This window comes from Mytilus trossulus, chromosome 13 (genome assembly GCF_036588685.1).
Source record: "Mytilus trossulus isolate FHL-02 chromosome 13, PNRI_Mtr1.1.1.hap1, whole genome shotgun sequence".
NCBI classification, from domain to species: domain Eukaryota; kingdom Metazoa; phylum Mollusca; class Bivalvia; order Mytilida; family Mytilidae; genus Mytilus; species Mytilus trossulus.
Window position 1 is genome coordinate 21,702,603 of NC_086385.1, and position 72,089 is coordinate 21,774,691.

At 32.8% G+C, this 72,089-nt stretch overlaps 1 protein-coding gene across 3 annotated transcripts; it reads left to right on the forward strand.

The window, feature by feature from the left end:
• The first annotated feature begins 18,940 nt into the window (after positions 1-18,940).
• Positions 18,941-43,460, forward strand: LOC134694866 (vasopressin V1b receptor-like). 3 transcript variants are annotated; one of them, XM_063555968.1, is made up of 7 exons: positions 18,941-19,032; positions 33,135-33,219; positions 33,628-33,769; positions 37,078-37,415; positions 38,212-38,353; positions 39,022-39,129; positions 39,609-43,460. In XM_063555968.1, exons 2-6 carry the CDS (start codon positions 33,148-33,150, stop codon positions 39,066-39,068), a joined length of 741 nt encoding a protein of 246 aa, XP_063412038.1. In that variant the 5' UTR covers positions 18,941-19,032; positions 33,135-33,147; the 3' UTR covers positions 39,069-39,129; positions 39,609-43,460. The 3 variants fall into 3 exon arrangements, with proteins under 3 accessions (XP_063412038.1, XP_063412035.1, XP_063412037.1); XM_063555965.1 differs by lacking the exon at positions 18,941-19,032 and adding an exon at positions 19,543-20,368; XM_063555967.1 differs by lacking the exon at positions 18,941-19,032 and adding an exon at positions 30,135-30,212.
• Positions 43,461-72,089: the final 28,629 nt, after the last annotated feature.

Below are 72,089 nucleotides of genomic sequence, written 5' to 3' on the forward strand. Positions count from 1 at the left end.
AACTATCGAATCAATGTCGTCCAGATAGACAGAATAATAATAAGGTTCTGATCTTTTGTTTGCCAGAATACTTGACCAGTAACACTGAAAGTAGCACTGGCAAAAATAACCACGATAAAATTGATATAAAATGAACTAATTATTTTGATCAAATACGTACGGATATGTATTGAAGTATTTGTTTAAGAAAATGTCTGACATATAAGATAATATGCATCAAATTGGTGAATGACTTACATTTATAGTCATGAGAAATAAAGGCAACAGTAGTATACCGCTGTTCAAACTCATAAATCCATCGACAAAAAATAAAATCGGGGTAACTTAAACCGAGGGAAACTTTGTTTAAGAAAATTTCTGACATATACAATACTATGCATCGAACTGGTGAATGCCTCTTACATTTATTGCCATAAGAAACACACAACGGATCTAATTATTTTAAAATTACTTTAAAATCTTTGATTACTATTTTAGTAATTATTACTGCTTTTATCATTCTTGGATTTGTAGGAATTATGCATTTCAGACCATTATAAAACATTCATTCTTTTGTTAATCTACAACTTCTTAAAACATAATTTAATGATTTATTTTTCCTTGCAGCCATAAAAATACATCATGCCACTAAAGAGGCATGCTATTAAAACAAATGGTATTCACAGTAAAAAAAGCGACAATAACCGAGAAGAAGTAGCTATATAGTGATGCCATTTCCAATTGGTAAATAAACTCATCATAGATACTAGGATATTGTACTTAGACGTTATATCTAAGACGTGCATCAATGAAACTGTTTAGTAAACATTTGCAACTGTCTAGACCAATTCCTTAATTCACCAATGAAAGCAACAGTTGAAACCAATGAGATATTTTAGAAAAAATTTTGCTTTAAAGACACTATTTATATATTTTTTTTAAAGTTGTGTTTAATGTTATACGTGTCAAATGTTTTTAACTTTTCATTAAGTTTCCGACTCGTACAGGAAACTGGCGTCCTCGAAAATTGACAACGTTTAAAAAAACTCTGATTATAAACTGAAAACTGAAATGGTATACATTGGTAAATGTAAGTTCTGTGTTGTGCTGGTAGAATACTAGTCATCTTTATAGATTAACTATTATCTTAAACTATTTCATGGTTGAATATGTTTTTTTCTAGGAAATAACCAAACATAACCATTACAAAAACGTATATACTTCATTCATAACTTATTCTAATTGCCTTTTGACTGATTTATTAACCGACTGAAATCATGCATCTTCGTATTAATATAAATAAGGTTATATGACTTTTTGTTAGAAGTTTTGAATCTATCTGACAAGTCGAGCCTTTTAAACTGATTTTCATAATGTGTTCTTATGCTTTGCTTTTATATCACTTTCACAAGTAAGGGTTAGGATTAAACGTCTACAAGCATTCTTAAACCCATCACGTTCTGTATGTGCCTCCAAGTCATAATCCTGGAATTCCATTTGTTGTTTTACAGTGGTTTAGATTTCGTAGTTAAATTATGTTATTGTTTTGATAATTAAAGACTCTTTAAAACTATCTGTGTGATATCGTTTTTGACCATTGTTGAAGTTACCTATGGTTTCTACCAATGGTTTCTACCAATTCTTTCACTTTTTTCATGGTGAATAACTGCAATAAAACCAATTTTCCGTTTTTATAATAGATTGTTTTGACTTTCATAGACTTATGGTAGTTTGTGTGTCTTTCGCTTTCTTGGATTGTAAAAAAAACAGAGAATCTAAGGTCAAAATTTTAAATCAAATTAACAAAATGTGAATTTGCATTTAAAAGAACAAACTTATAAGATTATAACTTATACATATTAATATTATAACAAAGTGTAAATTCTTTTAGCTTTATTTTAATGTTTTTCATTTGGAATGTTAAGGGGAGGTTACTATAAAATAGTGCATTTTCTGAAGGAATCTAAATGGAATTTTGCTATTTCTTTTTACATTCTCAAAGCATTTTCTTCTCGTATTTTATTTAACAATTCTATTATTTAGTTTAGGTTTTTTCCCAAGTATAATTCATACAAACTGTGCCATTTCGTCATAACCTGCAGCTTGACCTATCATTTTTATTACATTTTTGAATAAACATCAATAGATACTACGTTTTGGCAAAGTATGAACAAGTTCTATCATTTTTAATTTAGACTCCCATACCACCATAGCTTGAAACGGTTACATGTAATGAACGTTTTGCTTTTCTTTCTCGTGTCAGCTTCCTATCTCACCAACACCAACGCGGAAAACTCTATGTTATATCACTGTATTTGACCTTTTTAACTTATGTTTTATTCGAGCGTCACTGATGAGACGAAACGTGCGTCTGGCGAAAATAAAAAATTTCAATCCTAGTATCTATGATTAGTTAATTTATTACACAAATTCCCATTCCAGCTGTTGAAACAACAACGTCTTGTCAATTATGTTGCTTTTTCAACAATTTTTGCTCATAATCTACTTGCCATTAGAAAGTTTCTTGTTTGATATATAAAAAAACCCAACTCAAATTGAAAACATAATTGGAATGTTCAGCTTTATCAACCTATTAATTTTGCAGGTAAATAAAGGATTTTGTATACTGTATAAGGATTCCTCTCACAAAAACTGTATTTATGCTATATCTAGTAGACCATGGAATAAAGGAAGCCGTAAATTCACCTAAGTCACCTCGATATCTCGACTTAAAGTATAGAAATTGATCATAATGATTGGTTAAAAAATATACTTTACGACAAAACAGTGGAGGCGAACAGAGAAACTGAGGTTTTTGACTGAGTGATAGGATTCAATAACATCAGTTATTGGCAGAGTCCATTTCGATAAATATTTAATTATTCATGGGATGTTTTTACTGCTGTTTGATTTTTTTTGGTTTGAATTTTTTCTCTATGCTTTTGTTCATTTCCTTTTGTTATCATCAGGCATTACAGATATTTGACGGACTTCGTTTCACCTTTCATATTTTTCTGCCTTCAAAAGCTAGATAAACAAAACCCCCATGTATGACATAACAACTTATATCATAATTGTCTTTTAATCCTGTACAAAATCTTAATTTGTATAAAATCAATTTGAAAGGGACATATTTCTCATATATTGCAGAATAATTTAATCTTTTCTGTTGTATTTATTCATTATTGATAATTTCTTATCTGTATTACTTTTTAACCGCTCCGTACAAATAATATCCGATCTGATTTGAAATTTCAATCACAATTGAAAACTGATACGTTTCGGGAATTAACTGATATCGGAATTCAAATGCCAATCTCATAATTTCAATACTTTTTAAATTAATGATCCTACTGTGACCGTCACTTTAATCCTTTACCACCTATCGCAATAGTTTAGTTTTAATTAGTTTTTCACACAGCTTAATAGTAATATTTACAAATCATGCTTTTATTCAACCCATGCGGAAACACGTTATTATACCTATAAAGATAGTCTGACTTGGTTTTCTATGCCGTATATACTAAGAGATGATATATCGTAATTTAGAAAAGAGCTATAAGAACTATGGATGCATCACTGATTTAAAACTAATGATGTGAAGCTTACATTTTCTAACTTTTTAATTAATCAGTAAAGAATCTAAGAGCAGAAACAATCCACTTCAACTGTTATGGAGTTCATATTCATGGATATTCTTAACATTAATTGATTAATATACCAGTGTTGTACAAGGTCACTTCTTTGTAAAATCAAAATCTCAAAATTGAACAGATCTTTGAAATTGAAGGACAAACGACAGGTCAAAAATAAAGCTGAAAACGCCATTTATAAAAAGGAAGAAAAAACATAAACAGACAAATAGCATAACAAAAAAACCAACATAAAAACCTAAAGACTGAGCATAACGAACCCTACAAGATATATTTAATACCCAAGATGTATATATTATTATCGCTATTTTGTGCATTTTTCCTTTGATCCTTTTTTGTGATGATTTTCATATCATGCTTCTCGCTTGAGATGGAAAAAATATCGCTAGAAACTAATTAGGAGGCCACGTGGCGTTGCTAAAGAAATTGACATTGAAATTGACAACGTTGTCATAGGCAAAATAGCGATAAACAGATTATCATTGGTCATCTCGACTCGATTGCTTTTCTCAATTTCGCTGTACCAGCTCAAGCGAGAAAATCAATCTCGTTGAGATAATCAACGATAATCTATAATTCTAAATCACAATCTGCTACATAATGTCGTATAAAATGGTATACAAAAAAGGATTTGTTTATAAAACATTACGAATAAGAGGGTTAGATAGATAAAGATATAGAAAAAAATGTGTGCTACATTCATAAAATCGTGAAATATTTAAATTTTGACCCTGTATAGATCTAAATTTGCATTTTGATTTAACCTGTGTTTACTGATAATCTTAAAACATCAGAGCACTTTTATAGTCCTGTGTATAACGTTTATAACAGATCCAAGGTAGATCCAAAATATTAACCATTAAGTGCGAATGCGTAAGAAATTTCATATGTAATAAAGTCAATATTAATTGATCAGGTTTTGGGTAAGTACCTAAATCTATATAAAACAAACAGCACAGATGAAACATAAAATAAGGGTACATTATTTATTTATTGTGCAATGTATGCGGAGGACAAACACATAAAAATGTTACCGATTAAGACATGCTCCTTGAGAAAGTTGTACTTGTGCAACGATTAATGTTTTTGCATCAGAATAAACTCATAACTTTAACTTTATAGCAATGTCTGCTTCTACTTTTGAAAAGTATTTATCAGTTAGAAGCAATGAACACTTAAGAGAACAAAGTTTGGAAAAATCATGTAACATATTGCATGATATATCACAGTAAAATATTGTTTGTGATGTAGAAGCACTTTATTGTTTGTGATGTAGAAGCACTATATTGTTTGTGATGTAGAAGCACTTTATTGTTTGTGATGTAGAAGCACTTTATTGTTTGATAATTAAGACTTTTGTAATGTTACATAGACTCTAAGATAATAAAATATCTTCTACATACAAAGTAAGATATATTTATGTATCATTTTTCTAATAGACTAGAAAATATATGTGTCAGCAGCGTATTAATGTACTGTTATATGGTATATACAATTTTCATATTCTATAAGGAGAAATAAAACGAACGAAATCACCTATATTAGCAATTCTAATTCGAAAATGTGCATTGTAAAGATTATAATGACACTTTAGTCGTTAACATCGAGAAACAAATGGTGAAAGTCTGATGTCTTTGCCTAATTGGTCTTTCAAACGACCATAAGTGTAAATTAATTAGCTACTTCATTTTATGAGACTGATTATTTTTTAAAACGCTGCGCAAAATTATCAACAACAAAAAACTATATGAAAGACTGCATAGAAATGTTTCTTTTAACACCTCAAATCTACCAAATCCATGAGATATTGACGTAGAAGAAAGCATTATTTTCCCCGTCTAAACACAAGTACTTTTGATTGAGAAGTATACTGGCATAAACATATGATACTTTACATAAGATCATAAGTTGTGTTTTATCACAATAATTACTAGTAACAAACTTCTGTAATGATAAATATAACAATTTGGATTTTTCTGTTTGAATCATAGCATGGCTTAATGCCATAAACTGTCTCATATTTTGTGGTTTCTTTAACTTTGAACGCAAGAGTACTTTATAAACTGTTTATTAAACAATGATTGTATATATTGAAATGTACAGTAAATGTGATGAGTGAAGCCATTTCCATTCAAATTTAACAGTTTTTTCTTATGTTGTGTTGTTACTCGTCTAAGAGTAGATAAGGTTTTCTTGCTTACAATCATGATTAACCGCAAAACATGAAGTATGTGATTCTCCCTAATGAGGAGCCTGTAATGCAGTGGTGGTCGTTAGTTGATTTCTGCCTTTTGTCTTTGGAAAATTTGTTATTGAATCATGAATTGTCTTTTTTCGTTTCAATATTTCACATTTTGGGTACCTTATACCATTCCCGTTTTAATAGGTTTTGTGTTGGTTAGTATTTAGTTTTCTATGTGATGTTGTGTGAAGTGATGTTTGTATTTTGGTCGTTACTTTGCTTTTATACTAAACAGCTTGATTGTCTCATCTTTGCTTGTATTTTTGTTCAATATCGAAGCCGTCTATAGATGACTATTCCGTTTCGGGATTTGTCTATTGACAAGGACAATGCGGTGATCGATTTTTTCATAAATTCCCCTCATTTAGACAAAGTGGATACTAGTAGTTGTTGCAATGATCATGCACGTCCTTATTGATATTGTACAATGTATTTAAATGTATGGTTTTTGGGCTGGTAATGTAATTAAAGAATTCAGTTTTGTATCTTGGGCAATATACATTCTTGCGTTAGATTTTCTATTCATCTGAATGTAATTTAAACAAGTGCATCATGTTATAAACTAGAAACAGATACATAAAATTTAATCATTGTTAGATTATATTAAATCTTCATTACGACAAAGATTTAGTACATGCTATGAATCCAAGCACCTTGAAATATTTCTACAGACGACATATACGTATCAATCTAAGAATCTGTTTTTCGTTCATTCGTGTAATTAAGAAGGTCATGGTTTTCTCAGCCTGCGTTTAGTGATAACCTACATGTTTAATCCATTCTCATTCTGATAGTAACGCCCGTAGTCAATCGGTTGTTGTCAAATGATGTTTGTCGTTCTTGGTTTTTGTTTTATTTTATTAGCTGATATACATAAGTGTATCTCTTTCGTTGTACGGTTTCAAGTTTTGTTATTCATGGCCTTCTATAGCTTTTTTTGTTGTTAGTGTAGACAGAAAGATACATTTCAACTTTATTTCTTAAATTATTTGATCCTTTGGTGAAAAATTGTTTCATTTAAATGAAACTGCGCCCCTTTATGTTCATATAAAAATAGAAGCCATACCGAATCACGATGCAACATTATCAAAGAAACAACGATTGTCCGGAACCAACAGTAGAATATAACTTTCTTCTTGCTTAAATGTATTATCTCAATACGGAGACCACAACCTACAAGTAAAAGCTCAAAATCCCTCTAAGGTTGAGTAGAAAATAAAACCAAGCAAACACAAATAATTAAAAGTAAAAGCGAAATAAATAAATAAGAAAAGGAAAACGATGCTTTAGTATAATCGTAGTATGGCTTTCAATATGAATCGGATCTCGATAAGAACAGCATACATTTTATTCACCTGAAAACCTTCGGACTACATCTTTGACGAATACTAATTGTATATCTTAATAGAAAATAATGAAATTTTGATAATAAATGAAAAATCATGTTTAATTTCCTAAATTGCACAAAGGTGCCATTAGGTTTCAGCAGTAGAGTCTACTGCTTTTCATTACCTACGCACAAATTTATAAAGTGTTTTTTGTTTGTATTTACATTAAAGAAATGTAACAAGAATGACTGTTTTATATATCAAGATTAGTGTCATCTATAGGAACGGATATTGGAACTGGTCGTTAAGGAATCATACGGGAATATTTTTGAGAATTAGTAACGAATGCATATTTTTTCTCTCTATGATAGTGTAAAAATACAGTAGCGTTAGAATATAAACAGTATTGATGATTTTCAGTGCTCTTAAAGCAATTAGAATAAAATACAAACTTGTTGTTACAAGGTGTCAGACGCTTTCATGTGTCTATAAGATACCTTCGTGTAATGTTTCAATATATGTAAGGTAAACACTTGTGGTATGTGTTTACTTCTAATGCGGACGAAAAATATCATAGGTTTCAAGTAGAAAGCATTATGAAAATGGTAAATAATAATAAAAAAATATACTTTTAGAAGACAAATCATCAAACCTATATTGTAAAATTTGGACAGATTGGAATATTTTATTCTGTCATTCTACAATCTTTGATCGCGTTAATATATATTTAAGTGAAAGAGTTGATCACTCTTCCGGACAACCAAATATTTCTTGTTCATGTGTTGGGGTTTGTGTCATGTTTCTTTTTTTGGTGTTTTAGATATACTGTCATATGTCTTGGTTTTATTTCAATTTTGGCCCTTTGTCATCAACTCACTCTTTGACTAAATTGACTGCATAATTACAAGCTGGATTGTTTTAACAGCAAGCAGCCGTTGAATCAATTTTGTGAAATAATGTCATTAAGACTTGTTTCGTATTATTTACCTCGTTATTCTAAAGATAAGGATATCTGTTGCTTCGTTATTCTAAAGATAAGATATCTTTAGCCTCGAAAGATGTTTTTCCCTATAATAATGGGTATGGTATGCTTCTTTAACGAGTTATACTGCATATTATTTCATGTACCTATTGTTGGTTATAGATAGAGATAAAAAAAAGGGAGATGATTGCTATAAACGTGTTTACTTACCATTTATTTCTGAAGACATAAGTTTTGTCGGTGGTTGTTTAATATCATAATGTTATTTTTTAAAGGTTAAATAGTAGTTCTTTGATATTTTCTGTTTGCTGTATTTAAGACTTAAAATGTGGACAGATGGAACAATGTTGTCAATATGAATTAATTACACTCAATTGATCATGACTGTTTGTTGAACTTTAAATGTCTTTGGTTGTATATCAAGTTGGGTTACTGTTTCATTGACTGTCTCCTATGACTGATCTATAAAAAATCAAATCACAAAAATACTGAACTCCGAGGAAAATTCCAAACAGAAAGTCCCTAATCAAATGCAAAATCAAATGACAAAACAAAATCGAATGGCATAATCAAAATCAAAAGGCAAAATTAAATGATAATAACTTTACGTATATCTAATGCGTAATGTAAAAGCCTTACATGTATCAGGTGTAATCATTATTATGTAATACATCATATACTTACATCTTAATTTTTTTTTTTTTAAGGTAACTGTACGTTTGAATCCTGTTCATTGTTGAAGGTTGTACAATGATCTATAGTTGATAACATGCATGTCCTTGGGACTTTCAATAATAGTTGTATCGTTTGCAATCAAACCACGTCTCTTTATCTTTGTAAGAGATATACTAGTATACTTTGACATATAAATATATTTCTTGCCATGTGAAAGATCATAAATAAGATTTATCGGGCCAATCACGATATAATACAATAAAATATAGGCATCGATATAAACCACCTTTACGTTTATGAGGAAAATGATATATACATTTCATGATCTGAATGAGATGGTTTGTGTCAAGACTAAATAACATTTATACAATATCAATTCTACATAAGCTTCAAGATCTTTTCGACTGAAATCCAGTGTGAGACTTTTATATAAAAAGTACAAATGTACAAGGATGGTATTTAGGTTTTAAATTGATACAATCAACAACTTAGGATATTGCATCTGTAATATATATTTTCCTGCACAACTGGTCGTCAACCACTTTTAATTAAGTAACGGAAATGAATGTATTGGTTACGACATGCAAACGAGATCCCATTTACTGTGAATAATTATTGTTATTGGCACTTTTTAAATTAATTGTTCAAGCTGAAAAAAATAATGATTTATCTAGAAAATATTGTAAAATGACACGATTACATTATTTCATTGTTTTGTATTAAAAAAGTACATTTTTAATTATTGTGTTCAATCACATAAGTTTTTGTTGCCTGAATGTGATATTAAAATTAAAACACGATTTGTTTTCTTCAGAGAATCATAAAGATTGCATTTAGCAATATTTCTAGAAAATGATAAAATTGATAACAGTAGAAAAAATAGCATGGGAATTTCAGCCAAATTAAAAATTGACAAAATATTAAAGGAAAAGCAATACACATAAAGATAATGACAATCGTTAAAAATATAACATTTACACGATTTATATTATAACGAAAAACAATGGTGAACAAAAATGTTCTTGAAAGGTAGGCATTTTGTTTTTAAAATGTGGCTTCATTTGGGGTAAATAGGTATAATGTACCATTCCGTATAGGAATATGTTTTGAAGTTTATGTTTGCAGTATTGGTTTTTGCATAAGAATTATATAAGTATTTCTATTGTTAAAATCCGACAAAAAGCCGTCAAATGCAACACTATGATAACTGACAAACGAAAAAAATGCCAAACATCAAGAAATATAATACGATATTCACTAACAAGCTTACGACTCCCGTGAAAGGCAAATATATTGCAGGGTTACACATATATTCTTAAGATATCAACCGTTTACCTTTTCAAATCACGATTAGTGGACTGTCGGAAACCTATTGATAGATATACATTAGATATAGGAAAGCTCTTAGCCTTGATATAACTGTACAATAGATCATAAGAACACAAATATCAAACAATATAATACCGTGAAAGGTAATGATCTTTCTAACATGATCATTTACATTTTCCTTGTATATATTATAACCTCTCAAAACTAATGTTCAACGTGCGTAACAAATAAATTGATTTTATTTTCATGTAATTTAATTCATGTTACATTGTAGGTTTTGTCAGAATTTCAAATTGTATGGAGTGTAGGAAAACGAATTTCTGTCTGCAAATAAACAATAAACATTTTATAAATGTAAGTTCATTGTATTTTTCAGTGCTCTAAACTTTGAAGGATTTCCTGCATAAACAACTTAATTTTGGGTTTTGAATTAAAACATACACATCTCATTTTATCCTCAAAATTCTAGTACATTCTACTCAATTAAGTTAAGAGCGAAGCGATAATAAATATCTTCCGCTATCTGTTTAATATGTCCCAATCACACTCCTCTCACATTTAACGTGTTGATTAATACAAACTACTGGGGAATAAGAACAGTTTATCTCGTATTTTATGGTTACACTTAATGATAGTTTAAGGACCAAATTAAACCATGATATATTCTAACAAAAATAAATCAATACGGAAAATAAAAAAATCTCATCATCAGGGAAGGGCACAGCATAAATAAAACTAACGATTTTAAGGAAAACTTTAGAAAGGTATTATTTTCATTGTTTATATGATTATTTACATGATTCATACTACCTACTGTTTAAGTAATAAATGATGGGATCAATGGCAAAAATTTGAAAACTTGTCAAATAAAAAAAATACCGTACTCCAAGTCGGCAATTCCCTTATCAAATGGCAAAAATCGAAAGTTCAAACACATCAAACGAATTGAAGGCAACAGTCATAATCCATATTGAAACAAGTGTTTTCCTTATGAAGAAAATGCAGGATTTAATCTGGTTTAATATCTAGCTTAATCTCTCACTAGTATGCCAATCGCAAAACGTTCCATTATATTGACAACAATATGTGAACAAAACATAGATAACAATGTCAAAAATAAGGGAACATAGGTCAACATTGTGTTATAATCTGATTCACTATAATCACAGAAAAATATAAAAAAAGGTAAAACTGTAGAAGCTGAGAAAATGTCTTCCAATTTCTCAGCTGCTAAGTGTAAACAAAACTAAAAGTAATTTACATATACGAGCAGGATGTGTTCAAAATAGTGCACCCACTCGCACTATCATTTTCATGTTCAATGGACCGTGAAATTGGGTAGAAAATCTAAATTGGCATTAAAATTAGAAAGATCATACCATAAGCAACTCGTGTACTAAGTTTCAAGTTGATTGGACTTCAGCTTCATCAAAAACTACCTTGACCAGAAACTTTAACCTGAAACTCGCACTTACATTTTCTATGTTCAGTGGACTGTGAAATTGGGGTAAAATGTCTAATTTGGCTTTAAAATTGGAAAGATCATATCATAAGCAACAAGTGTACTAAGTTTCAAATGGATTGGACTTCAGTTTCATCAAAAACTACCTCGACCAAAAACTTTAACCTGGAGCGGGACGACCAGAAAAAATAATGCCCTCTACTATCGTAGGTGGGGCATAAAAAGAGTAAAGTGCAATACCACACGACAGAACCGATGGCTGGTTTGATAACAACCATTTAATAATATTTAATGTATACAAATTACAAAAAGTCAGCATTTATATAGTATATACTAGTATTTCAATACATACAATCATTTGTAAACCAATCAATCTCTTAATGCATGATACAAAATATCAAATAGCATGGATGTAAAAATTAACGTGACCTATCGAGTAGACTCTGTCGTGTCGAATGATTTAACCACCAAATCACACAAAACACTTAACTTAAACGCCATCTATGGGCAGACACTTCCGAAGAAAATAATGTCATTCTAATTCATAAAATCAATCGACTGAAATTATTTTGAACTATTTAAACAACTCGCGCACCGCACATATTCATTCAGTCATCATAACAAATTTATAATATGTTTTTTGTTTGTTTGTTCAATCAGAAATGAAATTGAAATTATTATTTGCTTATAGCAGTCAGTAGAGTTCAGTTTTATCTCAGTAAGCGAAGAATCATTGCTGATAAATGATTCGCTTATTTGAACTAAAACATGATCAAGTACATGCATTGTACATTGTTTATTTAAGACTTTTCAAAATTTTGATTTGTTTTTAAAACGAGAATTTGAGTTAAACTAATTTGACAGCTTATGCCTCTTTGAAAGAGGAGCGAAAGATCTGAAAAGGACATTCAAATTCATAAGTATAAAAAACGACAACGACATGACTCAAAACAAAAACGCGAACAAACAAACAATACACAAAATTAAGCATATAAATCGTAAAACTGAGCAACGCGAACCCCACAAAACTGGAATTATTCTCAGGTTTTTCGAAGAAAGCAGAAGAGGGACGAAAGATACAAAAGAGACAGTCAAACTCATAGATAAAAAGATCGACAGAAAACGCCATCGCAAAAAAAAAAAAAGACAAACAGTCAAAAAAGAGTACACAACACACAACAACATAGAAAACTAAAGACTTAGCAACATGAACCCAATCAAACCTGTCGACATGTTGCACCCGTAGGCGTCGTGTTATCGGGTTAAAACAATTTCGGTATTAAATCGTATATGATAAGTCTCTTTCCGGAAAAATGGACAAGAATATAATTACGACATAAGGAGGATATCTGTTATTATCTGTAAAACGAATATTCCATAACATTCAACCGTCACGTGAAGGAGTCATTAAGACTTACAAAGGGATGATTCCAACGTCACCATTTGGAACTCTTGGGTTAATAGTTTTCTTGTTAGCAGTTAAACTGTATCAAGGAATCATGATAGGAAATACAAGCCCTAGAATATCGTACAAACTGAGAGAAATACTCTCCATAGACATGTGCTCTACATTTGTCAAAAAAGGAAGAAAGATACAAGAGGAACATTCAAACTCATAAATAAAAAAAAACTGAAAATGTCCCTGCTAAAAATTAGAAAAAAGACATACAAACAAAAAACAATAGCACCAAAAACACAACATAGAAAAATAATGACTAAGCATCACGAACCCCACCAAAAACTCGGGGTTGTCTCATGTGCTACATAAGGATAAGCACATCATTATCCACATGTGGGCCCCGTTGAGAGAAGACGAAATTTGACAATATTGTCATTTATATTCACTAGACACGAGGTGACATTACATGAACTGTCCAAACATTTATACAAAAAAACAACACCTTTTACCTAGATGTTGGTAAAATAATTCTAGCCACTGATTTGGTATGCCGTTGCATAAGGATAAGTTACTTATCAAGGTTGCATTTCGTCTATAAACACGAAACATGTCGCTAGTGAATTATAACATGTGTTAGAAGAGATCGTTCTTCTGAAATATCTCGTTTTAGCAGTATTTGTGTCTAGAGACCCTGTAAATGTACAAACAACAATAGATAAATAAAGTTTGAAGGTATTTATTGAAATATGTTTCCGCCATACGATAAATCTGAAATTGTGTTGCCGTTGATAAATTTTAAGTTATAAATTATCAATTTTAAATAAGCAAGTTGAGCGTGTAAATTTTTTTTTTAAGTCGTCAATCTGTTTCAATATTGAGGAAAAGATCAAGATATGAAACATACTGCTATGTTTTTAATTTCAAGTTCATTTATAATTTGGTGTGTTGAGTGACAAGACATCAATATATCTGAAAGTGAACTTAAAAAACTTTGCACGATGCTTTTGTGTTATTAAATTGATCTTGGATAAAGTATGTTTCTTATGAGTGAAAGGTCGAATCCACAAGTAAGAAATCAAAATGAAAACTAATCTGAATAATTATTTTACAAATAATATCTGCTATGATTTGCAATGAGCCAACTCTCCACAAGAAACCAAAATGACACAGAAATTAACAACTATAGGCCACCGTATGGCCTTCAATAATGAGCAAAGCCCATGCCACAAAGTCAGCTATAAAAGGCCCCGACATGACAGTTTAAAACAATTCAAACGAGAAAACTAACAGCCTTATTATGTAGTCCATTGAAGTGAACAAATATGTTGTCTATAGAAAAAATAATTTTTATGATAAAATCGTCGTTGTTTTTGTCATTAGAATTAGTATGGTAAAAGTATGGTTTTGTTATGATCTAAACATGAAATTTGTATCTACGATTTTTGTAAAAAAAATGCACCGTTTGAGGATTTCCACATTTTATTGATAATGTCCTCATCATTCCCTACAGTCTTGACATACATATATTACTGCGATTTTCTAAAACAATAAAAGCGTATCAACTTTTTTATATACAGCAAAAATCGTGACCCGTAACTGTTAAAGTGATAAAATACATATTTATACCACAAGGGGTTGTTGATGACATATAAACAATCAAGAAACAATAATGCATAAAAGCAATAAATGTAACAAACAGAAGTCCAAAGCCTTATAAACTCAAAGAAAACGACCACCTTAGTGCCACCGACTATTTTAATGACTGGCAATGCTACCTTCTACATAATTTCAAATTATGACAACAGTGATCATAATTTATATTTGTAGATGATTTTGTGAACCCTAGATATATACATCTATAATACTAAAATTACGAGGTCCAATTTGTCAGCCGTCTTCACGTAAAAACAACAAATCAAAGAATTCAACTTTATATACAACTAATATAGTACAAAGGTGTAGATTAAAAATTACACCACTTCAGGCTCTTTTGTTTTCCATGTAATTATTGTTGCCAATAATTAAGAAGTTTCGGGTCTAGTCCGATACAGGTACAAATAGTATAATCACCTGTTACCTATTACCTTATCTGTATGTTCCGCATCTGACAGGCGCACCACCAAACGGTGTATTAAGGATTAATATGCTATCATCTTCGCTGGCCAAGGGTTACGATCCACTTCTGCTCTCTTCAAGAGAGCGGGAGTGGATCGTGACCCTTGGCTAGCAAAGATGATATGCTATAAACACGGGTCATAATCACAGGGTTGACACTACTAAATTGTCAAATTGTTACCTATTGTAGTATTTTAATCAGTAAGACTTTCTAAGATAACAATACGAATACTAAAAATCTGAACTAAAAATAAGGCGTATAGGTACAGTTTCAATTTGTTAGCGCGCATGACGTAAAACAGCGAATCAAAGGATTCAACTTTATTTATCACTAATATAGGACAATGCTGATGATTAAAAAATACTCCATTCCAAGACCTTATGTTTTCCAAACTGTTTATTTTATAATCGGCTAATATTATACTAAAATAAGGCTTGCGCATAGTTATATACTTTAATTCAGTCACGGACCCGCGATATCACAGGTGTGTTCTAGTATAATATATTTGTCAAGCTGTTCATCTAAAGCCCTATAAATTTCGAATGAAAAGATTAAACGAACTTTCTCCTCAGCCTCGTTGTATATAACTATGTAATTTTGATACTTGAAAGTCGTCTAAAAAGACTTAGAGGTGTAATACCACCATTGATTTTCCCCTATTAGTCTTTGTTAAATTTGCACTTTTTAAACAAATGTGCAGAATTTGTCTTTGTTTCAAATAAATAAATACTTGGCACGAGTAAAGTTTTATCCTGTCCAGTTCTATAGAAAAAGTTTCACATAACATTTCATTGCATATAAGAAAATAACCATCATTGGAAGTTGACCAATCAAATTTCTCCCCTTATTCTATCTGTGTACAAGGTTTAGTCACCATGTAACCTCAAGATTACAAAATTTTCTATAGAAATCACAAATGAAAAATAATGGTGTTTTGAAATACCCAAGACATATGTTTATGACACAGAAATAGTTTAACTGCAATAAAATGTAGGATTAATTACCTACAACGGTCAAATTCAAGGGAATATTTTTTAAGACCTACTTTCGTATGCAACTGGATGTGACGTACCATGATTTGGTGGTATTACACCTAAAGAAGACCTTTTTGTTCAATAAACTGAATGTGACTTTTTCCCTTTGTAATACTGGTTATTTCAAGCATTTCTGTCATGTTTTGTAATAATCAGTTCAATAGTTTGAGAAAAATCTAGTATATTGAAAGACGACATCTACAGCGATTCGAGAAAAATTTCTTCGACAAATCCAAACCAAGCCGCATCAAGATAGAATAGAGTGTGGACCAATAAATGATCAAATATCTATCTTATCTGCCAACAAACTGTTGAAAATGATACACAAGATGATTTAAGAAAGATAAAATACCACTTATAAACCTCTTTGTCCTCTTTATAAGGTCTCTTTGGGTCAATTTATACCTCTCATTTCCTTAAAATTTCAACTTTTCAGGCCAATAAATAAAAAAATATTGGGACAACTTTCACTCATTTATGTTAGAAATGTTATAAGAAATGAGTAATTGAAGCATTTGAGCAGAATGAACAATCCATATAAAAGTTTACTGTCTCCAAGGAGGTTTCAATAAGTCCTTACGTAAAAATTAAATTTACGCCGCGTTCCAAAGAGGGACATAAAAGGCTTCTCTTTTAGTGAATAACTTGTCGTTACAACATTAAAAATAATTTCATCTACTTATAACTATATATTTAATCAAGTATTACCTAGGAAATTGTTATATCATAGCAAAAAATAATAAATAAGGAGAAAAAGCCTACCCCCTCCAAAAAAATAAATATATGCACTTAGTATGGCTTGTTCTGTAAACTGAATATTCATGGTACAATCCTATTTCAAGACAATTTTCTCATAAAATGTGTTTTGGAGACTCAATTCACTCAGAATATTTCATTTTTTGTATTATTTCACTTAAATAGCAAGAAATTTTAACACATGAGATTACTCACAAGGCCGTAGGTGCATGTACAACTTCCCAATTTGGTGTAATACCACCATTGATTTTCCCCTATTAGTTTTTGTTAAATTTGCACTTTTTAAAAAATTGTGCAGAATTTGTCTTTGTTTCAAATAAATAAATACTTGGCACGAGTAAAGTTTTATCCTGTCCAGTTCTATAGAAAAAGTTTCACATAACATTTCATTGCATATAAGAAAATAACCATCATTGGAAGTTGACCAATCAAATTTCTCCCCTTATTCTATCTGTGTACAAGGTTTAGTCACCATGTAACCTCAAGATTACAAAATTTTCTATAGAAACCACAAATAAAAATTAATGGTGTTTTGAAATACCCAAGACATATGTTTATGACACAGACATAGTTTAACTGCAATAAAATGTAGGATTAATTACCTACAACGGTCAAATTCAAGGGAATATTTTTTTAGACTTACTTTCGTATGCAACCGGATGTGACGTACCATATTTGGTGGTATTACACCTTAGATATCAAATAACTGTATTTTCATGGAAAACAGTAGTTAATTCGTGTGTTCTAAGAGAGAAATTTTAAATAACTGTCTTTTAAAATAACATAAAAATACGAAAGTAGACAAGCCATCAACCCAGAATCGTCATTGGATTTTTACCTCAAATTACAACATTTAGATGTTCAATGAGTGTTTATCTTATTAAAGCACATAGCATATACTAAGTACAGCTATTTAGAGGTTTAAAAACAGTTGCTTACACGTCGATGCTTTGTGATTAGATCTGAGTAAATGTCACCTCATAAGAGTAAATGTTATCTTTAGTTTAAAAGAGGGACGAAATATATCAAAGGGACAATCAAACTCATAAATCGAAAATAAACTGAGATAAAACTTAGTAAAAAAATGTTTTACAAACTAAAACCGAGGGAAACACATCAACTACAAGTAGAAGAGGAAAACAACAGAATAACAGAAACACTAAAGTGCAACAAAAAAAAACCACTTGCATACATTCAAACGTACAATTTGATAACAATTGGCAGATTCCTGACTTGGTACAGGACGTTTCGAGAAACGCATATTGTGGGTTGTTACGTTTTAGGGGTAGCTTAACCTCCCTCTTATATGGTAAAGTTAAAAACTATAATCTTGTATTGGGGAAAAACCTATTTTCTTTTATAAAATAAACACGGTCTCCATGTGGTCGCTTTTAACCAATGACATTCTAAGAAATGTAAAGGGTGTATGATTATGATTCATCTTAAGCTAGACATCTTTGAATTGTTTGGTATTGTTTTTCTTCACAAACCTTGAAAATGTAAAAATCACAGGGGTAAATGATACACCTGTTTTACAATCTAACAACACTGCGGGTAATTAAACGTTTTTGGTGATAAGGCAGTGATCTGCATTTTGTATGTAATTATTATTTTTCATGCTTGAAATAAAAAAATATTTACTACACGAAGGAAATGAAAGGTACGACAGGTTATGCAGTCGACACTTTTAGAAAAGAAAGAGTTTGTAATACATATGTCTTGTCAATCCTAAGAATATTTATACTTTGCTTCAGCTCAAATGTGGCATACGTAAGAAGGGAAGGGGCGAAGGACAGAAAGATGTAACGATGGGTTTCAAGGATAACACTTTACGCCCGCGGTAGCATGGACGTATAAATATACTGGTAGACGACACATTACATATAATGATACGATCTTTTGATGTTGATTGATTGTATATATATTAGCTTATTACTTTTAAAATCTATAACAGATGTTATACTACAAATATATCGATAGATATAACAAATGTTTTAGCAGTTTCTTTTAAGAAATTGAAAGTTTATAGCTCTAGAACACAATGTGGTGAATAAAAATTTACTGTCATAATTCTGAGGTAAGTTGATTCTGACATATATTTGGGTTTTAATATTTTTAGATGTGCACTTTAGATTAAAGATGAGTAGTTTATAGACCAATGACTATTTTGTTTAAAAATCTTTTTACACTTGCTTTTATTTGTAGTACTGCCTACAATCTAAATAACTCTTATACCAAATGAAACAATGTGTACTTTTAGTGTATAAAATAAAAAACAAATTAAGAAAAAAGTTACGATCTAAGTTAAAGTTGCATGCTTTGACCAGTGATTTAGTTGTTTTGCTAGTAATGATGAAACATATTACGTTGAAAGGCAAATTTAGTTTATATGATGACTAGAGAGTCAGAAATTATATAGACACAATTATAAACATCGAAAAATAAATGATTTTTGTGATGTAATTTTGGAGGACCATTTTGTCCATATTTACAGCAATTATTAAAGTGCTTAAGCGATGAAACATGACTACAAATAGTAAGTTCAATCCTCTCACGAGACAGCACTCTAGATAACTAAATCATCATGTGGTTGGTTGATTGACAATTTTAAAGCGTTGGAAAGCTCTCATCGATAATCTGCAGTGATTTTTCTGGCAGTATATAGTTGTAGGTTGCACAAAGTGTTAACATTGAGGCGTTATCTTTAATTTTGCAATAATTGTCTACTAGATGATCAGGTTAAAATAATCTATCTTTATAACACAGTGTTATTTTAACTCTACAGTAATTTAAAGACATGGATAAAAGTTGAGAACATCTAGTTAAAGTGACTTTCGACTAACGATATCAGATAACATATGAACAATAACATTCTTCCTTAAGTGTAAATTCCGGGTCCTGTCATATATTGGTGACCTGGATTGTACTTTACGAAGACTCATTGCTTGTTCTTTAGAAAAATATATCCGCTGTGAACCTTTTAAATATTTTTCTAAAAGCAATAGCTACACTGCAAATATATATAACGACATCAAGTTAAAATAGAAATAACTTTACGAGGTGATGTCTTTTGTTTTATGTTAAAGAAAAGCTACTTTTTTGGTGTTTTTTACGTATTTTGTGATTTATATTTCTTTGTACCGAGTAAACCTGATTCTGGAAATGAGAGACAAAGAATAATTATCGGTGTAACTATATAACATCTCGTATTGGTGAGAATTCCATGTCAAGTATTTAACTGACCTTTCAAAACTTTACTTCGTCTTTGCAATCATTCCGATACAGACGTTTAAGTTGTTATATGTGATCAAGATAAACAAATTAACCCCATTGAGATTTCAACAATAATTTCAATACATTTCATGTTATGAACAGTTGCGCTGAAGGAGTACGATCTTAATTTGCTCAGAAAGGTAAGTGATTTGTTTGAATAAGTGCAATTTTGTATTTATCTTTTTTATTTGCTCAAATTGAATATTGTTTTAGTCATAACTGATCACTGATGGCTTAAAGGTGTCAGAATTGTAGAAAATAAAATATCATCTTATGTGCAATAACATTTGTGCTTTCATACAAGTGTAATATTATCTTATTCGTAAATATCTTATCAGTATCTTTGCAAAAATGTGTTTTCCTTATTTTTTTGGAAGGTAACAAACGAAGAAATATCTATTATATTTTACAACCAATCTCTCATTTATGGTACGAATTCTTTTTGGGCAATTTGAAGAGGGAAAAGGGGGATACATTGATAATAGATGAAAAAAGTTTTTACTATCGCAGTTCTAGTTACTGTGAGTTGTGTTATTTCATTGGTAGTGTCTTATTCGAATTGGCATGACACACTTGTCTTAATTTCTTCAAAGGCAGAATTTAAAAAAAAAGTCAAAGCCCTACTACATTTTGATACTGTAAATGATGAGACATGTTAAAAAGGAAAATCAAGACGCAATTGAATTAATTTTATACCATTTTATCAGTAATTTGGAAATAACTCTTATCAGAGCGCAGCAACACATACTGACACTGTATTCAATATTTGATATCCGGGAATGTCACAGACAACATTGATTAACAATTTCTATTCGGTCGTACCTTTTAGATTTTAGAGATATTCTTTTCATTACTGTATAGACATTTTATCATTATTGCGTAGTACAAAAATTTTCTTGAAGATTGAATAACAAATAACAAGTTCTGGTACATCAGAGCTATGTTATAGATTACAATTGCGATATTGTAGTAGTGGTCTCGTGAGGCGTCCTTAGATAACAAATGTACAATAAAAGACTCCCTCCCCCCATGTTTTTGAATTTTGCAAAAATGTCGAAAAAATTCAGATTTTCTTTTATTCGATAAAAAAAATTTCATTTTCGAATTTGCTCTATTCGCATTGAATAACTTTTAAGTGAAAAGGATAAAAGTAAAAATAAAGGATAAAAATTCTGACTGTACGTAATAAGTTCTCACAGAAAATGAATTAAAAAAACATACGATTTAAGGCAACGGTAGTATACTGCTGTTCTAATCATAAATCGATTAAGCGAAAATAAATTCGGGTCACAAAACAAAACTGTCATCTCAGTTGGGACATGACCATTAGCATAACCAATGATACATTCAGTTTATATGTTAGATTCACAAACTTAAGATAAGAAAACACAGATGTGATAATGTGTTCAATCGGCGAAAGTTAGAATTAATGGAGATTACTTCCGTCTTATTTCCTTTAAAAACGTTTCATGTTAACTGCAAGGAACGCCAGAGTATGTATAAATTAACCTTTTATAGGTACCATGATTAACATTTTATTCATATAAAGAATAATTGTGTTTGTATTCTAACGAAATGGTTATGAGTGATTAGGCATACAATGGATTGTTCAGCATTCTCAATGCTTATGTGTGCAAAACAATTGTCCGAGTGTCTATGTGATATCGATCCTCAGTTTCGAAAATATCAGAAATTTATGATGGAGACTTGTTATTCAAAAATATATTTAATTATTCAACTGCAAACCTCTTGGTAATTGATCCCCATAAATTTCATTGTATATTATTTGAATAAATTTCACGGAACACTATCAACAATGCATTTAATGTAAATATATTATTGACAAGGAATAATAAATTAACCAACACAACCAATACATTGATATTTAGTAAATAATTAGAAACATCCTATTAAAATTAATTAGATTATATGAAGATAAAATCTCACAAAAAAACAACAAACAAAAAAAACCAAACTAATAGGACATTTTCGAATCAATGTGCATCTGTTATCATCAGTGTGATCGCTATCATTTAAGTATCATATTTCTAACAAAAACGATTCTAAATGGACAAACAATCGTTAATCACAGATGCATATGAATATACGAGGAGGTCACACTTTAGCAATCTTCCAAAGTGACAAAACTATTTCAGTCTGTAGTAAATCAATTTTGATCTAAAAAGACTAATTTAATCACAACAGTTTTAAAAGACTGAACAAAACTGAGAATACAATATCAAGTCATTTTTTGGAGTTTCTCGACTGCGTTAAATTCAGTATTATAAATTTAGAAAATTCGTTTGCAGTCAATTGAGTACTGGTCATTATATGTTCAGGTCATTATATATTCAGGTCATTATATGTTCAGGTCATTATATGTTCAGGTCATTATATGTTCAGGTCAGTAGTTGTTATCACCTGTAGACCTCAACATAATACTAATGTGTCTAAAAGCTACATACTGGATATAGGAAGATGTAGTGTGAGTGCCAATGAGACAAATCTCCATCCAAATAACAATTTAAAAAGTAAACTGTAATAGGTTAAAGTACGGTCTTCAACACGGAGCCTTGGCTCACACCGAACAACAAGCTATAAAGGGCCCCAAAATTACTAGTGTAAAACCATTCAAACGGGAAAACCAACAGTCTAATATATATAAACAAAACAAGAAACGAGAAACACTTATATATTACATAAACAAACGACAACTACTGTACATCAGATTCCTGACTTAGGACAGGTGCAAACATTTGCAGCGGGATTAAACGTTTTAATGGATCCAAACCTTCTCCCTTTTTCTGAAACAATAGCATAACATCACAACATAGAAAAACACACGATAAAATATCAATTGGCAGACTTAACTCAATCAAAAAACGTATGATTACACAATGAACGAATAAATTTGATCTGCGATATCTGAATACAAATGCACAGTTAATTAAATATTAGAGACAAACATTCATGACCCAAAAGCTCACAAACAAATTCAAACAAAGCCATGGCAGGACATCACTGAGAAATATATAACCCTTCGAAAATATTGATCAATATTCACTTTAGAAAAAAAACGCTTTTAAAAAAAAAATTATAATCTTGAAGTTTATATAAATGTAGTAAGAATAAGTGAAAAATCCCAAGTGTATCTAGCATAATTTCCTTTTTCGTTACAGAAAATGGCCTTAAACGAGTTACAGCAAACAAAATTACAATGAGATTTTTGAAAGACTATTTTATCAAATACAAAACTTTTTCTTTATAAGATTGTGTGGAAGTGTAGTGTACAGAGTAGAAAAATCATAACTGTCAACAGAATTGTAAGGACCATTGAAAGCATGTATTTTATCTAAAACCTCTAAAGAATTTTTAACACTAACACTCCAAAAATAATTAATACCATTATTTTCATAAGCTTTATTACAAAAGCTAATAACCAGTTCTTTGATAGTAGTAAGGGAGGTAGTTAGAAGCATTGATAGATTAGTAGTAGAACACTTACTCGAAGCGGAGATGAAACGGAATTTAAATGTTTTTTGTGTAATTTTGGTTACCAGTACATGGTTGGGACTTTCAAATGTTCGGAAGATGCTTTAAGCTGTGTAGTGGCAGTGGTATGCTTGTTAACGATTTGACTCTCTGTGGTGCGCACTGACCTGAATGTAGAGGAATTGATAATTTCGTTTTGAAGAACTTTCGTGTAGTATATGCGTCACACCACTACTACATTATTTGCTGCCTTGTCTGCTGGTACGAACACAAACCGCTCTGCGAGTACATTGAGTTTGTTTTTTTTATTCTAGAAATGGGTATATCATTCATTTCAGAATTGTTTTCTAAATGAGATATTCGAATATAAACGGTATTCATAATTTTATTCAAATAACTGTCATCGATGTTGAGGGTGATAACATGACATATTCCACGGTCATCGACGATGTTGAGGTCTCCTGTGATAACATGACCATAGGGAATAATATTTAAAACTAGATGTTTAGCAATCTCAAGTGGAAGATCATTATTTTCTATATTGACGTCTGTTGAAATTGACGTATAATTAAAAATCAAATTTCTGCTCGTTTTTTTTTTTATAAGAATACGAAATAATGGGTTGTTCTATATTATCAAAATATGGAGGTATTAAGCTATAGACAGAAGAGTCATTGAATATGCTAGACAAATTGATTTTCAGGTTTATCAATAATAGGAAAAAAGCCTGTGATGACAAAAGGCTGTAATAATACGGGTGTATTCATAAAACGGGCTAAAAAAAGTTTTATCACACTCTAGAAAAATAGCATATAATTTACCTAAAGGTATCTGACCCAGTTTGCATAATACTTGATGTCTGCCATTATTCTTTATAATAGATAACAGATCAGCAAGTGTATAATTTATACGATGTTTAATACGTTGATTACGGTTCTGTCGTTTACCATGAGACCTATTATTTCTAAGTCGTTTATCAACAATATTAATGACATCGATATGAGTTTTAGATATGTTCCCCTGCCCTAATATTTTATCATTTAGACCGAGAGGATAAGCTGTTTGAAGTCTTTTATCCAAAACAATTCGCGAACTTCGCGTGATTTTTTAAATTGCTTGTGCGATTCTCCGGGTTGTTTTTGAACGGTTTCGAGCGGTTGGAATTTTATATATTTCGGGTTATGATTATGTTTATCTAAATGCTGATATACTAAACTTTTGAATTTTTGGGGTCTACGAAAGCGGTAGAAAGGTTCTTCTGAAATACTCTCGTCCCGTCTGTTCCACATATTGAATACCACACTTAGGTTGGGTTTGAGTTACCACATACATTAGGTTTTGAATTTTTAAGGTAATATCACAGGAAAAGGAGAGCGAAAAGGTTCTCCTGTTCACTGTTGACCTTATAGTATTTTGAGAAGTTAATCTAAAACAGGTTAGTAATTTTTTGGCATTGCACGGGAAATTTTGTAGATATCCATGTGCATTTTTGTTAAATAATCTGTCTGTAGTGGCATTACCAATACGTTTATTTATGCACGTAGATAACATAGAAGATGTGTTGTTGATAATATTTTTTTCCATTCCGTAAAATACTGGTATACTTTGGAGATTCTGAAGAAAATACTATAATAAATTAATGCAATAACAAAGAAAGCATAATGATCTATTCTAATAGTTAAATTAAAAAAGTATAACTAATAGGGTCAAGGTAAATATAAATTTAACAGTCCTGAAATTAGTTATAATTGTACTAATTCTTATATGCATACATGTATCAAGTCAGGGTAATGTAGATTCAATAAGATATAAACGTCTACTTTGTCAGTTGCTATTTAAAATTGAGAATGAAATGGGGTATGTGTCAAAGAGACAACAACCCGACCATAGAGTAGACAACAGCCGAAGTGTACCAATTATTATTTAATATATGACCATTCCAGATACTTCACGTTAACAATTATGTAATTGATTAATAATCTGTCTGTCATTCATTTAATAGCAATCAATTAATCACTTAATTCAGAATACCGTTATACAATCCCTTCACAGGGTGCCAAATACTGGAACAAATGTAAACGAGCCTTCATATTCTATAAAAATGATGGACATCAAGTAACTGAATACATAATGAATTATACAATTCATCTATGCTTCACTTTTACGCTAATTCATTTGGATTTAAAGCATTTGAACATCAATCATTTGTCTTTCTTTATTTTTCATAAAAATTAAGATTCTCTCTGATAATGGCTGTTGTATTTATTGTGTGTCAAAAGAACTGATTTAATCGTAACATCTTCAGTAGCAATCTATGTATTTATGGCTACAAAATAGCAAATAAATAAATGTATAATTGGCAGATAAAGATAGTAACTTTACTTAAATGACAAACATGAATTAGAACGCTAATGAAGCACATCATTATAATGTTAATACAGTGACAGGCAGACAATAAAAGTCTGTAGATTGGCCTTGCTATAAGACACAAAGAGTTCAGGTTATTATGCTGTATTAGTTTTTGAACAAGTATACCTTAATGCAAATCCTTTCTTTACTATTAAAGTTCATCAAATATATTGTATAAGACTACATAAATAATTTTGAAAATTGCAGGTTAACCTAGTCAGCTTTGTAAGTTGCATGACTTCTCTTACAGTTTATTCACTATCAGTTTAATCGTTAAAAATGTTAAACAATTTCGAAATGATAAGTTTGATATGCTATTTTTTCCTTGTAGTTATTTGAGAGACAAAATATTGAACATGTTTAACCCCGCCGCATCTTTGCGTCTGTCCCAAGTCAGGAGCCTCTGGCCTTTGTTAATCTTGTATTATTTTAACTTTTAGTTTCTTGTGTACAATTTAAAATTTAGTATGGCGTTTATGATCACTGAACCAGTATATATTTGTTTAGAGGCCAGCTGAAGGACGCCTCCGGTTGCGGGAATTTCTCGTTACATTGAAGACCTGTTGGTGACCTTCTACTGTTGCCTGCTATATGGTCGGGTTGTTGTCTTTTTGGCACTTTCCTCATTTCCATTCTCAATTTTATTATATATGTATGTAGTATCGCCTTTTAAACTGCCGTGTTTAAAAAAGTCCATATTCTAAGAAATTTGGAATTTCCACCAGTAACAGTATAACAAAAATATCCAACAGTTAGGTGAGGCAATTTCTATCAGGGGGAGCAACAAAAAAAGAAAACAGACAAAATAAATCACTATCATTAACAGAATAAGTGAAAAAATATAATATATTTTCGAACTTTGTCCCTACAACAAAGGAGTATCAATAGATATAAACGTGTACCGCTTTAAAGATTTTGAAATTTAAAGAAAATTGAGAATGGAAATGGGGAATGTATCAAAGAGACAATAACCCGACCATCGAAAAAACAACAGCAGAAGGTCACCAACAGGTCTTCAATGTAACGAGAAATTCCCGCACCCGGAGGCGTGTGTGCCCCTAAACAAATATATACTAGTTCGGTGATACTGAACGCCGTACTAATTTCCAAATTGTACACAAGAAACTAAAATTAAAATAGTACAAGACTAACAAAGACAAAAGGCTCTTGGCTTGGGACAGGCGCAAAAATGTGGCGGGGTTAAACAAGTTCATGAGATCTAAATCAAGTAAAAAAGGGAAACTAACAGATTTGAAATCATTTTTTTTTTTATATTACAATGGAAAATTAGATGAATATTTTTTTGATTTTTAAAACCAACTGTCCTAGATGGAATGTTGAACACTCACAAACTTATCAAACACACCACACTCTTCATAAGCTGTTGGAATCCAATAGTCTGTCCAGTAGTTTTGGCTATTAGTTGTAGTCTGTCATTATTGTTATTCATTAAGTGTTATCGTCTTAAATCAGGCAATTAAAGTTTTTTTTTATTACATAGTTTCACATTTGTTATCCCAGGGCTTATGAGAGCGAACTTTCTATAGTGAGATGATGTTAACTCTTGTTGATGGCCGAACGATGACCTGTAGATGTTTACAACTTTTTCATGCAGTCTTCGGTGAATGGAGATCTCATTGGCAATCACATCACATTTCAAAGTATTATATTGTCAAGATATCGCTTCAGGAAATGTAAATACGTTCGGAAAAGCGCAAATTAGCTGTCACTACGACGAAGTTATGTCAATAATCTGTTAAGATTAGTAATTTTCGTAGTTACCTTTAAAACACTTCTTGTCACAGACTTTATGTTGAATTTAATTTAAAGTAGATAAATCTAAAAAAGCATGATACATGGATCCAAAAAACAGCAGATCTCTCAACAGTGACGTTTTCGTTCGAATTACTTGATATTTGTCGGATGGGACCATGTATAATTTCTCTTTGGTATGCATTTTGTTTTTGTTGAAAGTCGTATGGTTCCCTATAATTCTAACATTCACATTATTTGGTCCCTATTTGATATTTGTTTTATTGGCAATCATACCACTGATATAAAGGGATGTAGCAAATATCGTTACACAGAAAACTACAATATAACATACATAAAGGTACTTAATAAATTTATATCGCAATGTCGCGTAAGAATGAAGTTAAATATTACATATACAACAAAGAATCTTAAAAAAGAGAGATGTGTATATTCAATAAATATATATTCTATGTAGTTGTGAAGTTCTGTCCCTCCAAAAAAATAAAAAGTTATATTTTTTTATAATTTTTATAGTAAACACTGCCATATTATTCTTTGATGAATGAAACGATATTCTGTCATTCTAGTGACTTTATTAATTAGAATCATGCAGTGCCAAGTCATTATTTCATTTACTGTTGTTTATCTTTCGAATGACTTTATTGATTTTTACACATTCATTCACCTTTATTCATTATATATGGCGTTGTTGTAAAATAATTCACATAATTCGATATATGCGCTATGTTGAGAGAAAATATCATAGCAATTATTCCACTGTAACGTTTTTGGCAACCGTTATACATTAAGGGAGTAGTCTTTCCTTTTTGAAGTACTATTGGTGCAAACTAATTATGTAACAGGATTTTTTGTCACATGGTATACTTTCCCTTTGGAAGAATTAAACTAGTGTAATGAGTTATTAACCCCGTCAAGCATAGACAAAAATCGCTACTGCATTACATAATAAGATCTACACGCAGCAATACAAAAGCTATAACGTTAAAACAAAGTCAGCAATACTTTTTGTATCTTTTGAGAATGGCAACACACTGTGTGATACACTTTTGCTAATTCCGCAATCAACCCCAAGTCTGTGTTTCCATTATAGACTTTGAGTGAAAATCTTGATAATCTATGTGACTATTTGAAAAATTGCATTCTTATCCATTTGTCTAAGCAGATTGCAAACGTTATTAATTGTGTTTATATGTCTAAAGACTGTTCGCTATGGTTAACTACATGAACCGAGAACACTAAGCCTTTGGTTTAATCATGATTCTCTTTTCATTAAAGTGCACTGTTGAGTTAGTAGGTTTCTGATTGTTTCAAGATAATTGATCGCTATCAATAATGGTCTCGATTGGCTTTAAAGTATAAAGAATAATGATAACATTTAAATTGTGGTGAAAGAAACTAAAACTTCCGGAAAGCGAAATATATAGAATAATCGGGTGATGAAATATAAAGAATTGAAAATAATATAATGGTCAAATGAATAATAAGAAAAGACCAGAGTTCCAGTACATATACTTTCTCTATTTCCTTAAACTTTTTACACATATCATTGTAAGAGACATGAAGGCTTGGGGACAAATACAATATATTGTTCATTATAATTAATATTTCCAAAGGACACAGCTCGTTTAAAAATAACTGATCAGCACTGTTTTTTAACATGTCTCAGACATTGTTGATAAATAGTACAAGTTTTATCATAAGTCTGGCAAGAATTGTACCCGTGACAGCGCTAACAATGCAACTTTTAATAAAATTTTAAAGGGGAGTTACTCTTTTGAAAATGGTCGATCGTCTTCCATCCGAGATATTGATGATATGAATATTTATTGTAAGTTTTATTAAAGTTTGGCACGAATTGTACATTTTAGAGCGCTAACAAGTCCAACGCAAAAGTGTGCGTGGGGAACAAATGCTAATAATAATAGCTAGAAACAAAATGCATTACTACTGTCAACAACGTTTTTCACTGGTCAATCCTTATAGCGATACAACAAATAAAGGGATGATTTCCAGTAAGCATTTTTATTTTAAATTAACATCAGTTTAAATTACAGCTTATTTTTTTTAAATTATCAGCAATGAAATAAACAAATAAATATCAAAGAGACTTATTCACCTGAACTAATTTACTTGATGTGAGGTATTTCATTTGGCAATTATTTTTGTGTAACATTTCCGGATGTTTTTTTATATTTTTCCCGTGAACGTGTTTAAGTTTTTTTTAGAGTATCACATAGCACCTTGGTTTTGAACGAGAAAATTTAACACCAGCTATAACTTTTTGAATGTGCTATAGCCTATTGACAGGTATGTCTGAATAACAAATTACTTGAAGTCTAAATAAAGAAAGATTCTATAAATACTTCGTTTTGATAATCTTTTATTTTTGACGGTGAAAAGTCGCGTTATCAATTATTACACGTAGAGGTGTAAGGTAAACATTAAACCACTTAATCTGTTCCAGATGTGTAATTTTATATATATAATTATTATTAATTTATTCATTTATTTTTTGTGCTAAATTAGATACTTTTCACACAGAGAAATTATTGAAACAAATTGTCTTTTTATCTGGTTAACAATTATAATTAATATTTTTACATCCTGGTATCTATTATGGTTTCTTTACATGAATTAGGCTTTGAATACATTATATATATTTGGAGATTCCGTTTTCTGTTCACAAATGTGATGAGCTTTGTATATAAATTTATCAGTTTTGTAATCAAATAATTCATTATCTATTTTATGACCAAATATTCAGTTCTTCAAAGTTACTACAGTTTTACAAGCAGAAATCACATAGAAAACATTTGTTTAAGAAACAGTGGTATTGCAGTATTTGAATAAATCGAATTTACCACTGTTACTAAAGTTTTACAAGATAGATTATAGTGTAATAATTTGAAAAGAAACACTCTATATTTTTATCTTACAAAAGAATAAAGACAGATTTTGATATATAAATATTACATGTCGAACACGTTAAATACTCAATGTTTAAACCTTTTTTTTGAATGGTTAAAACCAATTTTAATCTCAATATTAGTGAATTTATTATAGATATTCTGCAGTTCATAGTGTCCACATTTCTAATTTATCAAGATAATAACCATTCTTATTAATGTATATATCATTACTTGTTTTTTAGCCATTCTTTTAGAAAATCATTCTTTTAATGGGAAAATTCTGACATCCGTTTATATTGCATCTTGAGCTTTTGTAGAATATGTTTCCCAATATGTTATCATTTTCAGCTTGTTGACGAACAGATTTGAGTTTTTTAGTTATTTTCTTTGTGTTTTGTTTACCCATGCTTTTTCTATATTCAAATAAAATTATGGAAGCTTATTCAAATCTGGAGTTGAGTTTATATCATTTAGGTTCATACGAAATATAAGAAATTTCTTTCCATATTGGCTAAATTCCCATATATATATATATATATATATCTTTTAATCCACCTAATTTTGAAATGTTTATATAATCATGTTAATTATTCTTGAACAGAAATCTGGTAATGCATAGCTTAAGAATGAATGTTAAACATTTTTACCCCGCGCAACACGTTGGGATAGGGGACGCGTGCATAGAAAGAGCGTGCGTCTGTCCGTTCATAAAGGCTCTCTCAGATGTAAAATTCTTAACAGAATTGAATAAAACTTATATTGTAAGTTGATATTAGCAATGATGTCTCGGATGAAAACGAATATCAGTGCCGATGTTATATTAGTTTTAAGGAGTTAAAGCCCCTTGGAAACATTCATCATATACAAATGTATACTTATACATCCCGTATTTGTGTTATTGTGCTATTGTGAATTTTCTAGTTAGGAAAATCTGTTCAAATTAAAGCAATATATATTGTTGATATTTCATTTATAAATCGAATCTGAAATTGAAATTCTTGCATATCGAACATCAACGATACAATACAAATTCTTTTTTCTTAATTTTTTTATAATGTTACATTAATAAATTGTCACGAATAGAAAGTATATATATTTCGAACAAATAAATAATGCATTATAGATTATACATTGAAAAATTCATAAAAATAAAAACAATAGATTGCCGGTGATCAATACTGGTAATTCAAAATCCCATATTTGTAATGTTGTTCTCTTCAGTGAAAAACCTTCCCAATTTTTCTGCATGTTCTATCGTTGAACTTTTCCTTCATCATTGTTACTGGATTACTCGGGGTTATATACTGAAAGGAAGGTGATATTATTCTTCACACATGTTAAACCAAAATCATCGTCTGGTGGTTGGCATCTATTGCTATAAGCCTAACAATTTTTACATTTTGTATTGGTATTTCAAATCAGGAGGCTAGTTGTTCCTTTTCTGTTGTTTACCCTCATTTTTAAACAATGAGGCTTAACTCTCTATAATATTTCATTTTTATTTAACTTTGCATTAAACATAACATTCTAATGCAACAACGTTAGTTTAAACATATTTATTTATAGTGGATTGGGAAACAAGTTTTGCAACTTATATGAATCCCTTTCCACTTAACGTTTGTAACGTTCATTTTGATTGGATAACGTGGCATCAATTAGGAGATAACTGTATTGCATTATAAGCTCCGACGGCATCAATTGGGGATTTGATGGTCGCAAATTAAGTTTACTGGCGACACGTTAGCGGAGACAGTAAACGGGTATTTGCGACCATCAAATCCCAAATTGATGCCGTCGGAGCTTAAAATACAATATTGTTATCTCCATTCTAATGCAACTGACAGAAAACAACGTTAAAACATGTATTTAAAATCTGGCATATGCCGTTTGGGCTTGCGCGTACGTCCCATAGCATCAATTGTCAATTGATGCCATGTAAGAAAGTGACGTTATCCAATCAAAATGAATGTTACGAACGTTGTTGCATTAGAACTGACAATTGATGCTATGGGACTTACGCGCATGCGCAGACAGTATATGACAGATTTTAAATCCATGTTTTAACGTTGTTTTCTGACAGTTTCATTAGAATGGAGATAACAATATTGTATTTTAAGCTCCGACGTCATCAATTGGGGATTTGAGTGTCACATATACCCGTTTACTGTCTCCGCTAACGCGTCGCCAGTAAACTTAATTAGCGACCATCATATCCCCACTTGATGCCGTCGGAGCTTAAAATACAATTCAGTTATCTCCTTATTCGTGGACAATATATACATGCTCATGTACTTCATGTATACTATTTTTCTCTTTGTAGATATTGAAATACCATGGCAACAAATGTTACCCGCAATGTTACAAATGACAGTCAGTGTTTCGATTTAGGACCAATTAAAAAAGAGGTGAGTAATGTTATTATAAAAAAATCCTTGTGCTCTATAGTGCGTTTCTTATCCTTACTTATATCAAACTTATACAAAAACAAATCGCACGTAGTTTTGTGGTAATGCTAATCTTTTTTTCTTTGTAAAATCAAAACTAAGACAGAATAAAACGTATTATTCATATATATAAGGAAAACAAATATACAAAACAAAACAAAATAAACCCCGATTTCCCATTGCTGACTCTTCTGTTATAAAAAATGTTAAAAAACTATGTGAATGTTAGATAGTTATAGATTTTAAAGCCCAATTAATCCAGTTGGCCCATAGAGATTCGACAAAACATTTGGTATTTGGTATTTGGTTACATTTAGATATACTGAAAACCAATGGAAAGTGCTGACTTCAAATTTTTGAATATTTCAGCCATTTGGAGGTTTGATAAAATGGATTGCTCTCACAGAGGCAGCAGGAATAATTATACTTAATACCCTTCTTATACTGTTGTTAGCCAGACGGAAGAAACCAAGCAGAATGGCCTTCTTTGTTCAACACTTAGCAATAGCTGGTAAAGGTTTTTGTATTTTTTTTATATGATCTTAGGCAAATAAATGATAAAGTTTCCTAGTCAAAACTTGTGTTTAGAAATAATTTCATCGTGAACAGATAAAATGTTTTGAAAACTAAATTTGTATTAGTTATAAAAGGTACCAGGCTTAGAATTTAATACGCCAGGTGCGCGTTTCGTTTACATGAGACTCATCAGTGACGCTCAGATCAAAAATGTTAGAATGCCAAAAACAAGTAAACAGTTGAAGAGTGTGCACATATAATACTGGTATATTTCGGCACTGAGTTGGGGAGTTACAATTTTAGTGTATAGCACAATGGAAATTAGCTTTACAAAACAATATTTGATAATAAACACGAAAAACGGTTTCTATATACAGTATGATCTGATATAACGTACTATTTAGGGAGCATAACAACGTAATTTCACTACCGGTCTTTCGAAAAAATGTCTTAAACGTATATCTTAACGAAATCTGAACTTATATCAGTCTTATAATCAACCCCAGTCTCTTATCGATTATTATAACAGAAAATATGCAGACATAATGACACCTTTTCTTGTTTCTGCTGTGGACAAAAACATTTATATGAGAATAATCTGTAGAAAATAGCAGTATCGATGTATCAAAATGTTAGTAAAGACATATGTATAGTATAAAGAAAGCAAGATTCCCGCCTCTCCTCATCTAAGATCTAAATTATTTAGTATATTTGTAACTAGTTTAGCAAAAACGTGATACTTACAAAATAGTATCTATTATTTTTAGTAGCATTTGATTTTCACACCAAAACACTGTCTCTTCCATTATGAAAGCAGCAAATCACACAAATATATACTTGCATGAGAATGCTCTAATATATAGTTTTTGTAGCCAACTTATTCAAATGTTAGACATATTTCCATCAATTTGGGTCTGTTTTCCTTCCTTCTGAATGGTATATCAGCCGTTTACATAAGATGTTCAGCTACATAACCACTTAGCTATTCGGAACCAAATTTGGTGACAATCAGTCATATGATGTATATTGTAACAATATATCAATAGATCTAACGCAGTGATTCTCCTGTGGTTGGTATATAACAAAACGTTAACGCTAGACTGTATGTACATATTAACTCCAAAAAAGTCTTTTCATCAAAAAAGATGGGAAATGAAAAACAAAAACACTTTTTTTTCTTTGGAATGAATCTTTTTAGCCGAAAAAATGTTTTGTCTCACTGACATATATTTCTATAAAGGTTTGACAAAGTCACCAAAAAAACTGTAACGTTTGAATGTATGAAATATTTACCGTATTTATAATAAACGAAGTGGATAACACTCTGTCTCGCTTTAAACAAGTAAATAAAATGACCAAACTATCCGTCGATCCATAAGGAAGCACGATACAAAGATTGTTTTACTTCCATGCTCCAACCTTTAAAATGCTTTAACTTTCTTATGACTGCATATAAATAAAATAAATAAAAAAATAGATATACATATATAGATAAAAGATAATCTTTTAACTGAATGCAATATTTTTGGTATACAATCATTATGTTATCAATTATTGTGTAATTAATGGCAAAATCTTGGTCAGTTCACTTGAATGAATTTAGCTCTGTCCTCTCTATAACTACACACATCCATGAAGAAGCTAATTTTAATTAAAAGTGAAAAATTGTGAAGACACAGTTAAAATTAATTTACATAATTTTTGTATAATACTAACATTGCATTAATTTGAAAGAGTAATCTGTTAGCTATCCATAATTACTACTTTTATAAATTTTCAAGCATTATATAGAAAGTTACAGCATTTTAAAACTGGGGAATTGAAGGTATAACTTTGTATTGTGCTACCTTAATAGGATTACTGTCCTGTTTTAATATTGTTTTGTTTATTTTGTGAAATAAAATAAAAATAGAGAGGACTTTTAAATAACAAAACATCAACATAGCAAAATATACAATTTAGTCAAACGATCGAAACCTCATTTGATTTATAAAAGGAGTTTTTAATATCAACCACAGGAGAATCCAAAAGTTAAATGTAAAATGGAGATGTTCTATTATTTTCATTTTACCAAATTCAGTATGATTTTTACCGAATATTTTCAAAACTATAAAAGATAAACTAAAATGAGACCTGTACAAAGACTGTATGATTTAAAACGTCAACCAACTCCTTATTCCGCAGTCACAACGTTAACTCACTTTGTCCATTTCTGGTTCATTTAAACATACATTGAAGACAAATAAATTCTTTTTCAGAAATAATTATGAACAAGACATTATTTAACCAAAAACAGTTTCAACATAATTATTACAATTACAGTGTAGCAATGTTATTTAAAATATACAATGACCTATAATGGTCTACTTTTATAAATTGTTAATTGGATGGAGAGTTGTCTCATTGGCACTCATACCACATCGTCCTATATGTATATCCATAAATGATGAAAATAATTGGTGGTTTTCGTTTTAAACCCTCCACTACTTTATATTCTTGATTACCTTGATACGTATAACATAGACGTAAAAATATTGAACAATGCATTTAACATTTTATAAGGTAACAAAATATAATTAGCTACTGGTTATAAAAAAAATGACCACTCATAAGGCCATAATAAATAATAGGTTTGTTTGCCCAAACGCTACCTACCCAGAAAAAAAGCTGCCTACTCAAATTCTTTTATTGCCCTTTTTTGAAGAAGTTTTTTTTTAATCAAATAGGCATGAAGACTAATAAACATATGATACTGCAATTTCTTTTTTTGAAAAAGAAAAAAAAAAGAAAATGCCTACCTACCTACCCACTGTCTCAACCTTGGGTAGGGTTTGGGCAAACCAAATTATTTTTAAGTGTGGCCTAGCTATCATTGCGTTACACAAATATACCACTAATGGGTAGCTTCAGTGTCTGAAATATTTTATGAATATTACCTTAACCAATGTTTACTACTTCTGTTTAAACAATTATAAATGGAATTTGATGCGACTGGCATACAAGTGAAAGGTTTAGCTAGCTATAACACCAGGTTCATTCCACCATTTTCTACATTAGAAAATGCCTGTACCAAGTCAGGAATATGACAGTTGTTATACATTCGTTTGATATGTTTAGACTTTTGATTTTGCCTTCTCATTTTGGACTTACCTTTTTGAATTTTCCTCGGAGTTCAGTATTTTTGTTTTTTTACTTTATACAAAGTGAAGAAAATCTTTTAACAGATATGCATAATGCATGAAGCTTTTTTTTCATATTTATTAGGTTTCTTAACCTTTTTGTGTAATTTTTCTTCTTTTCCAGATTTATCAGTAGGAGTGCTATATGTTTTACCAGACACTATTTTTTCAAGGTTTCTTCATAGCTGGGAGAAACATTTGTGTTTGTTTCTTTATGGATTTTGTGCAAATATAACAATATTTGCATCCACATTTCTAATTGTTGTTCTGACGATCGACAGATTATTTGTAATAATTAGACCAATATCAGCTTCAATGACAGGAAAGAAATATCGTTATGGATTAGTATCCTGCGCATGGTTGCTAGCTATCATAATAGGCATACCCTATGCTGCTCATGCGTACTTTTCGTGCACGGTTCAGGGTATAAATATATGTGGTCATGATTTCGATAATACGAAGGTACGTATAAAAATTAACGTTTTTGGTGTTTCGATTTTTTATTCTTCCTTATACATACATGTTTATAAAAAAAAGTAGACGAGGAATGTTTTAGTCTCAATGACCAATTAAGTAAGATTCTTACGCCACAATTATCGCTAGTCATGAATATGCCAGTAAACGTAATAAAAGTTTATCTAATGTGTGCTTGTTAAATGTATAACCTTTTATCGACTCGCACTTAGATATTCGGAAAAAAACATGAAAGAAAAGTATACTGACTTTATCTGAACAAAAGTTTCATTATAAATTAGTACACAGTACTAATGTCAGCATTTTATATTCTATGTTAAATATTGATATATTATAATGTTATCACGTTTAATCGCTACAAAAAAGGAAAAACTATCTGATCAAGTGTGTCGACCAAAGCCATTGAATAACATATGGTTAGCTCCACCGTTAGGGAGACAACGTATCATTAAACACTTACTCCTAAGTATAGTACGACTTATTCATACCGTGGCATGATTTGAACGAGATATTGCAATCGTAATTATATCATTCCTACATTTGGTACAAGAATAGACACAAAAACCACACAGTACAATACTTCGTACCAAAACCAATATTCGACTCCTCCGCCTAAAATAGATAAATAGAAACAAAGACAAACAATATTGGTTGACACATGATCAAATTAGTACTCGGTACAATCACTAAATAATTTCAAGGGTACAACCAAAAGAGTACTTTCTGCTTACTACAATAACACAGATTTCTATTTTCTTCACATTACCGTACTTGTATTTTACAGGCAGTAGTTGTTGCTGAAGTTTTTATCAATGTTGTAATTCCTGTCATTATCATATCATTCTGTTACACATGGATTGTATATGTCATCAAGAGACGAGAAAAGGCGGGATTCAATGCACCACAGAAGGTCAGATTCTCAGACGGTATGTTAATATGTCACACGTTTACTGGTTAATGGGGAATAGAATCAGTAACATACACGTAACAAACATACAAATCTGTTCGTTAAATACAAATTGATTACTTTGAACAATTTTTAAAAGAGATAAACATGTAAAGCGCTCTTGTTTTATAATCAATACTACTGCAATTTTTTTCAAATTACATAGCATAATTTGTAGAGGACTTTGTCCTAATCCGTTTTTTTTTTGCTATTTTTGAACGGTACAATCTTTTTACATTAAAGTTATCATTATAAAATGCATTTGTAAAGTTTTCTCGAATGAATACTACAGTGGCTATTAAGAAATCATTTATACAATGAGAGACTTACCCAATAAACTGTTTTGATTTTCGACTTGTAATCTATATTTGTATAGTTCTTATACTAATAATTTCTATGCATAAGCTCAATTCTTGGACGAAATTCTGGATAAATCCGATGAAATTGCTGATCTTGATCTGGTAGAATGCTAGAATATATCAAGCTCCTAGTACTTGGTTTACTGTGGTTAGTTATCAGCAGCTGTGCACATGTGTTCTGCCAATTACATCCAAAGCAGCTCATACTTATACTTAACCATCGCAGCGATATTTAGATATTCGCTTACACGAAAATGAGATAAATTTGAATTCATTTAACATTTTCAAGGGTCTACAACTTTGATTGGTAATTTCAAGAAAACTGAATCTAGTTGATCTTCCGTGATAACAAAGGCTAAGAAGAAAACTATAAAGATTTTGTTAGTAGTAGTAATCGGTATGTATTATTATGGGAAACATGAGAACAATTGCTTACTAGTATATTCGTTTATATTTGGTTTTATACTCGATACATTATAATAGGAATCCCCTCCTTTTTCATTAGTTCAATTAGTGTCCTCAAAGATATCAATTTTAATGGCATGTACAAACAATACTTGCAAAATAAAATTATTAAAAGTCTCATTTTTTCCAGTTAATGAAATTAAAATTGGGGTCCGAGAAGAAAAATATATGTTTATTTGAATCTCTGTTGTAAAGTGAATACATTAATTGCAAAACAGAGATTAGGAAATACACTAAAGTTCAAAGATCATTGTACAATACAGTCTATCATTTATATAGTTAATACATGTTCGAATGAAAGTTGTAAGTAGGCCAATCCATTTTTATACTGCAATAATGTCAACGAAAAGAGCATTTGAATGACAAAATGAAAAAAAAGAACTTACTTTGATTTTTTTTATTTTATTTCAGTGTACATCGTTAGTTGGACTCCAATTAATGTGGCACAAGTACTGAGCGCATTTGAATTTATTCCGCCAAACGAAATTTTTCTCTTTTTACATGTGCTAGCCCCGGTTAACAGTATAATGAACCCATTGGTATTCTTGATATTTAATCGTCAAATGTTTGTGCAGGATAGGAGTAGAAGTACGAGTACTGCATATAACACCGCTACTCACATTGAATCCGTTCATCATTGAAGGACATATTGTGCGGACATATTGCATTTTAATGCATGGAATTCGGGACAAACACCGTGTGATTTTACCTTGGAATGTATATATTATAAATGAAAGACATCTATCGAAAACATTTTCATAACATAGAATATACAACAAAGTATTGCCTTGCTGTTGCTGTCAAATATGAAAGACGAATATAAAGAGGAAGAGTTTCAAAATTTATTTGTTTTTTTAAGATTTCGAAATGAAAAATTCCTTTTAATGTGTATCCGTGCCTCATTTGGTCTGCATTTGCAAATCTTATTGCTATTTTTTTTCCATTCAATTTTAAGATAACCTTATATATGAATATATCTGTCACACATTTTAATATGACGGAGATGATCAAGGAAGTTAATTTACCGTTGATTGTACATGAAAAAAAAAACCTTCATTCATTAACTATAAAAAGAAATTCGGCCAACGTATGTCAGATCTTGTTTAATCTTTAATCTTTTAAGAGCAAATCGTTTACCACTTGTTTTAAAGAATAATTTTCCGATGTATACATAAATCCGAATGGGATATTAGCACCCTGTATGAAAACATAGAACATGTAATTAAAATAAAGTTCTTAGAAATGTACGTTTTGTTATAGAGATAATAATAAATAACAAATCACAAAAACGAGTCTAACACCAAAATCTAACAATTGAAAAGACTAGCAATCAATAAGAGCGACCAATACGTTACTATAAAATCTAATATCGTCCATTAAACTTAATTTTATTCCGATTTCCCATTTACACCATAGTATCCTAAATGGATTGTAAAATAGTGCGAATAGCTTTAACGCATTTCTGTTATATTTATGATTACAGTATAAAAAAAACAGATGCAAAATGCACATAATGCAACATTTATTAAATGAAAAAAAAGTTAATGTTGTTATCATCGTGACAAATTATCTTTTGATTCTTTTTTTTGAGAAATGGATGTACTTTTACGATGAAGAGAAAAACTACGTTGGGACTTATGTATAGTATTTACGGATTATTACAGGAACGTTCATTAGGAGATAACTGTATTGTATTTTAAGCTCCGACGGCATCAATTGGGGATTTGAGGGTCGCAAATAAAGTTTACTGGCGACGCGTTAGCGGAGACAGTAAACGGGTATTTGCGACCATCAAATCCCAAATTGATGCCGTCGGAGCTTAAAATACAATATTGTTCTCTCCATTCTAATGAAACTGATAGAAAACAACGTTAAAACATGTATTTAAAATCTGTCATATGCCGTCTGCGCTTGCGCGTACGTCCCACAGCATCAATTGTCAATTGATGCCATGTAAGAAAGTGACGTTATCCAATCAAAATTAACGTTACAAACGTTGTTGCATTAGAATTTCAGATGACTTTTTAATTTTTTTGTAAAAATAGAAAAGAATTGTGGACAAATATTGTAAAGATGCATTAGCTGCCGAATTCATACAAACTGAACTTATTCTAACTCTTCAATTTGATGTAATGCATATCAAACTTTATTCAAAACTATAAAAGTTTCATCGGAAACATAATGCGCGGAATCAATATAAAGCACGTTTTGTGTATATTACTGACTAAACGGAATCTAATAAACAAATGAAAACATTCACATGAAACTATATATTGACTCCGGTAAAGTAATTATTTAAATGAGATAAATAAAAATATTATACAACTTGACAGGTAAAATACAGTCTTTTCAAAGGGGCACTATCTACGAGATATATGAAAAAACTAATATATATATTTTTTGCCTCAATCAGTAATGAAATACAAATAGTGAAATAATAATTACTTTGTAGAAGCCAATAAGGTTCAATTTTGTCAAAATAAGCAAAACAAAATTGATTCGACCTCATGAATCCGTGTTCATGTGAACTTAAATTTAACCCTTTAGCTTGAGATAGATAGCACGTGAATTGTATGTGTAAAGTTATTTAAAGGAAGAGAATGTCAACATTGAAAATGAAACTAAGTAAAATCGTTTGATTGATTGATTCGATCAACAAATAAACATTCTAATACAGGTAAATACGACGATAAACATTTATTTTTTATCTGTAATATGAAATTAAATAGACCTTCATCAGCACGTGTTTGCTTAATCCATTTATATTTATCTTTACATCGCTAATATGATCATCGGATGACTACAGAGGTCAACTCGATAAATAATTAGATGGCGTTTAAACTCAAATAAACACGAAATGAAGCTACGTATTTTCATGTCTGTGCCTTGTTTATTGTTTTATTTAGACTTTTAACAGTTTGGATAAATGTTTTACATTGTTATAAATTAATATGAGAATCAATTTTCTCTGTACGTTTGGTACGCGTCGGTCTATACACCAATGTGTGACGCAGGCATAAAGTATATTCTTGGGAATGCAGTTTTATTCTAAGTATCACATAAAATATTCAATTACTAGACAAACAGCAATGAAGCATTAACTGAAATGCGATATAGATATCTTACGCTAACTCCCAACGATGCACAATTAAACTAACAAGTAAATCGAAAACCTTCACATTGGCAATATCACCGTTTTTTTTTTTTATATATCAAAGGTGAGCATAAAGAAACGCGTTTAAGCCTCCTGACCGGAGCTGAATTTGAATGTTTAATTGGATATCATTTTATTAAGCATTTGTTTTAGTTAATTATGGGGAAGTCCGTGAAATTTATGTTTACGTAAGGGTTTTTAAAAGTGATTTATTTCTTATATTGTAAACTAGTTTTATTCTGCTTAATATATTATATTAATGTCAGTATAATCTTTTATATACCAATGACTTAATGATATTGTCCATTTAAAAATGTTTCCATGTTGTGAACACTGGCCATTACTATAGGTCTAGCACATAAATCAATCGATTAAAGTTTACATAATTTCAGAAACAATGGCATTTAATTGATATACGATCTTCAGTCGGATGTCCCTTTGTCCCTTAGCAGCCATAATATTTTTTTGTTAACTATCCGCTAGTACATGGATTTATAAATGAAAAGCACGTGAAATAAAAATACTCTCTTGTTATAATTGCTGCTACGGGAAATATATAATATGTGTAAAGACTTAACATGAACATAAGGAAACATAAAAAAAATTCAATGAGACAGCAGTAGCTGCTTTGGGAAATACTGGTAATACACAGTCTATGTTTTGACTAAACAGGAACATAAGGAAATATGAAGTATTCTCCAATGAAACAGCAATAGCTGTCACCAGAAATACAGGTACCAAATAGCCTATATATTGACTCAACATGAGCAAGAAATATGAATTACAAATTAATGAGACATCAACCCTAAAGAAAACAAATGTTTAAACATTTTGAAGACTGAACGTGTCGTAATAACAGGGTATACAAATATTGTCTTAAGTGTTAATAAATGGGATAAGAATTTTCATTAACACTTTCATGAAAATGAAGATTCTGATTCCGTAAGATGGTTGAATTTATACTTAATGTTGTGTTTCTTAAAATTGTGCTGAATCATTTTTTAGATATAAGTATTTAACTTCCCGAGTGTATGTATCACAGCAAATTAATTAAATCAGACATTAGACAACAAAGACATCTTGTATTCATTTATTTCAATTGTTTTTTATGTTTAAACTTAATTTACATTCTTTTTAAACTAAGTGCGGATATTGACTTATTGGTTTCTACTTTAATTATCTCAAAGGATTCATTCAGCTGCAACTCATAACTTTATCAGCGCCATTAAACATGTCATTACACCTTTGAAATTCTCATTTCATTCCCAAATTCCAAATATTCTTATAACTACAATACATATGTTTTCAATTCAGAGGCCGTGGAAATGTGAAATCGGTCACCAGTTCTGACTCATCAGTTGATTTTGTTTTGTTAAAATGCTTAATCTCAATTCCCATGGGGAAACAGGTTTTGAATCGTTATTATCTAATTTTAAGGACAGTTTCGGATCACCGAACAACAGCAAACATGCCAGACTTCTACTTACTAAAAACAATTTATTTACATTAAAGTGAAGAATAATTGTATATATTCAACTATGGAATGTCGAATTTCCTACAAGCAACATAGACTTGCACTGCAAAACCACGATAAAAGTGTACTCCATCAAAAGTTTACTCAATTTCTAGTTACTCTGTGTACTATTTATGGAAAGAACTGTTCAGAAAGAACGAAATAAAATTGGTGATTACAAGAGTAATAACAGTTACAAATGTACTGTTTAAATTCAAATATAAAAATAACTATGCACAGATCGAAAGACATGATTTATGTCTAATAGAATTAATAAGGGTTGTTAATTTTTTTTTCAACAATCCTGGGTTCGTTTCGTTCTATCATCACATACAGAAACATTGATTCTTTCTTTGATTTGAACAATTCCCGTGAACAAAACTTGAAACTTAAACTATTTATATGTAATAGAACTGCCATTTCTACAATTACAGGATTAAAAAGTAAAATCACAAAAATACTGAACGCCTTTTTGAAAAAATTTACTGGTGTATAAATTTAACCAATATACTCACAAACAAATAATAGTCCATTGTAAATATTGCCGGCGTCTGGTTTAAATTGGTTTCAAGAAGAAGTTCCGTCGACGTCAATTAAAAAATGTATAACGTCTACATCAACAATCAATCATATTAACAAATACACGTATATGCAAACAATATAAGAATTATAATGGTATAATGTCAGCAAGTATTTGGTCCTTGTATTTCATTACAATATGTTATGTTGAGAGAAGCAAAAGAACATGACCCACCTGCACGTTGCTTTTATATTCAATTCAAAGGTTTATTACCATATAAACTTTACAGTTTGTGACATATAACAACAACAAAAACAAATAAGGACAATAACTAAGTGACTCAATATATATACACAAATTCAGGTAAATATTAAAAAGCCCCCCCTGTCCTCAGTTCCATTGACTTTTTTATAAAGGATCCTAGTTTATTCACTTGTGTTGGTGTTGATGGGTTAAGTATATATATAACTTTGTCATTGTCTGTGAGATTAGCAAATGAATTTATACATCCCTTTACAGCACATATGACGATTATAAAAAGTGGTAATAACAAAATATTATGCACCATTGAAAAGTACTCCCGACATCCTGTCTATACTCATTATTTAGTTTAAACATGAGCAACACGACGGGTACCACATATATTTAATTATGTCAGTCTTTATCCTGTCGAAGCGCTTGACATCACATTATGATATTGTGTGTTTTCTTCACCTCTTTTTCTAAATTGCGATTTGTAAGTTATAGTAAAAATGCTTTATATATTGCTAAAAGTCAACGTTTTTCTTAAAACAGTTTTCTGGATTTTATCAAAATAAAAAGAATCATATAAAACAAACTATCAAATTAAAGGGAAGGAAGACAGTAAAATATATGTGTAGGTAGATTTTTTTTCTGTGACGTATTAAATTTATAATAAGATCCATTTTGTTACAACCTGTGATCAATTTTATTTGGCAATCGCCAATGGCAGTCAGCAGGGTTAAAGAACATCAGTTGTTTGACCTGTTAGTCAAATGAGTTTTGTTTAAATATACTTTTTCACTCTTTTTGGTCTTTTGGAAAATGTTGTTTGTGCTGTTTTTAGACCCTTCTACAACGAAATTTGTTTGACATGCACACGTATAAAAATTGCGGTTTTTATCCAACGCAGTCATAGGTTTGAACGTAGTTTTCAATTTAGACTCGTATATATATATATATATATATAGGTAGATAAAGTTCGAATATTTAACAATGCCAACACTATGTTTCAATATGATCTGTATAAACCAGAATGTACATGCACAAAAAGGTTAAATGTAAACAAATATTTTGAACAGACGTAAATTATCAGTTTAACTAATTAGAAATTGGCAATTATTCCCATATTCATGTAAAATATATTACGTAAATGTCACATATGGTCTTCTGTTTGGTGTCTCATTATCGTATAACAAACCTATCTCTTTTAATTGACTTCTGTAACGGCTTTATGATCACTTACCGATATATCCCAGCTACTGTTATTTGAGATAAAGAAAACTGTGTGACATACACCTTAGAAGTAGTAATTTAGGTACATAATTACCTACAAGATATGCACTTTTGTTACAATAATTCAGTTACAGAAGTTCCATGTTTTTGGCGTTAATCCATTTCAAATTTAAACTACACGATAAAGTATCTACAGTGAAATGTAAGCAAATAAAAGTATATCCCAGTAACAGTTCAATATAAATATTCTTTAGTTAGTAAGAAATTCTGGCAAATTTATCAATTTATAAATGACAACTAATGCCCGCTATTTACAAACTATATTTTCCCTGATCTATTGAAAATAAATTGTTTTAAACTTTTTATATTTCATTACTTTCTTCTTGAAATGCTGTACACATATTAGAACAGTTTTCGAGTTGTTATGAAAGCAGTGGGAAAAGTGAATGGTATATGGTGCAAGAGGTAACAGTTTTTGGTGTAAAAAACGATGAACAAAATACCAGACCCAAAGGTAAATTCCAAATGGGAAAGTTCATAAACGTAACAAAACCCAAACTCATGACTTTATCAGCCAGCGGGACAAATGGAATTGTATATAGTGCAAAAAGGAATAGCGTCTTAAGTTACACAAATCAAATTCCGTCAAAAACAATGTTTAATACGTTTTTTCTACATTTGATAATCTGGTATGTAAAATGTAAGAAGTCCATACATGTAGGAATAGAAGGAATGCTTGTACAAACAAGGGCTTAAGACAGGTTAGGTTTTAAAAACATGAAGCTAATTAACTTCAAGTAAATTTAAATGAAATATCTTAGTAATTTTTTCTAATCAAGAGCAATTTCAGTTTACTAACGGTATAAAATGTTGCAAATCATTGAAAGAAATATGCATTATTGTCTTTTTTGTCTTTTCTAATTTCCTCTTAGTTCACGGAGAGATTCAGCATTTTTGTATTTTCTCATTTCATCATGTTCATGAAAAGTAGTAAATAACACAACAATGTAAACACTATTTATCGTCCAACAAACAAACCCCCGTTAAGCACTGTCATTAGAACTGCATTGAGGAACTGTTACAAATCTTGAACAAAATGAAACCAAAGTTATAGCACATAAGTCATCACATAGCGCGGTGACAGAAGTGCAAAAAGTCTCATAAACCTATGTGCAATCTCCCTAAATAACACGATTTTTTCTTCATAGCCTAGTAGTTATCACGTCTACCTAATATTGTTTAAGTAAACAGTACTTAATAAACTTGTTACTGTTTGAACTAAGTGTCTTGACTGGGATCCTGGATCAATGCTCGACAGAAGCCGCATATTGAAAAAGTATAACTAGAAGTTTGGGTCAGAATGCCAGGTACAAAATGTGTCTGGCCGTTCTTGTTAGGCAAAGGACGTTTGAGTAGCCTCTAGATCTGGCAATGCTAGCGGAGATATATGTGATGGTGTTCGAAGAAGTTCAGGGCAAGCAATGTCAATTTCTCTGTAAAATGTATACTACAACTCTTACCTCTAGGTTTTAATGGAGTATAGAAGTATCAGGGATGGCATGTCTTCTGGAAGTTGTATGGATGGGTTGAAAAAGTTCCAAATAAACAACCCGACTTCAAGTTGATCTTTTTCTTTTTGATCAAGTTTATACTAGTGTAGCATTTATTCTAGCATCAACACCATTTAATAAGTGTGTCTGTTTTCTTCTTTCATTTTTAGCCAGGCATTGTCAGTTTATTTTCGACTTATGAGTCAACTGTCATCGTGTCGTAATTAACCACGAAAAAAGAACACTAGCATGATTATCCAGATGTTCCCTCACAAATATTTCCTAAATTGATAGAGATAATGAACGGAGAGAGATTCTATAAATTTAGAATGTCAGGCGACCACAGAATTATATACAAAAGAGGTTGTTCAATTGAGAAATAAAAAGATGTTTCCATCAATGTTTTTTTTGTATTATAAAAAATGACAATGAATGATAACACTGTACGATTGTGTAAGTTTAATGCTCTAATGAGATAAATAAATGGATGACCAATTTACCATATTTTTTTTTAATTAAAAGTTGCTCCCTGATTGTATATCATACAATACCAATTATAAGCAACAACTTTTATCTTGAAATATCGAATGTGAACTTACATTCTATTGTGGACTTTACCGGAGACGGAAACGGTAACATAAATCAATTATTATATAGAACTAATCAAAATGTGGATTACTAGATTATTATCTTGTTATAAACGTAGGAATGCAGTCACGTTTGGGATTTCACCACTAGGATAATACATCTCAAAGAATAAACACGAGTTTAAAATGTTCACAAACATAATTTGACATGTTAGAAATGTTATAACTCTCATAACTGAACATATTGTTTTAGCTCTGTGAAGGTTGTACTAACAAAAACTTCAATCTTCTGTTTTCTTAATTCTCATTCATTGTAAAGGATCAGCAAAAAGTAAAATCACAAAAATACTGAACTCAGAGGAAAATCAATACGAAAAGTCCATAATCACATGGCAAAAATCCTTGTTTCCCCTTAGTTTCATAATACAAACTTTTTTCATGAACTAAGCAACAATGCATGAATGACTACACGTGTATGTTTTCTTTTTATTGTTCTTTTATCCCTGATTACAGTATAAGGCAACCTAATATAATTGGGTCATTTATGAGTTGGTATTACTTTGCTTCATAAAAAAGAATGGCCAACGTCGATACAAGCATCTTGTCTTAGGGAGAGATAAATCCTACTTTGTAAAGGATCAATCTGATTCAAACAAAAAATTCTCTGAAACTGATATTATCAAGATACTTGATTTTTTGATTGACAACATAATTGTTACGTTCGGAAGACGTGTTTTTAACAGACTGTCGGCATTCCAATGGGAACAAACTGCGCCCCTCTACTTGCCGACTTGTTTCTTTATTATTATGAGGCTGACTTCATGCAGGATCTTCTTCGGAAGAAAGATAAGAAGTTAGCAATTTCCTTTAACTCTACTTTCCGCTATATAGAAAATGTTCTTTCACTAAACAATTCAAAATTTGGTGACTATGTGGAACGCATCTATCCCATCGAACTAGAGATAAAGGATACTACAGATACAGTTAAGTCGGCTTCATATCTTGACTTACATCTAGAAATTGACAATGAGGGTCGGTTGAAAACAAAACTTTACGACAAAAGAGATGTTTTCAGCTTTCCAATTGTGAACTTTACATTTGTAAGTAGCAACATTCCAGCAGCACCTGAATACGGGGTATATATCTCCCAATTGATTCCCGTGCTTGCATTTTCTATCATGATTTTCTTGATAGAGGTTTACTGCTCACAAGGAAGCTATTAAAACAAGGGTTCCAAATGGTGAAGTTGAAATCATCCCTTCGTAAATTTTACGGACGCCATCACGAGTTGGTTGACCGTTATGGAATAACCGTTTCACAAATGATAACGGATATTTTCCTTACGTAGTTACTACAATCCTCTACCCTTTCATGAATGTGACCTACCGAATTAGACTATTTACCGGATGAGTAATCACATAAACAACACGACGGGTGCCACATGTGGAGCAGGATCTGCTTACCCAACCGGAGCACCTGAGATCACCCCTAGTTTTTGGTGGGGTTCGTGTTGTTTATTCTTTAGTTTTCTATGTTGTGTCATGTGTACTTTTGTTTTTCTGTTTGTCTTTTTCATTTTCAGCCATGGCGTTGTCAGTTTGTTGTAGATTTATGAGTTTGACTGTCCCTTTGGTATCTTTCGTCCCTCTTTTATGACTATGAAACCTGAGGAAGGAACATTTAATCAATTTGACTAAACGAGATGCTGTAAAAATACTCTAGAGAAAAAAAAACCAATTAGTTGCAAAAGAAACTATGGTTGCCGGTTAAGGCAATTTCGCGTTTTCGACTTTTATATTCTATAGGGCGAAAACACGAAAACGCGAAATCGCGAAGTCGAATTCGCGTTTTTGTGTTTTAGACTTCGCGATTTCGCGTTTTCGCCCTATAGAATATGAAAGACGAAAACGCGAAATAGCCTTAACCGGCCGCCATTCTATTCATATCTTTGTTTTAATAGCTGTTTAAATGTGAAATCGAAAAAAATTTAGATGTTTTCAAAAATTGTCAATATTCCACCGCGATTTAACTTTTGGTCGATATATTTGTCTTCTTAACATGTAACAAAGCAAACCTCTCTTTATCTTATCAAGCAGCTGTTCCACAAAATATCACAATCTAAATATGTTTGATTAGCAATTAATCGTCAAGTTCCCAAACAGAGTTTGATGCGTTGATAAATTAAATATCCTGTAATTTGTGATAGCAATAATTGATGTTAATTGTGCATCATCATTTGGAACTATTTAAAAAGTGTATTCTTCATAAACCTGATACTTTTGAACTTTCACTGACAAATTGTTCGGTCATAAATAATCATTATATTGTTTAACTATTCATTATTTTATCGAAATCATTTTATTTGCAATATTTGTCCGTCAGAGTAATTTCATTATGAATTAACCATTTTCTTCATTGTTCGTTATAAATCTTTTTCATTTATAAGTAACAATTCATGTTAGTATATTTTCTCATAGTCGGAAATTTGTTTCAAGATAAATCTTTTTGTAAATAATAGATAAAGTCACAGCTTAACATAATTCTTAACTCCGAGGGAAATTCAAAACGATCAGTCCCTTAATAAATAGCCAAATCAAAATGGTCGATGCCACTGCTGGTGGACGTTTCATCCCCGAGGGTATCACCAGCCCAGTCTGCCAGTAGTCAGCACTTAGGTGTTGACATGAATAACACTTATATGGTCATTTGTTTAAAAATTTCCTGTGAAAAAACTATTAATTTTTCGAAAAACTAAGGATTTTCTTATCCCATGGGGGAAAAGATTACCTCAGCCGTATTTTGCACAATTTTTGGGAATTTTGGGTCCTCAATGCTCTACAACTTTGTACTTGTTTGGCATTGTAACTGTTTTGAAATGAATGTCACTGATGAGTCTTATGTAGACGAAACACGCGTCTGGCGCACTAAATTATAATCTCGTACCTTTGACTACTTTCTCACACACATCAAACGAATAAATAACAACTTTGATACTCCTGACATCACGGAAGGGGGGGGGGGGGTTAACTTCCTATTATTGGGTATACGGGGATGTGCCAAAAATTTGGGTCATAATCATTAATGGTCAATTATTAAGTTCACATTTCTAATAAGTTCACAAATGAACCCCAGAAATGTGTCTCCTGATTTGATCTTCAATAACGTTGTGACGTCATATTTTAAATATTGTATATATAAGTATAGGTAATTCTTTCTTGAATATTTATATAACTATAGGTACTGAGTTTCAGTGAATGTTATATTAAAATGGGTACGTTTTTAAGGCAATAATGGCACACCGCTACCAAAAAAATATCAAAGTTCCCTCCCCCCCCTTTGCTGGATACAGTCATAATTATATAGGATATTTTGAATACATCCTAACGGATATTTAAATCCTATGGGATTTATAATCTTTTAGGATATTAAGAATATCGTAAATGGTAGATTATTAATAAACCTGATTTGATAGCTAGCTAAATCTCTCACGTGTATGACACTCTCATAAAATTCCATTATATTGACAACGATTAGAGAACAAAGCAAACAGACAACATGTCAAAATAAATTATTAGCCAACTGCTATTATTTTAGAATATTTAGATACGCAGCCTCTGTTTTAATTACTCTACCGTTGTAAAATTTGAAATAAAATACCAGCTTAGATTGGTCTGTGCTGTTTCTTGGGAATGAATTTCTACGTAATCGTTGTTGTAACATTCGATCATATCACACATACCTTTTTTTTTTTTTATCTAATGCATATCTTTGTCTTCTTCGTTGTCAATAGCTATACACCCTACCATTTTTGGAAATTTAGCATTGTACTAGCGTCTTTATGTTCGGTTTCAACTGTTTTATTTTATAATTATTTTTTTTTTTTTAATTGTTTTAGTTCAATCAGAATACATTGATACGATTCATTTTACATCTTACTCATACTGAAGAAGGAAATCTGTTAAACGAAATATTTTTTATCTTTGGGTGAAGTTGTGCCGTTTTAGACTTGTTATAGATATAGAATACTAATTTTGACAATTCTCTATGTAATTATTTATTTAAGCATTTCAAGTCAAAAGTGCAGATTGATTCGGTGTCGGTCTTTTATCTCACCGTGATTTTTAGTCTGTATTTGCTTGATATCAAGTAGGACTACTCCGTGCATTATGAAAGGACATTGCTTTAGGAAAGACATAGATATACATGATTTCCATTGTGTTCATCATTTTTTTTTCAGAAACTTCCTCCGATATTTTTTTTTTTAATGCGAAGGAAAGCAAAAAGTGCACGGCTCTGTCTATATATCCTGGCATTCTAGAGCAGCCTATGATCAATTATTTTGCTATTTGCTGAAAATTCTTCTGTTGTTTAATCAATAAGTTTTTTTAACTTGCATTTAAATGTATCATCAAGGTGTATACCTTTCAGGATTACCAAGCTTTTCAAAATTTATTGAGTGACAAATGTATGTGAAGTTAGCAGCCGGTTCGTTATTTGATATTCGATATTCAATATCCAACCGGCTGCTAGCAGTCGGTTGGATATTCAAAAATTTGTTGAAAATCTTTGATAACATTAAAAACATGATTTTCATAGTTATAATGACTGATAAGATACGTAGGAAATCGTAAAATGACCTCTCCAAGCTGTTGTAAGTTCTCGTTGTCCTCGAATATAAACCCTTTTCTATGTTGCATATTTGTCTTTATATAATATAGATTGTTGTCAATAAAACAACTTCAAAGATTTACTTTTATACATGATATTTCTTTAAACAAAAAGAAAAACCACTAATTCAAGAAAACATTATGAATTATAAATAGAAATATTTATGGAATGCCCAAAAAAGAAATATATAGACAAGTGAAAACCTATCTGAGACCGCTTAAATAAGTGTGAGACCCCCCTGGTCATTCAATGTCCATAAAATTTAATTAAATTATAGACTCTGTATATATAAAGGTTGTATTAGAAGGATTTCCCAGAATATTGTTATATTCGATATCTATGGAGGGCTTATATTGTCACTTTTCAGTTAAAAATTATCAAAATTTTAGGACAAAGGGCACAGGGCAATGGTGATACCCCTGATCTTTCAATCTGCCTTATATTAAGCAGACATCTAGTCAATAGGTAGATACAAACGTGACTAAAAGGAATTTGGGTACACTTCATGTCTTTCATGTTTACGGAGCGCCCAAAGTGCCAGTTGGATATTCAAAATATACAGTGAAAACCTACCTGAGACCGCTTAAATGAGTGTGAGACCCCCCTGGTCATTCAATGTCCATAAAATTTATTTAAATTATAGACTCTGTATATATAAAGGTTTTAATAGAAGGATTTCCCAGAATATTGTTATATTCGATATCTATGGAGGGCTTATATTGTCACTTTTCAGTTAAAAATTATCATAATTTTAGGACAAAGGGCACAGGGCAATGGTGATAGCCCCCTGATCTCTCAATCTGCCTAATATTAAGTAGACATCTAGTCAATAGGTAGATACAAACGTGACTAAAGGGAATTTGGGTACACTTCATGTCTTTCATGTTTACGGAGCGCCCAAAGTGCCAGTTGGATATTCAAAATATACAGTGAAAACCTACCTGAGACCGCTTAAATGAGTGTGAGACCCCCCTGGTCATTCAATGTCCAAAAAATTTAATTAAATTATAGACTCTGTATATATAAAGGTTGTTTAAGAAGGATTTCCCAGAATATTGTTACATTCGATATCTATGGAGGGCTTATATTGTCACTTTTCAGTTAAAAATTATCATAATTTTAGGACAAAGGGCACAGGGCAATGGTGATAGCCCCCTGATCTTTTAATCTGCCTAATATTTAGCAGACATCTAGTCAATAGGTAGATACAAACGTGACTAAAAGGAATTTGGGTACACTTCCTGTCTTTCATGTTTACGGAGCGCCCAAAGTGCCAGTTGGATATTCAAAATATACAGTGAAAACCTACCTGAGACCGCTTAAATGAGTGTGAGACCCCCCTGGTCATTCAATTGCCATAAAATTTAATTTAATTAAATTATAGACTCTGTATATATAAAGGTTATGTTAGAAGGATTTCCCAGAATATTGTTATATTCGATATCTATGGAGGGCTTATATTGTCACTTTTCAGTTGAATATTATCAAAATTTTAGGACAAAGGGCACAGGGCAATGGTGATAGCCCCCTGATCTTTTAATCTGCCTAATATTTGACAGACATCTAGTCAATAGATAGATACAAACGTGACTAAAAGGAATTTGGGTACACTTCATGTCTCTCATGTTTACGGAGCGCCCAAAGTGCCAGTTGGATATTCAAAATATACAGTGAAAACCTACCTGAGACCGCTTAAATGAGTGTGAGACCCCCCTGGTCATTCAATGTCCAAAAAATTTAATTAAATTATAGACTCTGTATATATAAAGGTTGTTTTAGAAGGATTTCCCAGAATATTGTTTCATTCGATATCTATGGAGGGCTTATATTGTCACTTTTCAGTTAAAAATTATCATAATTTTAGGACAAAGGGCACAGGGCAATGGTGATAGCCCCCTGATCGTTCAATCTGCCTAATATTAAACAGACATCTAGTCAATAGGTAGATACAAACGTGACTAAAAGGAATTTGGGTACACTTCCTGTCTTTCATGTTTACGGAGCGCCCAAAGTGCCAGTTGGATATTCAAAATATATAGTGAAAACCTACCTGAGACCGCTTAAATGAGTGTGAGACCCCCCTGGCCATTCAATGTCCATAAAATTTATTTTAATTAAATTATAGACTCTGTATAAATAAAGGTTATGTTAGAAGGATTTCCCAGACTATTGTTATATTCGATATCTATGGAGGGCTTATATTGTCACTTTTCAGTTAAATATTATCAAACTTTTAGGACAAAGGGCACAGGGCAATGGTGATAGCCCCCTGATCGTTCAATCTGCCTAATATGAAGCAGACATCTAGTCAATAGATAGATACAAATGTGACAAAAAGGAATTTGGGTACACTTCCTGTCTTTCATGTTTACGGAGCGCCTTAAGTGCCAGTTGGATATTCAAAATATACAGTGAAAACCTACCTGAGACCGCTTAAATGAGTTAGAGACCCCCCTGGTCATTCAATGTCCATAAAATTTATTTTAATTAAATTATAGACTCTGTATATATAAAGGTTATGTTAGAAGAATTTCCCAGAATATTGTTATATTCGATATCTATGGAGGGCTTATATTGTCACTTTTCAGTTAAATATTATCAAAATTTTAGGACAAAGGGCACAGGGCAATGGTGATAGCCCCCTGATCTTTCAATCTGCCTAATATTAAGCAGACATCTAGTCAATAGGTAGATACAAACGTGACTAAAAGGAATTTGGGTACACTTCCTGTCTTTCATGTTTACGGAGCGCCCAAAGTGCCAGTTGGATATTCAAAATATATAGTGAAAACCTACCTGAGACCGCTTAAATGAGTGTGAGACCCCCCTGGTCATTCAATGTCCATAAAATTTATTTTTATTAAATTATAGACTCTGTATAAATAAATGTTATGTTAGAAGGATTTCACAGAATATTGTTATATTCGGTATCTATGGAGGGCTTATATTGTCACTTTTCAGTTAAATATTATCAAACTTTTAGGACAAAGGGCACAGGGCAATGGTGATAGCCCCCTGATCGTTCAATCTGCCTAATATGAAGCAGACATCTAGCCAATAGATAGATACAAATGTGACTAAAAGGAATTTGGGTACACTTCCTGTCTTTCATGTTTACGGAGCGCCTTAAGTGCCAGTTGGATATTCAAAATATACAGTGAAAACCTACCTGAGACCGCTTAAATGAATGTGAGACCCCCCTGGTCATTCAATGTCCATAAAATTTAATTCAATTAAATTATAGACTCTGTATAAATAAAGGTTATGTTAAAAGGAATTCCCAGAATATTGTTATATTCGATATCTATGGAGGGCTTATATTGTCACTTTTCAGTTAAATATTATCAAACTTTTAGGACAAAGGGCACAGGGCAATGGTGAAAGCCCCCTGATCTTTTAATCTGCCTAATATTAAGCAAACATCTAGTCAATAGATAGATACAAACGTGACTAAAAGGAATTTGGGTACACTTCATGTCTCTCATGTTTACGGAGCGCCCAAAGTGCCAGTTGGATATTCAAAATATACAGTGAAAACCTACCTGAGACCGCTTAAATGAGTGTGAGACCCCCCTGGTCATTCAATGTCTAAAAAATTTAATTAAATTATAGACTCTGTATATATAAAGGTTGTTTTAGAAGGATTTCCCAGAATATTGTTACATTCGATATCTATGGAGGGCTTATATTGTCACTTTTCAGTTAAAAATTATCATAATTTTAGGACAAAGGGCACAGGGCAATGGTGATAGCCCCCTGATCTTTCAATCTGCCTAATATTAAGCAGACATCTAGTCAATAGGTAGATACAAACGTGACTAAAAGGAATTTGGGTACACTTCCTGTCTTTCATGTTTACGGAGCGCCCAAAGTGCCAGTTGGATATTCAAAATATATAGTGAAAACCTACCTGAGACCGCTTAAATGAGTGTGAGACCCCCCTGGTCATTCAATGTCCATAAAATTTATTTTTATTAAATTATAGACTCTGTATAAATAAATGTTATGTTAGAAGGATTTCACAGAATATTGTTATATTCGATATCTATGGAGGGCTTATATTGTCACTTTTCAGTTAAATATTATCAAACTTTTAGGACAAAGGGCACAGGGCAATGGTGATAGCCCCCTGATCGTTCAATCTGCCTAATATTAAGTAGACATCTAGTCAATAGGTAGATACAAACGTGACTAAAAGGAATTTGGGTACACTTCATGTCTTTCATGTTTACGGAGCGCCCAAAGTGCCAGTTGGATATTCAAAATATACAGTGAAAACCTACCTGAGACCACTTAAATTAGTGTGAGACCCCCCTGGTCATTCATTGTCCATAACATTTATTTAAATTATAGACTCTGTATATATGAAGGTTGTATTAGAAGGATTTCCCAGAATATTGTTATATTCGATATCTATGGAATTCTTATATTGTCACTTTTCAGTTAAAAATTATCAAAATTTTAGGACAAAGGGCACAGGGCAATGGTGATAGCCCCCTGATCTTTCAATCTACCTAATATTTAGCAGACATCTAGTCAATAGGTAGATACAAACGTGACTAAAAGGAATTTGGGTACACTTCCTGTCTTTCATGTTTACGGAGCGCCCAAAGTGCCAGTTGGATATTCAAAATATACAATGAAAACCTACCTGAGACCGCTTAAATGAGTGTGAGACCCCCCCTGGTCATTCAATGTCCATAAAATTTAATTAAATTATAGACTCTGTATATATTAAGGTTGTAATAGAAGGATTTCCCAGAATATTGTTATATTCGATATCTATGGAGGGCTTATATTGTCACTTTTCAGTTAAAAATTATCATAATTTTAGGACAAAGGGCACAGGGCAATGGTGATAGCCCCCTGATCTTTCAATCTGCCTAATATTAAGTAGACATCTATTCAATAGGTAGATACAAACGTGACTAAAGGGAATTTGGGTACACTTCATGTCTTTCATGTTTACGGAGCGCCAAAAGTGCCAGTTGGATATTCAAAATATACAGTGAAAACCTACCTGCGACCACTTAAATGAGTGTGAGACCCCCCTGGTCATTCAAAGTCCATAAAATTTAATTAAATTATAGACTCTGTATATATAAAGGTTGTTTTAGAAGGATTTCCCAGAATATTGTTACATTCGATATCTATGGAGGGCTTATAATGTCACTTTTCAGTTAAAAATTATCATAATTTTAGGACAAAGGGCACAGGGCAATGGTGATAGCCCCCTGATCGTTCAATCTGCCTAATATTAAGCAGACATCTAGTCAATATGTAGATACAAACGTGACTAAAAGGAATTTGGGTACACTTCCTGTCTTTTATGTTTACGGAGCGCCCAAAGTGCCAGTTGGATATTCAAAATATACAGTGAAAACCTACCTGAGACCGCTTAAATGAGTGTGAGACCCCCCTGGTCATTCAATGTCCATAAAATTTAATTAAATTATAGACTCTGTATATATTAAGGTTGTAATAGAAGGATTTCCCAGAATATTGTTATATTCGATATCTATGGAGGGCTTATATTGTCACTTTTCAGTTAAAAATTATCATAATTTTAGGACAAAGGGCACAGGGCAATGGTGATAGCCCCCTGATCTTTCAATCTGCCTAATATTAAGTAGACATCTATTCAATAGGTAGATACAAACGTGACTAAAGGGAATTTGGGTACACTTCATGTCTTTCATGTTTACGGAGCGCCAAAAGTGCCAGTTGGATATTCAAAATATACAGTGAAAACCTACCTGCGACCGCTTAAATGAGTGTGAGACCCCCCTGGTCATTCAATGTCCATAAAATTTAATTAAATTATAGACTCTGTATATATAAAGGTTGTTTTAGAAGGATTTCCCAGAATATTGTTACATTCGATATCTATGGAGGGCTTATATTGTCACTTTTCAGTTAAAAATTTTCATAATTTTAGGACAAAGGGCACAGGGCAATGGTGATAGCCCCCTGATCGTTCAATCTGCCTAATATTAAGCAGACATCTAGTCAATAGGTAGATACAAACGTGACTAAAAGGAATTTGGGTACACTTCCTGTCTTTCATGTTTACGGAGCGCCCAAAGTGCCAGTTGGATATTCAAAATATACAGTGAAACCTACCTGAGACCGCTTAAATGAGTGTGAGACCCCCCTGGTCATTCAATGTCCAAAAAATTTAATTTAATTAAATTATAGACTCTGTATATATAAAGGTTATGTTAGAAGGATTTCCCAGAATATTGTTATATTCGATATCTATGGAGGGCTTATATTATCACTTTTCAGTTAAAAATTATCAAAATTTTAGGACAAAGGACACAGGGCAATGCTGATAGCCCCCTGAACTTTCAATCTGCCTAATATTAAGTAGACATCTAGTCAGTAGGTAGATACAAACGTGGCTGAAGGAAATTTGGGTACACTTCCTGTCTTTCATGTTTACGGAGCGCCCAAAGTGCCAGTTGGATATTCAAAATATACAGTGAAAACCTACCTGAGACCGCTTAAATGAGTGTGAGACCCCCCTGGTCATTCAATGTCCATAAAATTTAATTAAATTATAGACTCTGTATATATTAAGGTTGTAATAGAAGGATTTCCCAGAATATTGTTATATTCGATATCTATGGAGGGCTTATATTGTCACTTTTCAGTTAAAAAATTATCATAATTTTAGGACAAAGGGCACAGGGCAATGGTGATAGCCCCCTGATCTTTCAATCTGCCTAATATTAAGTAGACATCTAGTCAATAGGTAGATACAAACGTGACTAAAGGGAATTTGGGTACACTTCATGTCTTTCATGTTTACGGAGCGCCAAAAGTGCCAGTTGGATATTCAAAATATACAGTGAAAACCTACCTGCGACCGCTTAAATGAGTGTGAGACCCCCCTGGTCATTCAATGTCCATAAAATTTAATTAAATTATAGACTCTGTATATATAAAGGTTGTTTTAGAAGGATTTCCCAGAATATTGTTACATTCGATATCTATGGAGGGCTTATATTGTCACTTTTCAGTTAAAAATTATCATAATTTTAGGACAAAGGGCACAGGGCAATGGTGATAGCCCCCTGATCGTTCAATCTGCCTAATATTAAGCAGACATCTAGTCAATAGGTAGATACAAACGTGACTAAAAGGAATTTGGGTACACTTCCTGTCTTTCATGTTTACGGAGCGCCCAAAGTGCCAGTTGGATATTCAAAATATACAGTGAAAACCTACCTGAGACCGCTTAAATGAGGGTGCGACTCCCCTGGTCTTTCAATGTCCATAAAATTGAATAAAATCATAGAATCTGTATATATAAAGGTTGTATTAGAAGGATTTCCCAGAATATTGTCATATTCGAAATCTATGGAGGGCTTATGTTGTCACTTTTCAGCTGAAAATTCTCAAAATTTTAGGACAAAGGGCACAGGGCTATGGCGATAGCCCCCTGATCTCTCAATCTGCATAATATTAAGCAGACATATAGTTAATAGGTAGGCAAAAATTATAACATTATGTTGGAAGGGGGCAACTGTCCCCAATTGGGATTGTGAGAGATTAAACAAGCAGCTGACCACCGTCTTGGCAAAGAGAGAGACCAATTGAGCTTTGTAAATTGTGAGCTTTGGGATGAAAAAACCAAGCGCACCGGGTATGATTACCACGAATTTTATACTTTTTGAAAAACCATTGAATTGGGGATACTAGTAGTTGTTTTGGGTGACCTAAAATAATTTTATTTTGGATTGTTAGGATAAAGACATGGATCCAATTGCTTAGAATAGCTGGAATTAGTTGTTGAAAACGTTAATGCCCTGAGAGGTATTGCCAAAATGAACCACCTCCGATGGTACTCCCGGATGAGGAAGGATCAGTTGGTTCAGTTGATCGAAACGAAGATCAACATTATTTGAGCTCTGTCTCAACCCTATACGAGGAAGGATATTATCACCCAGGCCAAAAAGGATGAGTTGATAGGGGTTAGCAGGATGTCGAAAGATCAACTACTGGAGAAGTTACAGGAAAATTCAGAGAAGATAGGAAAGCCATTGGGGATAAAATTGAGGTACATCCACCATTTGTCCACTGAAGATGGTATTTTTAAAACTACTTGAAAAATGACCCCATTATTGACATGGATGTGACGACCTACCTTGGTGGAACTTATAGACGATTTTGCATTGAAAGGATAAAAAGGATCAAAAAGTCAATGTAATGCTGCACAGTGAAAATTAACCAAACAGGTAAGATGGATGATAAGAACGAGGGATACTTTCACTTGGGAAACCACATTTTCACCTTAACCACGGACTTGCTTGAAACCTAGGCCTTGAGGAGATGGATGAAAAGATCAGAGAAAAGATTGCACAGTGGACCTCTTAAAAAAGGGCTGGACATCGAAGGCAATTGTAAAACTTCAAGTCAATATTAACAAACACCGACCGCTGGGTGAGTCCTAGTACATTGATTAGCCGGTGTGGATCAAAGCCAAGAAGACTGTAATCAATGTGAAAAATAGGCAGTAAAAAAGGTAGACCCAAAACAAACGGACAAGGTTACACAGAGCTCAATCTTGTTAGCCTTAAGGATATTAATGAATTTGAGAAGGCCAATTCCACCCTGGCGGTTACTGTATCTAGAATAGATGATAGTGAAGTATACCCGCTGCACATTTCAAACGTTGGTAAACAGTGGGAGAGAGAACTCAACTTATTGCTGATCGAAGGCTACAGGTGCACGAAACACTTTTATAGCAAGAAAGTCCTGGAGACCAACAAAGAGTGTTGGTGTCAACCGTAAGGCAGTCAAGATCGAGCTGCCTAAAAAGGGAAATACCAGCTGACCTTTGTTAACACCACCCATTCGATGAGAGTCTCTTTCGTATTGTACGCGGACTTTGAGTGCTTAAATTTACCGATAAGGTTGAAACCAAAAACGATAAGGTAGCAATACACAGTTAGAAGTTTAGTTACGCATTATAAACATGGTGATTTTTTTCAATATGAAAGTTTTTGTACAATAAAATAGATTTTTAGATAATTGAAGAATAGTATAGCCTTCATAGTGGGGTTATATGAACATTTAGATTGTTTTTAGCATGTTTTATATGGCATTTACCTGTTTGACAGTCCGTATTTTCATATTCCTACCACGCATAGGTCTATAAATTATTGTAGTGTTTATCAACAAAGATTTATCGCTCGATCTTTTCAATTCAATTTTATGGAAAAACGAGCAGAAATGCATGTATTTTTTTTATTTTTTTTTACCTTTCGATAGATTTTTGCCTATGGTTTCAGGAAAGGTATCACTGTTTTAACCAACGCTTAGAGACGCTAAAAACAAACGCTTAGAGGTGTTCAAACTATCGCCTAGGGGATTTCACGTCAACGCTGTAAATTAATAACGTTTATAAAGATTACAGACCCTAAACAGTGTGAGGCACTCGCCAGGGAGTTGCAAGAGATCAAGCGAAAAATTTAAGCCAGTAACATGCAGCATCGCCTCGAGAAGATTGAACTCAACCGGGACCTTTCCAAGGTGTTAAGCATGTGGTTGAGGCTCTGCGAGAGGCAGCTTCACCGATCACCAAAAAAATCGTATACCTTCCTGCAGCAGTGACAGCAATCCCTCCTACACCGCCAAAGTTTGACTACCCACTTCCCATAGCACCACCTACAGACATCATCCTCGGACCTCGAGCACAGCAGTATTTGCAGATCAGTAACAATCCTTCCGCCGAACACACCTGAAACCGATGGTATCTTCATCGGAAGCTAACCAGCATGCAGTTACTTCTGACGGCGATGATATTTTCGTGGATGGTGTAAAGTACAGAGGAAACCTTGACCTCTGGGAACTCATGGTGAAAAAGAAACCAGAATCGTTCGAGCCCGAAGTTTTTAAGACCTTGTCGACTATGCAGAGATCCTGAACAGTTCCGTTGCCATGTATCAAGGCAGTTAAACCTCTCGAGAACCCAAAGGCAATAAAGAAGATTGTGTCGCACATCTAAAGCAAGATGAGCAATGTAGCGGATTTCAAACCTTATTTCTACCCTCCGACTTTGACCAGCTCCTCTATCGCTTGGATCTGTGCAACGCTGCCTACAGTGCTGGAAACAATGGTGTGAGCAACGCAATTGTAGCGATCCTCGATGCCATGAAGAAAGGTGAACACATCAGTATCAAGGAATATAAGTTACTCCATCGTAATATCATGAGTTAAGAAAGGTTTTGCTCGAAAGTATGCATACGGTGGTAAAAGTTTGTTTGACACTATATATCTGCGTTATCTATCGCTGGTCGCATGTTCACCTCCTTTGCTGCCAAGACCTTGGAAAGTAAGGCTATGAGCGCTGCCACCAATGCAGCAATGATAGGAGTTAAAAAGGTGGTAGCCAAAGTCGTCGACCATGTCGTTGACAAAGTGACCCGCCCCCGAAAACCCAGTGTCCAACGCAGCAAACCCAATCAACAGCTAATTGTTAAACGCAGTAAGCCCCACAACCAAACCCAGTAAAGCAATCTCATCTCTGGTCGTGGCATCGCTATCATCCACAACTTCCTCAAACGCTATAAATAAATACATAATGTCTGACATCCTTACAATCACAGAAATGTTGACCTTCGATGAACGTCGTCAAAAATATAAATACCAAGTTCACGTATTCGAACCTTGAGCTGGCGCCCAACTAACCAACTCTGGAGCGGAGACCCGAATCAACATCAAAACGCAGGAACTGTTCCTCCACCAAACCGAGCGTTATCTCTTGGTAGGAGGGCGACTTCAAAAGCACGACGGCACTCCATATGCAAACGTTGATCGCATTCACAATGGTATCATGTATCTCTTCAAAACTATCTGTTATCGACTCTCCGGCCAGCAAATTGAACACATTAACGACCCCGGCATCGCCACCACTATGATGGAAATGTTAACCTACCCCGACGACTTCTCAAAATCGCAGGGTCCCAACTGTGGCATAAGGATTCTTCCACCGATGCCGAGGCTGAGAACACTGGATTTGCAGCCTGCCATGGATTCATTATCACCAAGACCACCAACAAAGGATCATACTCGTTTGCCATCCCCCTGAAACATATTTTGGGATGATTACAACAAAAATATTGTACAGGCACAAACTCCCACTCGTTCGCAATTCAGATGCAAATGTCATTCTTAGGGCAGCCGCCGTCAATAACGTGGCAAAAATAATCCTGATTTAAATCTCTTGGTTCCTCCCTCACATCACTCCTGCAGACACAAACAAGATGCAACTGTACAAAACCATCCAGAATAAATCCAAGATCCACTGTGGATTTTGCATGAGACATTGCGATTTCATAGCCGTTCCCCAAGCCTCACAGTTTAAGTGCTGCCTAGCTGCCAATAGTGGTCGCGAAAAGCCTAGATATATCACCATTGCCTTCCAAACCGACAGAGATAATGACAAAATCCATAATGCTTCCGTGTTCGATCACTGCTCAGTCGTCCACTTTAATGCCTGTTTCTCACAAAACAAGGTTGCCATAGTGTTCAAGAAGGCTGTAGACTTCAGAAAGAAATTCTACAACATTGACACTCTCCTCAGTAACGGTGGCGTCAACCCCTCTTGTTTCATTGACTTATAGCCGCTGTTTGTCATCGATGTAAGTCATCAGTCCGAGTGGACATCCAGATTCGAGCGGAATTCGAGCGTTATGTTCCCGCCAACACCGAAGAATTTGCACTTGCAATGTCCTTCAGTTCGAATCGAACGGTCAGAAGTTGAACGTCGTGTTTTAATAAATAAATGGACACCATGCATACTGTTGCAACAAATCGTCAACAACACAGACCCAAAACAAGGGTTTTCCATTCTTGTCTCTGGAAAAGATAGTCGCATTCTTACCTGGTTTGACCCCCTTACCTAACTACAATTTAAGGAATCGAACACCATGTTGCAATTTAAGCGACATCTCTACACATTTGATCGGGCAACAAACGGTTACAAAGACATTGTTAGCATCAGAAGCATCAACAGCATCCTGGTGAACAGTAGCATCATCAATGGAAGCTACGTACACGTCACCCAACAGTCCACTATCTACAGCTTTTCCCCCGCAATCGATCCCGGGATAAAGATAATTCAAAAGCCAAAAAGCATGGTGTACTTACCCGTGACCTTGAGAACCATCAATCGCATGCAGACATACCTCACCGATCAAAACGGTGATCCTATCAATCTCCGCATTGAACATCTCACCATCCGCTTCCATTTTCGCGAGGTATGCATAAATAGTCTATCAAAATACGGTTTGAACTTCATAAAAGGTCAAGCTAATAAATTACAGAAAGCAGCCAAAAAAGGTTGCCCGGACACCATTCGTTTATCCCACACAAACCTGCAAGGTGCACACAAAATGTTGCTTACCCTGCGACAGATTGAAAAAGCTCCTAGAAAAGGTTCTAGTAGTATGACTCTGAAAATAAGCACTACCCAATTGAAGAAAAACATTCAAAAAGAAGGGGATTCCTACCAAAGTTAGCGGGAATGGCTATGCGAGCCCTTCCTATGTTGGCGAACACAATTATGCCAGCATGAAGTGTTGGAGCCCTTATAAGTTGCCTGTGTGAAATATAGCCGTCAATAACGCATTTGGACCTGGATTTTACATCAAACGAGATGGTTGTGTAAGCTGTGTGAAGGTGCGTGGTATAGGTCTGTATATCTTCCCCCGCCAAGCTAACTTCAACCTATGGTGACGGTTTGTACTTGAAACAACTCGATTCTACTAGGGTTCTGGTTTGATCTGATCTGGATCAAACAGTCCATTCGAGAACATCCTCATTTTAATACAATCTTAATATATATAGAATCTATGATTTGGTTGAATTTTATGGACATTGAAAGACCCGGGGGGTCTCAACCATATTTAAGCGGTCTCGGGTAGGTTTTCGCTATATACATGTATTTTGAATATCCAACTGGCACTTTGGGCGCTCCGTAAACATAGAAGACAGGAAGTGTACCCAAATTTCTTTTAGTCACGTTTGTATCTACCTATTGACTAAAGTCTGTCAAATATTAGAAAGATTGAGAGATCAGGGGGCTCTCACCATTACCCTGTGCCCTTTGTCCTCTAATTTTTACATTTTTCGACTGAAAAGTGACAATCTTAGCCCTCCGTAGATATGGAAGATGACGTTATTCTGGTAAATCCATCTAATACAACCTTTATATATACAGAGTCAATGATTTGGTTGAATTTTATGGACATTGAAAGACCCGGGGGGTCTCAACCATATTTAAGCGGTCTCGGGTAGGTTTTCGCTATATATTTTGAATATCCAACTGGCACTTTGGGCGCTCCGTAAACATAGAAGACAGGAAGTGTACCCAAATTTCTTTTAGTCACGTTTGTATCTACCTATTGACTAAATGTCTGTCAAATATTAGAAAGATTGAGAGATCAGGGGGCTCTCACCATTACCCTGTGCCCTTTGTCCTAAAATTTTTACATTTTTCGACTGAAAAGTGACAATCTTAGCCCTCCGTAGATATGGAAGATGACGTTATTCTGGTAAATCCATCTAATACAACCTTTATATATACAGAGTCAATGATTTGGTTGAATTTTATGGACATTGAAAGACCCGGGGGGTCTCAACCATATTTAAGCGGTCTCGGGTAGGTTTTCGCTATATATTTTGAATATCCAACTGGCACTTTGGGCGCTCCGTAAACATAGAAGACAGGAAGTGTACCCAAATTTCTTTTAGTCACGTTTGTATCTACCTATTGACTAAATGTCTGTCAAATATTAGAAAGATTGAGAGATCAGGGGGCTCTCACCATTACCCTGTGCCCTTTGTCCTAAAATTTTTACATTTTTCGACTGAAAAGTGACAATCTTAGCCCTCCGTAGATATGGAAGATGACGTTATTCTGGTAAATCCATCTAATACAACCTTTATATATACAGAGTTAATGATTTGGTTGAATTTTATGGACATTGAAAGACCCGGGGGGTCTCAACCATATTTAAGCGGTCTCGGGTAGGTTTTCGCTATATATTTTGAATATCCAACTGGCACTTTGGGCGCTCCGTAAACATAGAAGACAGGAAGTGTACCCAAATTTCTTTTAGTCACGTTTGTATCTACCTATTGACTAAATGTCTGTCAAATATTAGAAAGATTGAGAGATCAGGGGGCTCTCACCATTACCCTGTGCCCTTTGTCCTAAAATATTTACATTTTTCGACTGAAAAGTGACAATCTTAGCCCTCCGTAGATATGGAAGATGACGTTATTCTGGTAAATCCGTCTAATACAACCTTTATATATACAGAGTTAATGATTTGGTTGAATTTTATGGACATTGAAAGACCCGGGGGGTCTCAACCATATTTAAGCGGTCTCGGGTAGGTTTTCGCTATATATTTTGAATATCCAACTGGCACTTTGGGCGCTCCGTAAACATAGAAGACAGGAAGTGTACCCAAATTTCTTTTAGTCACGTTTGTATCTACCTATTGACTAAATGTCTGTCAAATATTAGAAAGATTGAGAGATCAGGGGGCTCTCACCATTACCCTGTGCCCTTTGTCCTAAAATTTTTACATTTTTCGACTGAAAAGTGACAATCTTAGCCCTCCGTAGATATGGAAGATGACGTTATTCTGGTAAATCCATCTAATACAACCTTTATATATACAGAGTCAATGATTTGGTTGAATTTTATGGACATTGAAAGACCCGGGGGGTCTCAACCATATTTAAGCGGTCTCGGGTAGGTTTTCGCTATATATTTTGAATATCCAACTGGCACTTTGGGCGCTCCGTAAACATAGAAGACAGGAAGTGTACCCAAATTTCTTTTAGTCACGTTTGTATCTACCTATTGACTAAATGTCTGTCAAATATTAGAAAGATTGAGAGATCAGGGGGCTCTCACCATTACCCTGTGCCCTTTGTCCTAAAATTTTTACATTTTTCGACTGAAAAGTGACAATCTTAGCCCTCCGTAGATATGGAAGATGACGTTATTCTGGTAAATCCATCTAATACAACCTTTATATATACAGAGTTAATGATTTGGTTGAATTTTATGGACATTGAAAGACCCGGGGGGTCTCAACCATATTTAAGCGGTCTCGGGTAGGTTTTCGCTATATATTTTGAATATCCAACTGGCACTTTGGGCGCTCCGTAAACATAGAAGACAGGAAGTGTACCCAAATTTCTTTTAGTCACGTTTGTATCTACCTATTGACTAAATGTCTGTCAAATATTAGAAAGATTGAGAGATCAGGGGGCTCTCACCATTACCCTGTGCCCTTTGTCCTAAAATATTTACATTTTTCGACTGAAAAGTGACAATCTTAGCCCTCCGTAGATATGGAAGATGACGTTATTCTGGTAAATCCGTCTAATACAACCTTTATATATACAGAGTTAATGATTTGGTTGAATTTTATGGACATTGAAAGACCCGGGGGGTCTCAACCATATTTAAGCGGTCTCGGGTAGGTTTTCGCTATATATTTTGAATATCCAACTGGCACTTTGGGCGCTCCGTAAACATAGAAGACAGGAAGTGTACCCAAATTTCTTTTAGTCACGTTTGTATCTACCTATTGACTAAATGTCTGTCAAATATTAGAAAGATTGAGAGATCAGGGGGCTCTCACCATTACCCTGTGCCCTTTGTCCTAAAATTTTTACATTTTTCGACTGAAAAGTGACAATCTTAGCCCTCCGTAGATATGGAAGATGACGTTATTCTGGTAAATCCATCTAATACAACCTTTATATATACAGAGTCAATGATTTGGTTGAATTTTATGGACATTGAAAGACCCGGGGGGTCTCAACCATATTTAAGCGGTCTCGGGTAGGTTTTCGCTATATATTTTGAATATCCAACTGGCACTTTGGGCGCTCCGTAAACATAGAAGACAGGAAGTGTACCCAAATTTCTTTAAGTCACGTTTGTATCTACCTATTGACTAAATGTCTGTCAAATATTAGAAAGATTGAGAGATCAGGGGGCTCTCACCATTACCCTGTGCCCTTTGTCCTAAAATATTTACATTTTTCGACTGAAAAGTGACAATCTTAGCCCTCCGTAGATATGGAAGATGACGTTATTCTGGTAAATCCGTCTAATACAACCTTTATATATACAGAGTCAATGATTTGGTTGAATTTTATGGACATTGAAAGACCCGGGGGTCTCAACCATATTTAAGCGGTCTCGGGTAGGTTTTCGCTATATATTTTGAATATCCAACTGGCACTTTGGGCGCTCCGTAAACATAGAAGACAGGAAGTGTACCCAAATTTCTTTTAGTCACGTTTGTATCTACCTATTGACTAAATGTCTGTCAAATATTAGAAAGATTGAGAGATCAGGGGGCTCTCACCATTACCCTGTGCCCTTTGTCCTAAAATTTTTACATTTTTCGACTGAAAAGTGACAATTTTAGCCCTCCGTAGATATGGAAGATGACGTTATTCTGGTAAATCCATCTAATACAACCTTTATATATACAGAGTCAATGATTTGGTTGAATTTTATGGACATTGAAAGACCCGGGGGGTCTCAACCATATTTAAGCGGTCTCGGGTAGGTTTTCGCTATATATTTTGAATATCCAACTGGCACTTTGGGCGCTCCGTAAACATAGAAGACAGGAAGCGTACCCAAATTTCTTTTAGTCACGTTTGTATCTACCTATTGACTAAATGTCTGTCAAATATTAGAAAGATTGAGAGATCAGGGGGATCTCACCATTTCCCTGTGCCCTTTGTCCTAAAATTTTTACATTTTTCGACTGAAAAGTGACAATCTTAGCCCTCCGTAGATATGGAAGATGACGTTATTCTGGTAAATCCATCTAATACAACCTTTATATATACAGAGTCAATGATTTGGTTGAATTTTATGGACATTGAAAGACCCGGGGGGTCTCAACCATATTTAAGCGGTCTCGGGTAGGTTTTCGCTATATATTTTGAATATCCAACTGGCACTTTGGGCGCTCCGTAAACATAGAAGACAGGAAGTGTACCCAAATTTCTTTTAGTCACGTTTGTATCTACCTATTGACTAAATGTCTGTCAAATATTAGAAAGATTGACAAATCAGGGGGCTCTCACCATTACCCTGTGCCCTTTGTCCTAAAATTTTTACATTTTTCGACTGAAAAGTGACAATCTTAGCCCTCCGTAGATATGGAAGATGACGTTATTCTGGTAAATCCATCTAATACAACCTTTATATATACAGAGTCAATGATTTGGTTGAATTTTATGGACATTGAAAGACCCGGGGGGTCTCAACCATATTTAAGCGGTCTCGGGTAGGTTTTCGCTATATATTTTGAATATCCAACTGGCACTTTGGGCGCTCCGTAAACATAGAAGACAGGAAGTGTACCCAAATTTCTTTTAGTCACGTTTGTATCTACCTATTGACTAAATGTCTGTCAAATATTAGAAAGATTGAGAGATCAGGGGGCTCTCACCATTACCCTGTGCCCTTTGTCCTAAAATTTTTACATTTTTCGACTGAAAAGTGACAATTTTAGCCCTCCGTAGATATGGAAGATGACGTTATTCTGGTAAATCCATCTAATACAACCTTTATATATACAGAGTCAATGATTTGGTTGAATTTTATGGACATTGAAAGACCCGGGGGGTCTCAACCATATTTAAGCGGTCTCGGGTAGGTTTTCGCTATATATTTTGAATATCCAACTGGCACTTTGGGCGCTCCGTAAACATAGAAGACAGGAAGCGTACCCAAATTTCTTTTAGTCACGTTTGTATCTACCTATTGACTAAATGTCTGTCAAATATTAGAAAGATTGAGAGATCAGGGGGATCTCACCATTTCCCTGTGCCCTTTGTCCTAAAATTTTTACATTTTTCGACTGAAAAGTGACAATCTTAGCCCTCCGTAGATATGGAAGATGACGTTATTCTGGTAAATCCATCTAATACAACCTTTATATATACAGAGTCAATGATTTGGTTGAATTTTATGGACATTGAAAGACCCGGGGGGTCTCAACCATATTTAAGCGGTCTCGGGTAGGTTTTCGCTATATATTTTGAATATCCAACTGGCACTTTGGGCGCTCCGTAAACATAGAAGACAGGAAGTGTACCCAAATTTCTTTTAGTCACGTTTGTATCTACCTATTGACTAAATGTCTGTCAAATATTAGAAAGATTGACAAATCAGGGGGCTCTCACCATTACCCTGTGCCCTTTGTCCTAAAATTTTTACATTTTTCGACTGAAAAGTGACAATCTTAGCCCTCCGTAGATATGGAAGATGACGTTATTCTGGTAAATCCATCTAATACAACCTTTATATATACAGAGTCAATGATTTGGTTGAATTTTATGGACATTGAAAGACCCGGGGGGTCTCAACCATATTTAAGCGGTCTCGGGTAGGTTTTCGCTATATATTTTGAATATCCAACTGGCACTTTGGGCGCTCCGTAAACATAGAAGACAGGAAGTGTACCCAAATTTCTTTTAGTCACGTTTGTATCTACCTATTGACTAAATGTCTGTCAAATATTAGAAAGATTGAGAGATCAGGGGGCTCTCACCATTACCCTGTGCCCTTTGTCCTAAAATTTTTACATTTTTCGACTGAAAAGTGACAATCTTAGCTTTTGTTTTTGTTTTTTTGGCTTTCCATATATATTTCTATTTATAGTTATAAATATTTCTAGAGTTATGGGTTTTTCTTTTTGTCTTAAGAAATATTATACACAAAAGTACATCTTTGAAGTCGTTTTATTGACAAAACTCTATATTACATATAGACAAATATGTAACATGAAAAAGGGTTTATATTCGAGGACAATGAGAAATTACGAGAAATTACGATAGCTTGAAAAGGTCATTTAACGATTTCCTACGTATTTTATCAGTCTTTTTAAATATGAAAATCATGCTTTTAATTTTATGTTATCAAGTGTTTAATTTTCTTATAATTTTTTTCAATAAATTTTGAATATCAAACCGGCTGCTAGCAGCCGATTGGATATTGAATATCGAATATAACGAATAACGAACCGGCTGCTAACTTCACATAAGGTTGTGTTTACAAAAACTTGTCATTATAAACACCTTTATACATTTATAGTCTTTTTTAATACTATTTTATAAAGCCATTTAACTAGTATTTACTATTCTAAATTGAGGTTTTATTATCAACTTAAGCTGCAGTTGTTATAATATTCAAGATTTCAACTACTTAACTTGTCTCGTCTGTTGTTAGTTTCACCATTCTCAAATTCAGTAATAAATTTCAAGCAAGAGACAGCATAAATTATTTAGCTACAGTGCAAAATCTAAAAAATATTTTCGGTCAGCTAGGCCATCAAAAAAAAAATCCCAGCCCCCTC

Excerpts from the sequence above, each read along its gene's own strand:
- LOC134694866 (XM_063555968.1), top strand. The coding sequence starts at position 33,148 with ATGGCAACAAATGTTACCCGCAATGTTACAAATGACAGTCAGTGTTTC. Across the intron at positions 33,770-37,077 it reads TCAACACTTAGCAATAGCTG|ATTTATCAGTAGGAGTGCTA; the intron begins GTAAAGGTTTTT and ends CTTCTTTTCCAG. Across the intron at positions 37,416-38,211 it reads ATGATTTCGATAATACGAAG|GCAGTAGTTGTTGCTGAAGT; the intron begins GTACGTATAAAA and ends TGTATTTTACAG.